Source organism: Malus sylvestris, chromosome 16 (assembly GCF_916048215.2).
Source record: "Malus sylvestris chromosome 16, drMalSylv7.2, whole genome shotgun sequence".
NCBI classification, from domain to species: domain Eukaryota; kingdom Viridiplantae; phylum Streptophyta; class Magnoliopsida; order Rosales; family Rosaceae; genus Malus; species Malus sylvestris.
Window position 1 is genome coordinate 13,853,133 of NC_062275.1, and position 72,089 is coordinate 13,925,221.

At 38.7% G+C, this 72,089-nt stretch overlaps 4 protein-coding genes across 7 annotated transcripts in view; 3 read left to right on the forward strand and 1 right to left on the reverse strand.

Annotated features, from left to right (window-relative positions):
- Nucleotides 1-2,568: 2,568 nt before the first annotated feature.
- LOC126608490 (monothiol glutaredoxin-S10-like) lies at nt 2,569-3,261 on the forward strand. The gene has a single exon (XM_050276422.1). It carries the CDS (start codon nt 2,819-2,821, stop codon nt 3,125-3,127), a length of 309 nt encoding a protein of 102 aa, XP_050132379.1. The 5' UTR covers nt 2,569-2,818; the 3' UTR covers nt 3,128-3,261.
- Nucleotides 3,262-15,978: 12,717 nt separating this feature from the next.
- Nucleotides 15,979-21,198, forward strand: LOC126606959 (serine/threonine-protein kinase PBL27-like). Its single transcript, XM_050274372.1, has 5 exons — nt 15,979-16,495; nt 17,227-17,423; nt 17,639-17,828; nt 19,452-19,843; nt 19,979-21,198. The coding sequence occupies exons 1-5, from the start codon at nt 16,348-16,350 to the stop codon at nt 20,606-20,608; spliced, it is 1,557 nt and encodes a 518-aa protein (XP_050130329.1). The 5' UTR covers nt 15,979-16,347; the 3' UTR covers nt 20,609-21,198.
- Nucleotides 21,199-21,472: 274 nt separating this feature from the next.
- Nucleotides 21,473-29,261, reverse strand: LOC126606958 (ISWI chromatin-remodeling complex ATPase CHR11-like). Its single transcript, XM_050274371.1, has 25 exons — nt 28,935-29,261; nt 28,084-28,218; nt 27,872-27,978; nt 27,518-27,630; nt 27,305-27,402; nt 26,952-27,131; nt 26,642-26,863; nt 26,282-26,416; nt 25,919-26,201; nt 25,754-25,827; nt 25,395-25,615; nt 25,204-25,291; nt 25,018-25,111; nt 24,743-24,931; nt 24,597-24,628; nt 24,386-24,459; nt 24,214-24,303; nt 24,032-24,101; nt 23,871-23,925; nt 23,726-23,784; nt 23,487-23,652; nt 22,618-22,796; nt 22,310-22,525; nt 21,891-21,992; nt 21,473-21,784 (listed from the first exon to the last, which is right to left on the reverse strand). The coding sequence occupies exons 1-25, from the start codon at nt 29,160-29,162 to the stop codon at nt 21,767-21,769; spliced, it is 3,228 nt and encodes a 1,075-aa protein (XP_050130328.1). The 5' UTR covers nt 29,163-29,261; the 3' UTR covers nt 21,473-21,766.
- Nucleotides 29,262-70,753: 41,492 nt separating this feature from the next.
- The window catches only part of LOC126608111 (lipase-like), a 4,434-nt gene continuing 3,098 nt past the window's right edge, over nt 70,754-72,089 (forward strand). The window contains exons 1-3 of one of the 4 annotated variants that reach the window (XM_050275890.1): nt 70,754-70,916; nt 71,021-71,102; nt 72,028-72,089. The exon at nt 72,028-72,089 is cut by the window's right edge and continues 18 nt beyond it. In XM_050275890.1, coding sequence (XP_050131847.1) covers nt 71,036-71,102; nt 72,028-72,089 — 129 coding nt within the window. In that variant the 5' untranslated portion in view covers nt 70,754-70,916; nt 71,021-71,035. Of the gene's footprint in view, nt 70,946-71,020; nt 71,103-72,027 lie in introns of all 4 variants that reach the window. The other 3 variants (XM_050275889.1, XM_050275891.1, XM_050275892.1) reach the window with 3 other exon arrangements.

Below are 72,089 nucleotides of genomic sequence, written 5' to 3' on the forward strand. Positions count from 1 at the left end.
ATAATATAACTAAACAACAAAATGTGTTTAATATTCTTTAAAAAATCGTTGTGACTTAAGACACACAACACATAGAAGTGGCAAGGTCAGTTCCATCTCTCTCACTCTCTTTTTAAAATTCTCTTTTGAGTTCGGATTGATATTCTAACTAGGCAATCACACATCATCTGCAAATTTGCCAACTTAAAATTCTTAAATCCCGATGCATGCATCACAGCATCATCGTCTGTGTGATGCAACTTCTATTCGTGAGCGTCTTCATCAAACACCTAATTATATCAAGTTTGACATCATGCTTAAGTTCCTCTCAAATTTGTAACAAAGGGTGTTTTCGTCCACAAATAAAAACCCACAGTCTCTTAACTTAATTTTTTAAAGGATTTTTTATTAGCATTCCACATAATGTTGAATAACCTCACATTAAAATTTATTATTAAATTACATATATACCCTAATATGCAATGACTATTTAGGCATCATAAAGTTTTTTTTTTTTAAATAAAACTTTTAAATGCATCCCAATCACTTTTATCATGTATATCTCATTATTATTTTTCTCTTCAAGCTCTGAAAAAGTCACTTCCACCCTCCACTATAGAAAAAGAAAAAAAAAAAACTCTAACTAACCAATAAAAGTACAAATACTTTGATTGAAAAAAAAAAATATTTTTGACAAATTAAACATGAAACCAACGTTTTAAAAACTTAACATGAGATAAGACTTTATAATTTTTCTTTGTTTTAGAGCAAGTCCACCAGGGCTTGCTTTGCCCAGGACCCAGCACAAAAAACAGACTGGCGCTCAGTCAATTTGCTCCAGCCCACAAAGTTGCCTGGCACCCAGCCCATGCCAGGCAACAGACCAGCCCAATTTTGACAGACCCAAGAGCCGGCCTATTTGGCTGGCGCGTGCACGACACTCGCGTCCAGGGCGAGTAGTCGACAAGCTTGCAAAGGGCTGTCAGCCCACTTGTGCTCCGGAGTGACGCGGCATGCTCATAGCCGTTGGATTTCCAACGGTAAAAAAAATTTAAATTTGACTTTTAAAATGGACCGTTCGATCATAGATCAATGGTCCACGTTAATTAACTAAATTAAAATTTATTAAAAAATACAGAAAATTTAATTTTTTTTTTCTATAAATACCTGACCCTCATCTTCCACCTTACACCACATTTCAATATTTTCTACACTTTCTACCAAAGCTTTCATATACTTTTTGTGTGAAAAAAAATACCAAAAAGCTTGTGGTTGAAGAATAAAGAGTATTTGATGAGTTTATGTAATTTCATTTTAGTGTGTTTTTTTTTATAGTTTATTTGATGAGTTTATGTAATTTTATTTTAGTGTGTTTTTTTTTAAGTTTATTTGATGAGTATGTAATTTTATTTTAGTGTGTTTTTTTTTTAAGTTTATTTGAAATTTTATCCGAAATTGGTTAAAAATCTTATCCAAAATAAACTAAAAAAAAAAAACACACACACCAAATAAATGCGCTAGGTGCCAGCGCATTTTTTTAGGGGTGGAGATGTTTTGGCCTATTACTGTTCACTCCAGTATATCACTGTTCACTTGAGTGGATAAATGCGCTGGGTGCTAGCCCAAAGTCCTTAGGGGTAGACTTACTCTTAGTGATATCAACCACGTCATCAATCAAATTAAGGCATTCTATGTAACCAATGATTGGTGATCCATGCAGAGATATCAACGAAAATAGCTTTTGACTGGTCATGGAGCCTACGATTTAGTTCAGTTATGAAAAGCTAATCCTGCTTACTTTTATCATTGATAAGACAGTGAGACCTACCCATTCAAATAAAACCCCCAATTACAAATTGAATGTTTCATGCAATTACACATTACAAACTCGATTGCAGCAAGTTATTCGGAGGTAATAAAATTCATGTTATTCGAAGATAATAAAATTCTTTGTTTGGTTTAACATCTAAATTTGTGAGGGTTCCGATTGACGGGTACCAATTTTTGGTTAGCTATCCAAATTTACCATTTTTTGCGTACTTAAACATGATCGATCACAAAGCGATGCCTCTACATGGGACACTGAGTTTGCATCTAGGATGTGGTTAGTATGAGGTATATGTAGAAAATGAAGGGTGTATGAAGAGAGTGCAGGGTTTGAGGGTATTATGAAAAAGTATGTGAGGTGTATTAAGTAAGACAAACTTCAACTAAAAAAATAAGTGTGAGGTGTATAAAGTACGTGAGTTGTATTAAATAATATGTAAGTGTAATTAAAACAACCCTTTTTAAAATATTTTTTTTCAATCTTTCATATTCCACTTTACGCCACGTTTGGCTTATCTCTATAGTGTCTTAGATTCTTAGCACATAAGTTAGTGTATTAACTATTGAGCCAAACAAGTGCCTTTCATATCAAGGGCAGTTTGGGCATCAATCCAAATATCTAAAGGAACCTTCCGCTTTTGCATTCCCTTTTCCCTATCGGATTTAAAGAATGCATATAATATGTAATCCCACCTTGCTAGCTTCCCATTTGGCGCCTATATATACATGCCCATAAGATATCAAATTCCATCACCAAACCAATCTACTACTAGTAAGTTGCATGCAAACCCACAAGCTTCGTTACCTACATTTGCTCCATTTCCACAATTTTCGCTCACATTCCCATCTAGTTTCTTGGCTTCCACACAAAAGTTCCTTTAAGTCTTTAAACCCTAATCCGATATCGTAAGCATCCTTACCAACTAATTTTCATTTAGCCACATATACATTCCACTTCTTGGGTACATTTTAATTTCTTTCTAGCTATTTGAGAACAACAGTATATCCATTAATGGATCGTGTAACAAAATTGGCATCACAAAATGCCGTAGTGATATTCAGCAAGAGCTCGTGCTGCATGTCCCATGCAGTCAAGAGACTGTTTTACGAACAAGGGGTAAGTCCTGAAATCTATGAGCTCGATGAGGAGTCAAGAGGGAAGGAGATGGAGTGTGCTTTGACAAGGCTAGGTTGCCAACCTTCAGTGCCTGCTGTCTTCATTGGTGGCAAATTTGTAGGCTCAGCCAATACAGTCATGACACTTCATCTCAATGGGTCGCTAAAGAAATTGCTAAAAGATGCAGGAGCATTGTGGCTCTAATTAGCAACATTAATTAGCAGATGCTCCACTTAATATGTGTCTCAAATAGTTAAAAGGGATAACTTAGTTGTATTTTTCCTTTTGCTTTCCTCTTGTTACATCCAGCGGCTTAAAGTACAATGGAACTACATATCACTTTTGAGTATTTGTCTAAATATACTTTTTGAAGTTTAGCACTATATACAGGTAATCTTTTTCTCTCACATCATCCACGTACATAATACTTTACTAAATATCTGTCCCTATAGATCAAACTTTTAGTAGCTGTAACCCAAAAGAAAATGCATCATACAATATTGTTTCAGATTGATATATACTAATATAGTGGGTTGAATTAGCTAATTAAGAAAATGAATAAATGGAAGACAAAAGAAGATGTTTAGCATATGCCACCACAAACAAAATAAATAAGGCTAGGATGCTTTCTGAGTAAATTAATTAATTTGCCTATATAGCTAGGTTAGTGCCATGCAAAAGCATTATTCGGACGCGAAATGGCTGAAGATCGGTGCATAAATTTGCGTCAGGTACCCTCTTGAGTAAAACTCTGAAATTCTACCGGCGGAGATGTTCCATTTCAATTGCAGATGTCTTGTCAATAATGAAAATTATGGATATATTATAAAGAACTTTAACGAAAAGATTATGTTACTGTTTATTTTAACGAAAAATCATATTTTTGCACTAAACAGTCAATTCTGGTACTATTCATTTTACTCTTTATTTTGTCTTTATCATTAAAACTCAAAATTTTCAAACCATTTTCATTAATTTTCTTTATATTATATTCTTTGATGGCTAAATCTAAATTAAAATTGGATTATCGGCTTTATTGCAGCTATATGAACATATATATCCTTGGTAGTGTTGTTCCATCACGCATATATGGCCCTTCCAGTAATCCGATGTTCATCTGGACAGCTTTGAGCCTTACATAAACACATGTGGCCTTTCCAATTTATAAATGCTTATTCCTGTTACCCTTGTTTACAATAAAAAATATTATTAGGCCTTGGTTTGGCCTAATAAGACAATTTGCAAAGGAAATTTAACTTGGACTTTTAGGGTGCGTTTGTTGCACCGGACTGTCTCGGACTGGACTAGCTTCAGGGATTAAGCTGGACTGGCTTAGACTAGACTAAACTGGACTAACTTAGTGAAGCGTTTGGTACAGTGTCGGACTAAGAAGCAGGACTATAATATTATATTATTTAATCTATATTTATTAATATTTTATTTTTTATTTAATATATCAATTAATATTTTGTATTACTTTATCTTTTGTCCTATTTTTCTAGAACCATCTTCCTCTACAATAATCAAGGAACCTAGAAGAAATTATAACAACATGACTGACCCACAATCAAAACCAAAATTTTACAGCAAAATCAGGCAGGACTCTCTCTTCTTCGTTGGAAATTAGAAGCATCAGCAACAAAGGAGAGTTGATACCCCCCTCTCCTCCTCCAAGCCTTTTTTTCTTCTAATTTTCAATTTATAAATCTAATCTTCAATCCGTTTTTGTCTACCCGACCACCGATTCGAGCCCATCAACCCTCTCCCTCATCTTCTCCCTCCTACTCTGGTTTAGATGCAAATCAGTTTTTCTCCAATTGTAGATTTAGATATTCCAGCGGAGAAGGAATAGGCGGAGGCCATGCGGAGAAAGAATAGGCGGAGGCCATTCCATCTGAACATTAGGGCTCGACCATTTGGTTAGGGTCTGATAGGGATTGAGTGGGAATTCGAAGGATTATTTGATTTGGGGATTTAGGGTTTTTGGTGGTTGCTAGATCGTGAAGGGGAGGTGCGTTGAGAGAGAGGCTTTTCTGATTTATTGGATGTCGTCATCGCGGCCGATAAAGGTTGAGGACGCTAGGAAGACAACGATGTTGAGTAGCTTCGAAAGGTGAGGACGAGAACGCGAGAGAGAGACGGTCTTAGCAATCCCATGGGTTTCGGGGGGTCTCGCTAAGACCGTTTAGTGAGGCATCCAATCCGGGCGAGCGAAACTTAGTCCCACTTAAGTTAGTCCACACAAATAACAAACAAGGGATTGGACTAATTGTTAGTCCAGTCTAGTCCAGTGAGGCCTAGTGAAGGGAAACAAACACACCCTAAGTTTACTCTAAATGAACAGTGTATTAGGACAGATGATACGTCATCTATTCTATTGAGGAAAAATAGTTTGGAAAAACTAAATGTGGTTAGTTTTGTTATTAGTTGTGGTTAGTTAGAATTGTAAAAGTTTAGTTAAGGAAGTTAAGGGTATAAATGTAAAGAGCCCAAGGCTATATATATACACATCCATGTAATTGTTTATTGACTGAAATGAAATACAATCTTGTAGAAGAAGCTTTGCTTTTCTTTATGGTATCTCGCCTTATCGCTTCACAACATCGTTTCCACCTTCTGCATCGATCGATCTTCTCTTGATCGTTTCTTGTTGTTTCAACTTTGATTCTTCGGTTTTTCTTCTCCGATCTCTCTTCTGTTCGTTGATTGCTTCTTGTTTTGGGATCATGGCTTCTCCATCTGAATCGTCCCCAATTGGATTGTCTTCTCCGAGTCAAACCCCTAATTTGGCTTCTAATCCTCCTTCTCTGAATTCGTATACTTCTCTTACGATTCACAACATTGGAAGTATGGTGCCGATCAAATTGAAAAGCTCCAACTATCTTCCATGGCGAGCGTTGTTTGCTCCTATTTTCTGGCGATATAAGCTTCTTGGTGTGATTGATGGAACTGAGATTTGTCCACCGCCTCCCTTGTCTGATCGCTCGCTGAATCCTACTTTTGAGGAATGGTATGAAAAAATCAGAATCTCCTGATCTGGTTGAATTCCACACTTTCTGAAGAGATAATTCTGTTCACGGTTGGGGTTTCGTCTTCTCGCGAGCTTTGGGTGAAGCTTGAACAGCGTTTTGGTGGTGTTTCGGAGGCTTACATTCATCAATTGCGATCTCGTCTTCAATCGGTTCAGAAAGGTTCCAATTCTATCTCTGTTTATCTCCAGCAAATCAAGGAAATTACGGATTCATTACATGCTGCGGGTTCTTCTGTCTCCGATCGTGATCTCATTGCTGCCACTTTACATGGTTTACCTGATGAGTTTGAGTCATTCATCGACTTTATCATGCTTCGCTTGTCTTCTACGTCTCTTGATGAACTTCACGGTCTCTTACTTACCAAGGAACTTTCTATGGCTCGACGGAAAACAGTCGCCTCTGCGGTTGAACCTTTTCAGGCCTTCTCAGTGCAATCTCAGCCTCATCTACTTCCTACTCCCTCTGCCTTTGCTGCTCAGTCTTCACCTCTTCAATTCAAATCTCATTAGCTGGAGTGCTAAGAAACAAAGCACGGTTGCTCGTTCCTCCACAGAAGCCGAATATAGGTCTCTGGCTCACACCGCTGCAGAACTTACTTGGGTCTGTAAAATTCTGCGTGATCTTCACTGTTCTCTTCCTAAACTGCCTACACTTTGGTGTGATAACCTCTCCGCCATCTCCTTAGCTTCCAATCCTGTCTTTCATGCTTGTACTAAGCATATCGAACTTGACTACCACTACATTCGCGAACTGGTTTTAGCTCATCTGCTTAAAGTGCAGTTTGTTTGCAATGCCGATCAATTGGCTGATCTACACACTAAGTCTTTGTCCAAAACCAGGTTCCGCTACTTGTGTTCCAAGCTTCCTCTTGGCATCAATTCTGATTCCACCTCTCGCTTGAGGGGGTGTATTAGGACAGATGATATGTCATCTATTTATGTTGAGGAAAAATAGTTTGGAAAAACTAAATGTGGTTAGTTTTGTTATTAGTTGTGGTTAGTTAGAATTGTAAAAGTTTAGTTAAGGAAGTTAAGGGTATAAATGTAAAGAGCCCAATGCTATATATATACACATCCATGTAATTGTGTATTGACTGAAATGAAATACAATCTTGTAGAAGAAGCTTTGCTTTTCTTTACAATGCATGCCTAAATTGTTTTTAACTTGTCAAAAATACCATAATCTCAGTCTTTCCTATTGACTGAAGAGAGTATTAAATGCGAAGTACTTTGGTGTTTTAGAGGGAAGGTGATCGTGAATTTAGGCAAAACCACCGTATTGGTTATGCTGATCTTCATTCACCCCCAAAATATTTTGGATTATTTTCCTATTAATGCATCATTTTTTGGAAAGTAATCCTAGGTCGGCTTCAAATGAGAACATAGAAAGCATTGATGGAAGAGATGGATGGTATATTAAATACAAGCGAAGGACATAGAGGAAAGAACACTCAAATCATATAACAAAACATACTACAAGCTTTCAAACTAAAAGCTCATGAGACAACTTGAAACCAAGACCTTAGAACTTTAGGAAACCTTCCTTTAGACTCTAAGACCAATTAGAATTTGCTCCATTTCCATCTCTTTTGCATAGTATCAATTAACTAGCCTTAAGACAATTAGTCTGTTTGGTTGTAACCCTTTACAAGGAAGCATTTTTACCCAATCAGAGCTCAATCGATTGTTCTTAATTCATATAGGTATGTACTTTGCTTGATTGTGATATTAAGCAATATTAATATCAATTTCAGTTACTTATTGCTTTTATTGCTTACTGTCTTTACTTTCTGTTGTGAATGACTGACGTGATATGTTTAAATATAACTAGTTTGTATTTAACCCCATCTATGTAGTTTATGATCCAACATCAAGAAACAATTAAAGTTCTTAACATGCAAGACATTAAAAAGTACCAAACTTGAGCCAAACGTTGGCACAATTCTTTATAAAAAAAAGTTCTCCTACTTGTGGTGCAAGTACTCAATATACATATAATGTATTCTAATATATTACAATTTTATGTTGGCAGAAGCCAACAGTGGCACATCTGATAATTAACAAACCAAATGATTAAGCCTCTTTGAAGGCCAAAGTGTGAAGCCTATACCAACTGAGAAACAAAACTACTCTGCGAGCCAACAATGTTTGTTTTCACACGAACAACATTGATCATCATGATCATCATTTGGTATTGTTATGGAGTGTGCTAGTAGAATATATGAAGTTATGTTCCCCTTTCGATGTACTAGCTCATCTCATAGCGCTGTTACGCACTCAGTAACAAATTCAGAAGTTTTTCTTTCCCGAATAAGATTGTTTACACATAATTTAGGTTGTTTTTACTTCCTACTCTTCAGTTGCTTTGAGATATTTTGTCGGACATTCTGCTCAAATAAAAGCCATGCAATCAAGGAAAACATCAAATGTACATTAGATACTTTCATATATCACAATAATAAAAAGTGGAACAATTAATATACACGGACCCTAATGTGAAAATCGACGAGTGCATATACTTAGTTATCACTATATATAATCTTTTGCATTATCATCATCTCATTCTAAAGTGGAGGAACTACTAAGGAATAAGGTAGCTGGGAATTAATGTACATAGCAAACCTAAAATTTTCATTATATTTGTTGTTATAGACGCATAGTGGAGCCTCCTATCAAATTACTTGTCAAATCTTTGCAAAAGAGGGATACTTTTGAAGTTAACCATTGCTTTTAGCTGAATTATTCCAAAATATTGTAGGAATATTTGCTAGTAGCTATTTCCCAATCCCAATCTCTTTACTAATTACATCTTCCATCATACAAAGTTATTAGCTTAGTTAGGCTACGGAATTTAACTATGTAATTATATAATGTCGCACTTTGTAGGTTCTAATGATACTTCATTTTTTTGGAGATGTAGGAAATATCAACGAGTACGAGCTGCTGTTGGAGATGTAGGACAATTTTTTACGTTTATACTTTTATATGTACTTTACGTACGGACGTGTTCTTTGCTGTAATTTTTGTAAGAAATATGGGCTTGTAGTGAAAGTACGGGAATGGATCATTTTTAGCAGGATCCATGACATAGACACAGCCACAGGTACTTCCATTGTAAAGCAATCTCGTAGCGACACATAAGCCCATTCATCAACTCTTGAAGTTTCAAGGCAGAAACCATACTTACTTCGCCCAAAAAAGTATAAAACATACGATTCGGCCTTTTTGCCTCAAAGACTGGACACATGAACTTCATAATTTTAATACTTGATTAACCAGAAATGAAATCAAGTACTTGATGCATTGTAGTTTTGAAATAAAGTATGTACGTTACTATACGTAGATATAGGGTCTCTGTGTTGACAAATTGTTTATCTTGATTATATGTATCATATTTTACCGTTTTAATTAACATTATTTTGTATGTCCAGTAATATTTTAAAGAAAACGACACTTTAATGTATAATATATGCTTTAATCTTAACGTGTATGTACTAATGAGTTTCGCGTGCTTAGCATGGTATATAATTGTCCTATACTCCTGTCTATTAAGTAGCAAATCACATAAAGAAGAAAACATCTCCAACATGCATACGTGAATTACTACACATGCAACTAAAGATGTATAATATTCTGTTTGTGTTTCATTGGCGTGGCTTTGGTTGCTTCATCCTTACTCAACTTAATTAGCTTTTATCAGGATAAAAAGGTACAGGGCAGAACCAGCAAGCATGCATCTACATTTCATCAGACAAGTACTTATCCTGCTTTTCATCCATGTCATATATATATACAGGCCTTTTATACAAAGAGATCCTCATTTAAAAAAAAAATAGAGATTAGGTGTGGGGCCCACTTCACATTGAATTTCAACAATCTGAACCGTCCATTTTGTTAGTCTTGATTCATAAATCATCCTTGCAAAAATTCAATTCAATCCAAAACCATTTGCCTATTTAATTATCAAGATCAAATTTCATTGTTTCTTACATAACAAAGTATTCGTTTATTTCTTTGAATCCAATTAGATGTCTTAAATATTTCCGATTTGGCTAATATTTTGCAAGGATGATCTATGAGGTACAACTTGAAAAATAGACGGCTCCGATCGTTAAAGTTTGATGTGGTGTGAACCCTACAACCAATTCCCATTAAAAAAAAAAAAAAAAAAAAAGAGGATCTCTTCTCTTAAAGGCTTCATATATATATATCTGCAGAGTTCGATGCAAATTCAAGAACTTGAAAAAGGTTGATATTAAAAAGATGATTAGAAGGGTCACTAATCCATTTCTTCATGTAAGCGGGCAATTACTATTTGTGATAATGTGATAAACTCCCACTTTAGGGTGATTCGAAAGCTCTAAAACTATACCATAAACCCTAAACCCTACTATTAATAGAAAGATTAGCCGACATAATCCTGGACTAACCCACCAAAAGAATCTTCTTCCTAAACTCGTACAAATAATATTGAAAATATTCCAATCCAATCTACTTTCACGTTGTAGTATTAGATTTTCCCAAGGCTAGCAAATGAAATTAGGACGTGATGACGTTAAAACCTATATAAATGTGGCTTTTGTTGTCCTTGAGAATTAGCAATGGACTATTTTAATTTTTTTTAAGAAAAGTGGCGTAAGATAAGATGCATGCCCTAGAGATCGAAGAATAGAGGTGTACAACAAAGTTGAGAGTTGAATTCCACAATAGAGAGAAGAAAAAAAAATTAGTTTTGTATATACTTATAAGGAGTTGAGTTACTCATCGTATTGTCAATTAACTTCAACTTTCTTCACAACGTGTTGATGGTCCTGAGATCTTCAACCAACTCGTGAAAATCACGTTGATTGACATTAATCAAGTTGGACTCGGTGTCAAATTCAGGCCAACCTTGTCAATTATACACCTCCAATGGAGAATGAAAGTTGACTTCCAATCTTAGACGAGGTAAAGGCACTATCAGAGTTTGTCTACAACACACTACAATGCCAATCCAATCGTCCAACATTGCAACTTATACATCAGTGCACTGTAGAATTTCGTATTATTAGTAGGAATCTGGAAAGGTCTTGTGTGGGTGCTCTTTGGGTTGAGGCAATCGTGTAGTGTTTGACATTAGCGTTGTGACTGTATGTCGGGTTGTCAACTGAGCTTCTAGATCTTGGTTATTACTGAAAATTAGCACATGCAATTTGGTGCGTCCTTGTTAAGTCTGCAGAGGTTCACAGCCTCACAGCCGTAGGTAGAGTGCCACTAAATTCAGCTTTTCAGCTAATGGCTATGAGGACCGAGAACTATGGGTGCATATTGGGTTGGGTGGGATAATCATTCGAGTTGAATTGTACTTCAAGTATAGAAAAAAAAAAAACATACTGTCAAGCAGCGTATAATATCATATCATATTATATCATGAAGATGTAATTTAATTAAATGGTAAATAATTTTGAAGAAGGTTGAGATTTCACGATAAAGTTAATTAGTAATATGGGAATGAACTCAATTATTAATAAGCACACGCAATGTTCTTTCTTTCTCTGATGCGGAATTGATACTCTTAAAACGCTCCCTCACATGTGAAGAATTTTCAAGTTTAGCAAGTAAACAACACAAATCGAATGATGTGGAACACACTTAGTCGTTGAATTTCACACGTTAAACAACATGCTCTGATATCATGAAGAAAGTTAATGTTTTACCATAAAATCAATTGACAATATAGTAAATAGTCTCATTACTTATAAACACATGTAAAATTTCTTTATTTCTCGATGTAAAATTTATACTCTCAACAAATTCAAATTCCAGATCCCAAACGCGACAGACAAAAAGTCTCGTAAAACAAAATGTCTCCCGTTTTAAGTTTATATTCGCATTTGAATTCATCAACCCTATATTTATGAACTATAATTCTTCCTCTTGTCAAATATTTTTATTAATTTTTAGTCAGAGTAATTGGCTTGTGGTACGGATGTTAGGCAATAGTTGTTGGTTTGTTTGACCAGAAAAAACCATTAAAAACATAATAAAAAAATTATAATTTTACAGGGCCATTTAAAGTGACTTTAACTTATTAAGAGCTAGTTTGGTATTACTATGCTTTTTAAAAAAAACTGCTTATGTTATGTTGTGAAGATAAACATCTACAAAATAAAGTTCTTAAATGTTTGGTAAACCTTTTTTTTTTTGTAAAAGTGCTTTTAATAATATATAAAAAAAACAATGTTTGAGTGTTTGGTAAACTTTTATATAAATTGCTTTGAATATGTTACATGACTAAAAAAGATATAATATTTAATATAATATAATAGGGGCAAAAACTATACTTTTGTAAAACATGTGGGGGTATACTTGCTGACACACCCCGACCTAAATCAAGGCGTGATCACCCAGGGGAGTGGATCTTGTAAGCCTTATATGTATATTCCCATCTCTACCTAGCACGAAGCCTTTTGGGAACTCATTGGCTTCGGGTTCCATCGGAACTCCGAAGTTAAGCAAGTTCAAGCGAGAGCATTTCCAGGATGGGTGACCCACTGGGAAGTTCTCGTGTGAGTTCCCAGAAACAAAACCGTGAGAGCGTGGTTGGGGCCCAAAGCGGACAATATCGTGCTACGACGGAGTCGAGCCTGGGATGTGGTGGGGGCCTGAGCGGGGATGTGACATTTGCCATTTGGAAAGTTCATTAAATGAGCATTGATTACTATGCTTTGAAAAAAAAAAAACTTTTTTTAGAAGCATGGTAGACCTTAATTATGTTTTTCCATGCTTTTCTACTTTTATTAACAGCAGTTTAAAAAAAAAAACATTTTTTTTTGTTTTACCAAACACATTTAATGTTCTAGATTTTTTAATAAGTTGTTTTTTTTTAAAGCACCACAATCTCAAACCAACCCTAAATAAAAGTTGAAATATTTCTTACCATGTAAATTTATTACATGTTCTAATTAAAAAAAAAAGTAAATCCATAAAATAGGGAGTTTTATATATAGGACAAATACATTTCATAGAACTTCACTAGTTTAAATCATTTTAAGGAGAGACAAAAGTTCAAACTTCAATAAACCTAGCCCAAAAACAAGCAAATAAAAAATTTAAAATTGTAGTCGTGCTCCCAATATATTTGTTACTTAAAGAAAGCAAAACCGACACATTCTGCAAAATCAGTTTCACAATTCATACACTTCTTCAAGATTAATTTCAAAGTTTTCAACACTTTTGCAAGATCAGTTTCAAAGTTTTCATCATTTTTGCAAAGTATTTCTACAAGATAAGTCTTGGAATTTTTAGCACTTCTACAATATCAGTTTCAAAATTCCAGCATTTCTGCAAGATTAGTTTCAAAATTCTTACTTCTGTAGGATCGGTTGCAAAATTACAACACTTTTGCAATATCAATTTTTGAAATTTTAGCACTTCTGCAAGATCAATATCAAAATTCCAGCACTTCTACTAGTTTCAAAATCTCAATACTTATGCAAGATCAGTTTCAAAATTTTAGCATTTCTGCGAGATCAGTTATAAAATTTTCAATACTTTTGCAAGATCAGTTTCAAAATTCCAGTACTTCTACAAGATCAATTTTAAAACTTCTAGCACTTCTGTAAGATTAGTTTCAAAATTTCAATATTTTTGCAAGATTAGTTTCAATATTTCAGCACTTCTACAAGATCATTTTTAAATAAATGCACTTCTACAAGATCAACTTCAAAATTCATGCCTCTAAGTCATCAAAACCTCAAAATCAAATACTTTCAAGCAATACTAAAAAAAATCTAATCATTCTCATAAAAAAAAAAACACTCATAAATCTATGGAACAATAAGAAAAAGATGGGGAGGAGAGAGAAATACGAATAAGAAGCAGATGAGAGAAGAACGAAGAAGGAGAAGGAGAGCGAGGTAGGAAGAAGGAGGAGAGAGAGAAGTAGAAGAAAAAAGCCGAGAGAGTGAAAGAGAGAAACAATAAAGAGATAGAGCCCTATCTTTCAAACATAAGGGGATGAAATTGTAAATGTAATAAATAACAAGGTTTACAAGCTTGAAATTATTTTTGTCGAAAAGATAAAAATTTATTAAAGCTGAATGACAAGGTTTACAGCAACTGCAAGACTATTAAATAAAAGAGGTATTTGTTGATTCGTTCCCTGAACTTGTATGCAGCTGTCAATTTCCCCCTTGAATTTTAATTTTAGCCAATTACCTCCTTGAACTTTTAGAATTAGTCAATTTCCCCCTTAAACTTTAATTTTAGCCGATTACCCTCACGAACTTTTATAAATAGCCAATCCCCCCCGGTGCGTTAGATTTTTAAAACTTTTATTCAATTTTTCATCCTTTTTACCCTTATATAGTTGTCATGTGTTGTTTTCGTGATCAAGATGGATTAAAATTCTTAAAATCTAACGTTAGGGGAGAAATTGGCTATTTATAAAAGTTTATGGGGTAATCGGTTAAAGTTAAAGTTCAAAGGAAAAATTAGCTAATTATAAAAATTTATGGGGGTAATTGGCTAAAATTAAAGTTCAAGAGGGAGATTGACAACTCCATACAAGTTCAAGGAACAAACCGACAAATATACCTAAATAAAAAATGTGGTCAATCTCATTCTAAAGGAACTCGCCGTCATGCTTGGTAGCAAACGAAACCACCTCATGGGCAACAAAGTTTACTATCCCGCATAACAAACACAAACTTTGCAAAATCGAAATGCATAGCTAAATAATCAATATCAAACACCACCCCTTCTAATATTGCATCCCGTTCCATTTGGCTATGTGTGTTTTCGCTTTTAAAATATAAAAGATTTTTTGAAAAAAAAAAAATTAAACATATTATTGGTATTTGGATTTTAAATTTTAAAAATTGTCAGAAATGTACTGCTACTCTGATCTCTCCCCAATAAGGTTGGATCAGACAGCATTGTCACACCTATTATCCACCGGTAACCCATTCACCCATCTCTACATCCAACGGCTTACACCCCTATACCACGAACAATAAAATAGTTTCTAACGCAACGGATCGGAACCCCCCTCTTCCCTACCCAGAGTGTCTGCGTAATTTTAAGACATGTGTTAAGGATGTCCATCACAAAGTGCGTATGGAAGCACATCCCTTCGAAAGATAGGTCCCACTCACAAAGAAAATTCGGAGATGATCCTAATTCATAATTATTAATAACAATTGTAAATTTTAGACGTCCATCCATAGAGAATTTTAGGTGTTCATAACATGGGATAATACACTAAACTCCGTTTGTGTAAGTTTATCTTACATTACCGGTCCCAAGTTCAGATAAAGGAGGAGGGGGAGGGTGTCAGGTAGTCAACAGCCGGCACTCCTAGTTTACGTCGAATCCTTATGAAAATGAATCCATAACGAAATCTCTAACGGAGGATATGACACAAAACCAAGCGCAATGACGTTCTAGGATTCACATAGCCGACCCCACTTAGTGAGAAAATGTTTTATTGTTGTTGTTGTATAACACGAGATAATACACAAAATGTCGATATGTAAGTGAAAAAATACGTGAAAATAATATTTTCCTTCACCTAAATAACAATATATAGTGTACCATTCAGAATCCGTGCATGCTAAAAACTTCTCATTCGTCCAAATAGTTTTTTGATACAGTCAAATATCGTTATTATTACGTTTAAATTATAAAATTTAATATATTAGTTGATATTTTATCAGAGATATTTTCAAAGTCAGGCATAGAAATTTTTTCGTCAAACTTTATCATAACATGTAAAATAAAATAACATATAACTTGCCAATAGAATATTAATAAAAATTTCTCTACCCCAAAGGATAAAAAGTTAAAAAAGAAAAAGCATAACCAAAAAGTAAATTTCTTTTTTCTTGTTGGTGGCATAAGGGCATCTTCTAATTATTCCAACAGATTAACATTACGTATGAGTAATTAGCTCCTAATGACTACATAATCCTAAAATTAATTAAAATTTAATCCCACTCTTATTATTTCATTATTGTTGGTCTTCATATTTTACATAATTTTTCTCCTTTTATTTTTATTTTTTAAACTTGTAATATTTTTTTTCGTGGGGGTGGGGGGGTCTTCTTTTTCTTTACCTTCTCTTCTTACACCACACCAGTTTTTTTCTTCGATTTGTTGATCTGCTTCTTCAGACATGTTGGTCTCGATCTTCTTCTTAAATGGCCACTTGGGATCCTAGTGAGAGAGAGATAGAGAGAGGCAGAGAGAGAGAGAGAAAGTGGGTGAATTTAGAAATTTTGATTGGAATTGGGAGATTGGGTTGTGCGTGTGGACTGTGGGGAAGGAGGTAGGTGATGACTGATGAGTGATTGTTGAAAAAATTTTGAACTTTTTGTTGGGGGAGATTTTGATTTTTTGCTTGGAGTTTGATATGGGTGGGTGCTTTCCTTGTTTTGGATCATCCAAAAACAAAGAGGGCAGCGGTGGTGGTGGTGGTGTCAAGGAAGTGACCAAGAAGGACTCATCAGTTAAAGAAGGCTCAGCTGCTCAGTCTCACCATGTTACAAGAGTTAGCTCTGGTGAATTTTTCTCTCCAACTTTTTATTTCTTCGAGTTGTTTTTCTGGGTTTCTTTGGTTTTTGATTGGTGGGTTGTGGTTCTGCTGAATTTTGTGTTCTTGGGTGGTTTTTTTGGTGTACCGTGATCATGGGTTGTTGGTAAAATATGTAGTAGGGTTGATCTGATGCATCTGTGGTTGTTATTGGATGGTTTTGGTTGGTTTGGTAATTGGGGTTTTTATGGTTTCTCTGTTGGAGTAATTCCTTAATTGTTGATTTTCTTATATGTGTTGTTTGAATTTGAACTTGATGGAGTTGCAAGTCAATCAATCCCGGAGATCTACAATTAGTTCCTGAAGTTTCGAGCATTTTTCTTTCGGTTTATGGCGTTTTGTGTTCATTCTTTAACTTCCAGATGTACCAAACATTTAGAAATTATGTTAGTTTTAAGCTTTAAATTGACATGGTCACAGAATAACTGTTATGACAATTTATATGTGCCCGGTATGCAGTAATTGTCGTTGTTAGGGATCTTGAATCTGAGGTCTTTGCTTGTGCATTCACATTGAAGTATCATTTGGGCCACTTCAGTCCTTAGCTTTCCTCGTCTTTTTTTGTTTCTTTCCAATTTTATGAATGTCCGTTAGGCTACTGAATAGTTTCTATAGCTTCAGAAGTTGTTCGCTTGGCTCTATGTATTTTAGTTTCATTGTTAACCAAACCCCTTTTCAACTTCTTTGATCCTTTTTCAGATAAAAAATCACGGAATGGTTCTGATCCTAAGAAGGAACCACCTATTCCAAAAGATGGACCTACGGCACACATTGCTGCACAAACATTTACCTTCCGGGAGCTCGCAGCTGCAACAAAGAATTTTAGGCCAGAATGTTTGTTGGGTGAAGGTGGTTTTGGACGCGTTTACAAAGGTCGCTTGGAGAGCACAGGACAGGTAGGTACATTGGTTCGAAATGAAATGGAGAAACATCACCATTTCATGTTTAAGTATTTTTCTGAGTCTTGATACTATCTGTTACATTTAGGTTCTTATTCAGCATTTTCTGCATTGTGGTAAACTTGTATGCAGAATTCATTTGAAGCATCAATTGCTGATTTTCCATCTAGTAGTCCATGATCGATCTCTCCTATGAATTTATTTGTTTCCAGGTAGTTGCAGTGAAACAACTTGACCGGAATGGTCTTCAAGGAAATCGAGAATTTTTGGTTGAGGTTCTTATGCTTAGCCTTCTGCATCACACAAACCTTGTTAACTTGATTGGCTATTGTGCTGATGGGGATCAACGCCTCCTTGTTTACGAGTTTATGCCCTTGGGATCCTTGGAGGATCATTTACATGGTCAGATCGAATTTCTCTTATTACCCTAGAAAAATATACTGACATGACTCTTCCCTGATTTAGTGGCGAATGGCAATGCATCTTATCTTAAATACATATTCTCGATAACTTGTTCTGCCTGTGTTAGTCCTCGAATGTTAGTTTCCTTAAGGTGATCTTATAATCTTGCAATAGTAATTTAGGGTTTGTTTTTATGGCAAAATTTCTCACATGAAACAAGAGTTAATCAGGGAATCAGCTAATAAATTACCGTCACTGAAGTAGATCAAATGCTGATGAGTGATGATTAATAAGTCATTCCCGCTATTATTTGACCATTCTATGTATTTAATCTAACTTGTGCTTTTAGTCTGTACTCAACTGCTGGCATAATCCCTTGGTTACGCTGCATGAGTTCCTTTCTTGGTCAAAGTCATAGCGTTGTGCAGTTTTTCCGTATTTGATTATGCTTTCCATAGTGAGATTGCGGGATTCAAATCAGAAAAACCAGTGATTAAAAATTTTGTTGGAGACAAACATGGGATTGCTTTAAAATGATTAAGTTTTGTAACCCATCCATCTTTCTCCTCATCGGTTCATGACGTCTGGAATAGCTCTTACTTTGAGTCTATTGCGTTGACATGACATTGTGTCTCTGTTATAGTTCTGGGCTTGTTTTGAGTAGTGAAAGTTCGAAATTTCATCTTTTTCATATTTGACAGTCCATGGACTGTACATTTAGGAGACTAGTAGGCCAAGAAAGGCGCACTGTGATGCACATGGGATATGCGCTGAGTCCTGTACGTAAGGCTGACATGGTAGTAAATGCGGATTCAAAATAGAGGAAACAGTTAATCTAATTGCCACATTGTCGTAGAATACAGAAGGGATATTTTTACTGTGTATTTACTGTCTGATGCCAGATACGTCTTATGTTGCTGAATGAATGATAGGAAAACTGAATGAATGAAACCAAAATTAGGTCAGTAAGATAAATGCATGGAAATAAAGGAATAGACATTAGATTGTTTGCTTTTCTGATCAGTTGAGGGTGATACCTGTCAAAGTTACAGTTGACGGTAATTTTTCAAAATTGATTTTCCCATCGGAACAGTGATTGGATTCAAGCTCAAGGTATCAAAAGGACCTTCAAAAAATTGTTGGAACAGAAAAAAAATGTGTGAAAAAGGCCCTGAAGTGAAGCTAAGTGGCAAAAAGGTTTTTAGTCGAGTAATATAGCTCCAAAGATATGAACTACTCTTTCGACAGTCAACTACCCAGACCTGGGTTCAAGTGTACCAAGGATCTCTAGGAAACCTTTCACAGTACTTACAAATGAACAACTAAATATTGCTATGTAAAAGAAAGAGCATGTTAACTTGAAGGTTAGTGGCCTTTGCTGCAAACTGATTACTTTTGTAACATCTAACTTTCGAATTCAGTGCACTGAGAAGGGCCAGTAAACACTCTGCTCAGTCATATTGCCAAAACCCCAAAACCTAATTTTGCAGTATCATTATCTATTTTTTTGGTGAACAATTTCTTCTCCCTTCAAATCTCTTTATTACTTACAAATCTGAAGTTTGTTTTCGATGTGTACAATTTCTTTAAATCATCCACATTGCTTCTCTTTTACTTTTTCAGATCTTCCATCAGACAAGGAACCCCTGGACTGGAATACAAGAATGAAGATTGCGGCGGGTGCAGCTAAGGGTTTGGAATATTTGCATGATAGAGCAAACCCTCCCGTCATATACAGAGACTTGAAATCGTCAAACATCCTTCTTGACGAGGGTTTTCACCCAAAGTTATCTGATTTTGGGCTTGCAAAACTAGGTCCCGTTGGTGACAAGACACACGTCTCCACACGTGTGATGGGAACATATGGCTACTGTGCTCCAGAGTATGCTATGACTGGCCAACTGACTCTGAAGTCCGATGTCTACAGTTTTGGAGTCGTCTTCCTTGAACTTATTACAGGGCGAAAAGCCATTGATAATACCCGAGGTCCTGGAGAGCATAATCTTGTTGCATGGGTAAGTATGCATTTGTCATTTTTATAATTTTGGTTAATATTTTTTCAGATAAGTTTTCATCACTCCGCGAATTCACTTGAAACAAAGCTGTCTTTTTGTTTTCGTCTTCTCGTTTTGTGGATATTCGGTTTACAGGCACGGCCACTCTTCAAGGATCGTAGGAAGTTCCCGAAAATGGCTGATCCGCTATTGCAAGGCCGTTACCCAATGCGAGGGCTCTACCAAGCTCTTGCTGTTGCAGCCATGTGTTTGCAGGAGCAAGCGGCTACAAGGCCTCTAATAGGGGATGTTGTGACTGCTCTGACGTACTTAGCCTCCCAAACATATGATCCAAATGCAGCCAGTACTCAAAGTAACAGAGTTGGTCCATCTACTCCTAGGCACAGGGATGAACGAAGGAACATGGGAGATGGGCTAGATAGCCCAGATGACTCTCTACGTGGTGGGCGACAGGGTTCTCCTGCTAGGCATAAAAACTCACCTGATTTCAGAAGAAGAGACCCCAATAAGGACTTGAATACCGCCGCAGAATTAGGGAGGGTTGAAACTGGCACTGGGTCTGGGAGAAGAGGAGGTTTAGATGGGTTGGACCGACAAGAGTCTCAGAGAGACAGCCCACTAAGTGCTGGGAGAGCACGGGAAACTCCAAGAAACCGTGATCTAGATAGAGAGCGTGCAGTGGCTGAGGCAAAGGTTTGGGGTGAAAATTGGAGAGAAAAGAAGCGAGCAAATGCGATGGGTAGCTTTGACGGTACAAATGAGTAAATGCAGCAACAAAGCCTAGTAAAATCTTCTTCTGAGGAAAAATGTATTGTAAGTTTCTGGGGGACATTGCGATGAAAGAGAAGATTACGAGAGCTGCATTCATCCTTTACGGTATTGGTGTCCATGCTCACCGAGGGAATAAGTATTCTGTCATCCTCCGGCTTTGGCTATTGTTTGCTTGTGATATGTCATTCTTGTTGTTGAGTATGGAAACCGAATGCTCGGGTATTGCAGTAAAAGGAAGAAACAAGGTAAGAGAAAGGGATTGGAGGAATGGGGCTAGTTTAATGATTTTCGGGTAGCGCCCGACAACCATGTATAATTTTTGCCCCGTATGATGTGTAGCCTGTACGTTTTGGGGAAGTAGTGGGTTTGGTTTGGATGATGTTGTTGCATCTTTTGTACTCTCATACAATCTCGTGTATGGATGGATTTCTGAGTCATGTTTTCGGCCTATACAGAAACGTCGATCCAATTGTTTTTCCCATGTAAATTTCTCTCCTTGTGAAGTTATTTTCCCATATGTTTTTATTTTTATTGCCTTCATTGTTCAATGTACAAAATTTGATATTGCAAAACATTGTTTTTCATGCTTGGTACTTCGTTGCAACCCCCTTGCTTTGTACTTCATAAACTTGTAGCTTGACCACCAAATCGCATCGTATGCGCCTTAGCCCTTGCTAGAAAACCATAAACGAGAGAAGCCCTTGAGTTCAGCGTAAACTATGTCTGACATTGCTCTAGTCAACTTAACTAACCACACGTCTACTAATATCATCAAACTTTTAGAAGAAATATACACTGCAACCGCGACGGAGAGGAACTACAGAGATCATATCCTCTCTACACATCAAACAAGCAGTATACCAAAGACATACATCTCATTGAATGACATGCATGGTGTTCAAAACATTGTGGGCAAATCAGAACTAGTCTCTACTTCTTTATACATATCTTTATAATTCGGCTAACCCTAACGCTACTAAGGTCACGGTCACTACTCCGATCACAGGTAATGTTGAACCTGACCGTGATCCGAAAACCATCGGGCAAAAAATATAAAGACAAAAAAGCCTAAACTCTAATACTCCGTGCTTTTCGATGTCCAAACATCTGATGTCTCGAGCACCCAAAAGCATTCAGGATGTTTATGTTTGATCATTTCCTCTTTTTTCCCTGCAAAATAAGACCATAAATTGTTTCAGTTATTCAAGCCATCAGCCAGCCCTTACAGGAGATTAAAAATCAACACACTGTACAACTCAATAAAAGAAACACATACCGAGTTGACATAATCATCCATGGTTAGTTGCTTCCTCTTCTTTCCGGAATTTGGGCTCTCAGTCGGCTGCCTGCCCATGGCCCGCTTCGATGGCGCCATGCTCTGAAACAAAACATGATACATGATAACGCATCCGCTAATTTGGGACATTTCTTTAAAACAAGCTTGGTACTAGACCAGGAACAAACACAACACAACAAAGCCTTTTCCCACTAGGTGGGGTCGACATGTGAGTTGGTATGATCGCAACCCAAGGATTCGACGTAAGATAGAAGTGCCGGATGTCGACTACCTGACGTCCTTCCCCTCCTCCTTTATCCGGGCTTGGGACCGGCAACTAAGATAAACTTACACAGGAATGAAAATATAAAAAAATAAATAAAGTACAGAATAAATGTGTGCATTTGAAGCCTTCAAACCTTAGCAAGCTTCTTCTCTTTGCGGGCCTGCCTCTCCCTCTCGTCGTATTCTTGGTTCTCTTTCTCCACCAGCCTAATTATTGTATCACACCTCCTAGCGAGTTCCTGAGTTGTGCGAGACTTCACAAACCAATCAAAACGAAACAAGGGTGATGTGCGGAATTCTGCCTTCAACTCGTCCCAATTCCCATACCCAAGTTTGTGAACCATGCATAACTGTAGTGAAATAGACATGAAAAACCACCAGAGATTAAACATAAAAATCAGAAGTTTGTATAGTACATAAGCTAGAGAGTCCCAAACTGTACCATGAAACGATCGCATTCTTCATTGTACAACTTCCCCTTGTTCTGACCATACTGGATCTTCAATTCCAGCCATGGATTCTTGTAACGATCCAACTTCTTCCCAATGGCTTTCATGATCTCATCTTTGCGGGAAATTCTAGCCTCACCTCTTTCAATGTTCTTAATGATCCTATCATAATCTGAAAGCACCAATAGAGTCAACAATTTGGAATCTAAGGTTCCAATCACAACAGCTCCCTAAACAAAACCAAAAGACATTGTATGTATAATGTGCATATATATATATGTGTGTGTGGGTGTGTGTGTGATATTTCTACACACACACACACACACACACACACATGTAAGCGCCCCTAGTCTCGTTAGCTCAATCACAAACTATAGCTTTTTCTGATTTCCCAACCAATGAAAAGAAACTCAAGCATCTACCATGTGCTTGAGTTCATAACTCATAAGAGATCTAGCTTGCTCAGAATCTGAGATGATTTGTTGGAAAGCGAAAGCGTACTTAGAAAGGGTGCTTAAGCAATAAAAATCAGTGATATCAAATTGCCTATCTACCACAAATCATGGTGAGACATTAATATGCTCAAGCACTGAGCAATACAAGCCATAAAAAATCCAGTCATATGATTTGAAATTCAATACCTGGACAAATGGAAACAAAATCAATTTTTTTGGTCGGATTATTTAGATTTAAAACCAATTCATGTTGCATGTGGATAGTATATTTAAAAATTAAGGATATATTTAGATTTAAAGCCAATTCCAAATCCTGCCTTCCAACGTTTCCAAATAGAGCCCTAGACTTTAACCAACAACATTGTCTACCTAAAGCTACCAACACATAACTGCTGGATATCGCTTACCATTTAACTCCTTGTATCTTTCTTTAAAAATCTTTGCGTATCTTTCAACTTCCTCCTCTGTTTTCCCTTCCATCTCGGCAGCAATGCTTTTTATGTCATTACGGCCATACTTCTCACAGGCCCTAATGAAGGTATTAAAATCTCTTCTACTCCAAGTAGAGAAACCCTGAAATCCACCAATGAAAAAGCTCAATAAAGAAAACCTCGATGAGAATATCTGCAGCATATATTATACTTGCCTCTTCTAACAGGCTTTCCTTTTCTTCCACCTCCTCAGCAGTCAAAGGATCTCCAAGTTCTACACATTCGAATACGCAGTTAGCAGATGGAATAGCAGAAAACACAAAAGCACATTAATTGAATTCATATGAAAACCATAAATACCTTCTGGTTCCTCCACCTCTATTGTATCTTTCAACTGATTCTTCTGATGAGTTTGCTGAGAATTTTTGAAAAAATTAAGATAGATAAATAGGCTGCAAAGGCATATATCTCAAGCCATAAATAGAAATGAATATAAATTATAATAGTTCACTTATACATACCATGAGGAAACGTACTTCCTTTTCATACAGCTCATTCAACCTTTGTGTGTGGAAAAATTGGAAATCATGTCTGGAGACAAAAAGGAAAGAATAGATAATAAGTATTATTGAACATTTATAAAAGGTCAAAGAACATAACACAGATGAGAATCAGTCAACAACCAGCTTAAGGAGGCGCTTACAATTGAGGCATGCGTGGAATTCGAGGCTCTCTTGGTTTTGCTGGAGCACCTTGGCGCATTGTTTGCTTAAAGTATTCAGACTCTGAGTAACTAATAATGAAAGCACAAAATTCATACTTAAAAACTAGAGAAAATAAATGCAAAGTAAAAAGGCAGACAGGTAAATCCATACTTGCGCTTCCGCTCTCTTTTTGGTGGTTCAATCCAGTTATCGCTAACAATTTTCTTGAAATCAAGCTTGTCATCCTTCATCAGGTAAAAAGATACACATAAAATGAGTTATAAATCACAAAGACGAACAAAACTACGGTAAGCCAAATGAAATAATACCATAACCATAAAAATTTGATCGAAGAAGAAAATTAAAAGAATATGGTGCCCACCTTTTCATCATCAAAGTCATACAATTCAGCAGCTGTAGAAACAGCACCAACATTAGAAAATTGCAATTTCCATTTTAACATCAATTGCAATAACAAAAATATAATCTAATGCATAAAGGAAAGTAACAATAAATTGACAAACATACTATCATCCATCTTAAATTTGATAGCATCTTCAGTAAATTTCTTCATCTTTGCATCAAGCTCAGCAGTTGTCTCTTCTCCTTTAGCAATAATCCTATCAATGTCCTCATCTGTAATTGTGCTATCCTTGGAACTGAAGACCATTTCAGCACCAAACCTCACCATTTGAAGTAATTCATCTTTATTAACAGCTGCATACAACAAGAACAAAATTAAAGGAAATAAATTTGTGCATATGCTCGCTTAAAAGATCTTAGAAAAAAATTGTGTTCCTTACTTTTTTGCTCCGCTAATCGCCCTTGTTGAATCACCAAAGCATCAAGAGCAAGCTTTTTATAAGCCCTCTCAATAACTTTTTCCTCAATAGTATACTGTTTCAAAGTGTAAACGATGCACAATGAGAAACTACCCATATACAAATATTACATAGTTTGAAATGTATCATGTCAGAACACATTCATACCTCAGTGCAGAACCGGAACACTTGAACTTCTTTCTTCTGACCAATCCTGTGAGCACGATCTTGTGCTTGCAAATCAACTTGAGGGTTCCTAGAACACATGTCACATATTAAAGCAATATCAAACACCAGAGGTATAGACATGCAGACAGAACAATGACCATCGGTATAAAGAAAATGATAAAGATGCTCACCAATCACTGTCATAAAGGATGACAACATCTGCAGTGGCAAGATTAATACCAAGTCCTCCAGCTCTGGTCGATAGCAAAAACACAAATTTCTCACTTCCAGGCTTGTTGAAGGCATCAATGGAAGCATCACGATCTTCTCCGCCAGTATTGCCATCAATGCGACAATACAGGTACCCCCGCAACATTAAATAATCTTCAAGGATATCTAGCAGCCTAGTCATCTGACATTGAAACCAAGGAACCATACAACAGAATTGAGATACATCTCTGGGCATGCATTGCAATTCGCAACATATTTGCTTACATTCACATGAATTCATACCAATAAAAGTATAATGATTTCACAGAATGGAACTAACCTGTGAAAATATTAGGACCCTAGAATCACGATCTTTTAACTTTGGAAGCAACTTATCCAAAAGAACCATTTTACCTACAATTGAAAATTTAATAAGGATGTGTTAGATGATCAAACAAACAATATGCATCAATGAAGTCAATGACTTACAAAATCTCAAGCTTACCAGCATTTGTGATAAGATGGTCTCCGGTCGTATATGGAGGCCCAGGCTCAGCACCTTGAAAAAGATAAGGATGATTACAGCATTTACGAAGCTGCATTGCTATGTTCAGAAGGCGTTTACGTTCTCCACCAGCGTTAACAACTTCAAGATCTTTTTGTAGTAAAGCCCTGTAGTACTGTTTCTGCATTTGTGACATGCCTACTTTGAGAATTGTTTCTTTTTTTGGAGGCAAACCTTTCTCAACATCTGACTTCAACCTTCGAAGAAGAAATGGCCGGAGGACCTTAAAGAAGAATAAATCAAAGTGAGATATTGCAATGATAAAGCAGGGGCACCAAATACTCAAGATGACTTTAGTCCTACCTTGTGAAGCTGTTGAACAACCTCCTGCTGGTCGTTCTCACCAGATATTTGAAACCATTCATCAAAAGTTTCAGCAGAACTAAATATCTCTGGCAGAAGAAAGTTAAGCAGAGACCATAGTTCGTGAAGATTATTCTGCAAGCAAGCCATGGAAAAATAAAAAGCATGCTTAAAAAGAAATATTCTTGCTACTTAGAAATTAAATTTAACCCAGGTTACCCTCGAAAAATGACATCGAAGAAAAAAAAAATTAGAAACTTTCAAGTGCCATGCTAGGTATGCATAAATAAAGCATCACCAAACAAAATTAATCCAGCATGTAGCATGGCCCATAAATCAAAGAAATATCGCAATTCATACCTGAAGCGGTGTACCCGTAATTAGGAGGCGGAAGTTGGTATTATACAGCCTCATGGTTTTTGAAAGCAGTGAATTCTCGTTCTTAATACGATGGGCTTCATCAATTATTATATAACGCCAACTAAAACGGCGTAAGCAAGTCTTCTCTTTGATGGCCATTTCAAAACTTGTGACACATACATCAAAATTCCCGGCAACCAGAAGGTCCTCACGTATATGCTTCTGCAAGATAGCGAAAGAAATGAAATATTGAGCAGAGTATCCAAAACTTAAATAACTCATGCATACAAATCACACCAGAATGACTTACTCTTTCATCAGGATTACCAAGAAATTTCACAGCACGCAAGATGGGGCAGAAACGCCGAATCTCATTCATCCAGTTTCCAAGAGTTGACTTTGGAGCAACTACCATATGAGGGCCAGTTATTCCTCTAAACTCATGCAGGTATCCCAATAAGGAGATGGTTTGCAATGTTTTACCAAGCCCCTGATGGAAGAGAACAAACGTATTCATCATTAGGACAACAACAACAACAAAGCCTTTTCCCACTAAGTGGAGTCGGCTAATTCATCATAAGGACAGCTCACACAAAATAAAACACAATTCATACATGGAAGAAAGGAAAGATTTAACCCTATTAGCCGCAAATCAGTGCTTACCATTTCATCTGCAAGGATTCCATTTATACCATTTTCATAGAGTCGTATGAGCCAGTTCAATCCAGCCAGTTGGTAATCCCTCATCTTCCCCTGAATACCTGAACAAAAGGAAAAAGGAAAAGCAAGTCTAAAACTTTAAACTGTACCTAAACAGTGGAGTAAATTTTAAAGCAGCCTTCAGAAAATCAACTAGATTTAAAAAAGAATTCTCACAAGAAGGTTGTGTCAACAGCCGCGTGGTTCCAGCCCCAGCCAACCCATCTTCTTCCTCCTTAAGGCATTCTTCATCCTCTTCCTCTTCAGTTAATTTTGAAGCATGACGACCTCTAAATTTGTGATTAAACAAGTAAGCACCAGTAAGAACCTTTAAAATCTTAATTCCCTCATGCAATAATCATAACCAATTAAAGGCAATCATTCTACTTTTTTTGACACAAAAGAAATTCTAGCTCAAAATTTTGATTCCTATTTATCTCTTGAAGGCAAATATACTACCGAAGACAATAATCAATGACCAAATAGTATAGATTATGAATACGCAAAGACTGCAAGAATTAGTGAACTTACTTTCCCTTCACTTTCTTCTGGGATGCAGACTGGTCACCTTTAGCAAAATGGGCAAATAACTCTGTCTGCCGCAGAAGATACTTCAACCGCCCCTTCCCCTTGTTATTCTGCAATTAAACCAATACAAAAAAATCAACTACCTTATAAAAGAGACTACATATCCAATAACAAGTACAAATGCAGCGCAATATTAACCCTTCCAACGCACTCACCATGTCAGCCTCAATGGCTGCATTTTGTGCATCCAATATTTCTTGAACCTTTTGTCTCTTCAAATTTTGCATGTCTCTAAGCCTAGCCTTTTCCCGTTTCCCAATTTCAGCATTACTCAAACTAGCTTCATCGTCCTGCATGAAAGACAGAGCCTTTGGTCAGAAAAGGTAAGCCGAAATGCTTTGGCACTTACACCAGCAAACCTTAAAGAGTCAAACCCAAGTACAATGATGCCAATGCCAACTATTTTTTTGTTTTTTGGAAACTAGTGTATCCGAGTCACTAATAAATAGGCCCCCCGCCTGACCCCACAACATTTGCGGAGTGAGAAACTATAGCATTTTTGCTAGGTGGGTACCGTGGGAGAGAGTCGAACCCCAGCCCACTTGGGAGCAAACCAAGGACCTGCCCGCTAGGCCAACAACTCTTAGGTGATGCCATTGACAACTATTATCCACCAAAAGCCAAGAAATTTGGAGAAGCTTCAGTACTTCCGGTAAATGCACAAACTATGACAAAAAATAACCACTTGCAAAGTTCCAGTACAAAGAAACTTGTTTTTCTTCAAAGACCACTACCCAAAACAAAACAAAAAATGCTGTGAAATCAATTTAATAACCCCAGGCCAAGGCATTCGTTTCTCTCCTTCCCCATTCTTCTATCCCAAAAATGGGAAAAAGCAACCAATCCCTGTACCACCAAAACCCCAGCGCAACAAATTCCCAAACTTCAATTTGAAACAACCATAACACACACAAGCAGTAACACCTCACAGCTCAGATCCAATGAAACGAACGAACAAAGCACGACCGTAGACAGTACCGCAATGGCAAAATCGTAAATGTCATACCTCTTCCTCCTCCAAGCCATCATCGCCGTTCTCATCGGCCACCATGTCATCGTCGGAGCCGGGGTAGTTCTCGTCGTCGTCGGAGTCAGCGGTGCGAGCCACGGCTTCGAGCTCCTCCTCGTCGACCTCCTCCTCCTCCTGGTCGTTAATCGGCTCTTCCTCCGACGAATTAAAGCCGTTGGATGGGGCTTCGTCAGACGACACCTGCGGCTTCGAAGCTCTCGCCATGGCGGTTGTTAATTTTCTCAGATCGAGGGTTTCGTGAATGAAAGAAGAGAAGAGTGAGAGACAGAGCGGAGAGAGAGAGAGGGCCCGAATTTAAATTATAGAATTTTTAAGCCTCTGGGCGAAAAATAATGACCAAGTTTAAAACTTCGAAAAATGAGCGAGAGTGGGGCCCGGGGGTGCTTCGGCTTGGATGATGTTATTAAATAGATGCGTTTACAGCCGTTCGATTTGGAAATTGAGATGTGCGGTTCGGAAAATCGTTGGGTGGGAAAACTAAGAATTTCCCGCCAATTACAGGAATATCTGATTTCCCGCTCTTGTTGTTGGTCATTCTACGGGAATGAGCATCCTCTCCGCATCCTTATTTTGAGATTATCGAATCACATTCGTTCATCATACATTGTACGGTCAATTTTTATTAAGTATTGTTTATATTTAATTTTAAATAACAAAATTTACAATAATTTCTGATCGCACGATATATAATAAACATATGTAATTGATGGATTCCCGAGATCCGAAGAGGATCCTCATTCATTCTACGGTTCTACCTTATGGGTCGGGTTGCCGAGTGGGTCCATCGGCTAATTTTTTATTTCTTTCCTGGTTTGGGTGCCCAATCGGTGGGTCAACCAGCTCAATTTTCTTTTAATACGATGTTATTCTATATTTGGAGGCAACAATTTGTCAACTCATTTTATTTTTCTTAACACATGAACCTTATACGAGGAGGCAATGATTGTGCAGATAATATACGATATAAGCTTTGAACTAAGAAGAAAAATCTAATTTTAGAAGAAGAGAAACACAAAGAAGACTACCATGGCTCAGTTGTTCTTGGACTTTGGTTTTAGCGAAGAAAAAAGACTTATCTCTCTATTTCCCATGTGACCAACTACCCATTTTTCTTTGTTTTAATTGTTGTTCAATTAGGTTGTGCAACCTTAGCCTTTTACTTTTTATACCATATGTTTGACATCGTTATTTCTTTTAGAATTCACTATAAATTCATACGACTTTTGAAAAATATTTCGTAAAGTATTTAACTCGTAATCACTTGAACTTTTATCTTATACCATCAAAATCACTAAAATACTACAACAAAAATTATGATATTTTTGTATGTTATATGTTAAATAATAAACTTAATTAATGTTGGAAATTTTGAGTAGAATTTCATTGTTCCACATTGGTCACTATCAAAAGGTTCCTCACTTTATGTGATGTGAGCAAGGTCTAAAATATTGATGATATTGGAAATATCGATAGTCCAAAAACACGGAAATTTCGATGGAAATATCGGGATATTATCGATATCGATAAAAATTGAATAAAAACCATGGAAATTATAAGACAAATTTGGAAATTTTTATTGAAACTTTGCAGGATGTTTATTTAGTCAATTATCTATTAGTTTATCACAAAACATTGGAAAGAAATGCATTGCATGATGAATTTAACTGATTTAAGTTGATTATATAGTGAGCTGGCAAACATTGTGAGTGTAGAAAATATATAATAATTAATGAAAGAAGTTTAAACACACCATAATCTTTTATATATAATGAATTAATACAATATTTTACACTTTATACATTGCATGGTAAGATACATTAGTGACTTAGTACCACACAGAATTCCTATGAGTTTAAAAAATTTCACTATCTTCATCATCTCTATGTGTAGAGTAAGTGTATTGTGAAGAGTAGTCATCAAATGATAAATCCCCAAAATAGTTTTGCATGTAATTGTTAACATGCCACCTATATGGATCTGAGATTAATTGACATTGTCCATAAGCAAAATCATTTGAAGATTGAGTCTCGGATTCTTTCCATGAGTCGCTCAATTCCATCCCAACATGAATGGGATATGAAAGGTAGGGAAATGGTTGGTTATGAGGATAACCATGGTTGCTACTTCCTACTCCAACAGAGTCCGAAGTTATAGATAACGAGTCATCTTCTTGACTTGACAAAGTCCCTTTGCCTCTTTCTCTACGAGTATAGTCTTTCCTTATAGCACCAATTCATGGTCCTGCCCGCCTACTGCCATGGTCGTCATCTTGTGTTGCATGCGTGAAGTTTGCCTCACCAGTGAAAGGGCTCATAAATCCAACATAGTTTCTATATCCACCACTACCTCCAGTTCCACACTATCCTTCATCATTCCCACCTCCGGTGGTAAGCGAGTCTCCTGATCTTGTACTAGAGCTATCATTAGTATCAGCAGGATCTTGTGGTTATGTAGGATTGGAAAAAGGTGGAATTACAGTGTTTTTTGGTCTTGGGAACAGAAGTTCTTCCAAAGAGTCAGCGCTGCTAGATCCCACCTCATCCTCTAATACTTTTTCTACATTTATCCCTTCATTACGTGCTTCTTCAGCAACTCTTAAAGCTGGGTTGTCTTCATCATCATCATCTAAATGAAGAGGTCTAATCCATTGATAAAGTTGGTTACCCTCTGTATCATCATCTTCAGCAACAATATCAAACACATCTAGTGGGTCACCACGGTTGACATGATATATTTCTGCTTCCTTATCTCGAATTTGAAGCTTCATGTTGTAGTAGCAATAAACTAATTTTTCCAACCTACTATGAGCCAACCTATTTCTTTGCTTTGTGTGTATGAGTGCAAATGTATTCCAATTTGTTTCACAAGCAGATAAGGAAGCTGTTTGTGATAATACTTTGATTGCTAACTTTCCAACAGTTGGTGCATCAGTCCCATACATGATCCACCATTCAGCTATAATGAAAAACAATGTTGATAAGCCTAATAACTCCAACAAATTCTATTATAAACTGATAGTGAAATATGTTTACACTCACTAGGAGACATTTTTGTTCGAGCAGCAATTGATGTTGGTTATCCAAAAGTTCTTCTTGCATCTTTAAACCATGTTAGCTGAATTTAATAAATCGTGTTAGTTTAATCTAACAATGTAATTATTATAATTTAAGTAATTGTGTACCTCATTTCCAAATTAGCCAATTGCTGGTGATGTAGGGTCTAATTTAGACTATACATTATGTACAGCAAGTATAAGCGTACCATCATCTCTAACACCGGGCCTGTATTGGTATCGAGGATTCAAATAATATGCTATTCAAAGAAACACATACTTTAATAAGAGAAATAATACTTGTGCAACTAAAGAAATGAATTGCAAATTATGACATAATTTATACCTGTTGCATGCAAATCGTGGTATAATGTTTTATACCATCGGTTATCAATTATCTTTATGACCCACCTTGCACTATGTTTTCTTTCCAAGTCCTCATTCACTACAAGTATCAACTCATATATTGCCCCTATAGTAGGATACACTTCTGTGTCAACAATCCGTAAAACTTTGTAAAGATGTTCAAACACTTGGCACACATGTTCTGATTGAGTCCAAAAAGCATGATTAAGCACTATACTTTCCACCATACGACCTGCATTTGAGCGGTTGAAATTGTGGTTAGCCCAATCGTCACTAGTGAATAGTTGTTTCAACCCTGCTTTCTTCTTAAGTAAGTTGTCTAATGCAATATAGTTGGTGGCGAATTGAGTGGTAACTGGACGAATAATTTCTCCTTTGCAAAATTCACGCATCTTTGCCAACAACCAACCGTGATTGTAAATATAATTTGTGATCGTTCTAGCTCTTTTTACGACATTAGCAATATTCTCTCTCTTTCCCATGGCCTCAAACATGAGATCAATATAATGTGCTGCACATGATGTCCAAAACACATTATGATGTTTCATTAACTTTTTTCCAGCTTTGACAAATGCAGAACCGTTGTCGGTCACGACTTAGACAACATTATGCTCTCCCATCTCCATGATTACATCCCTCAATAATTTGTAAATATACTTGTAGTTCTTTATATGGTTTGAAGCATCAACGGACTTCAAAAAAATTGTCTTTCCCTTGGAGTATACCATGAAGTTTATGCTAGACAATCTAGTCGGGCCAGTCCATCCGTCACACATAATTGTGCAACCATTAGTTTCCCACTTTGACCTCAACTTGTTAACATACTCGCCAATGTCTTTATACTTTATTTCCAAATATTTGTTTCTTACCTCATAGGGAGTGGGAGGTTGTATTCCAACACCGGCCTATTGACATCCCAATACCATATTTTTGAAATGATGTGATGATGCCTTCTCAGCAGAGACATTTTCATAGATAAAGAACTTGCTAATTAGACACCCCATTCCCTCATTCACATTACCTCCAGTGAAATAACTCCAAACACTCTTTTGACGTGCTTTGGATGACTTATATAAACTTGGGGCTATTGGTGGGTTGGTTGTGATTCTCTAACACTTGCTCCCCGTCTCATTTGTGCACCACCACTTGTCCCAGAACCTTGTGCTCTATTAGGAATTTTATGAATGTGTTCTCTTTTCCATGCTGACTGTTTGGAGGCACGTAATACTTGTTTGAAATTGCGTCGTTTTTCATGTCCCATGTCATCATCACATTCGTCCTCATCGTCATCATCATCACTGTTAACCACTTGGCCAATGACTTCTCCTCGTAGCCCAGCTCGAATATTTTCCATTCCATGTGTTTTCTTTTTCTTTTGGTGTTTTTTATTTTTTAATAATGTGATGATGAATGCCTTCACTTTTGGGGGGACATTATCGCATCGTTAAACATCATTTCCTGGATCTAATCCACTAAGATGGTACTTAAGTCATGTCACTCCGTCACTCTTCATTACCCGACCACAATATTTGCAAATTGTGCCATGTTTATTTCCATCTATTGGGTCTCCATGTTCCCAAGCTGGATCACATTTAGTAACTCCACTAGACATCTTAAATGTACCTATATTTATTTTTCATGGAAATTAGGCAATTATTATTTGGCCAAAAAATATAGTAGTGACTAGGGGTGGGTTCAAAAAACCGAAAACCGAAAAAAATCGAAAACCAAACCGAACCGAAACTGAAAAAACTGAACCGAACGAAAAAACTGAACCGAATTGAAAAAACCGAACCGAACCGAATTCTTTTGGTTCGGTTCGGTTTTAGTGATCTAGAAACCGAACTAAACCGAACTGAACCGAATTAATTAAATTAATTTTTTTATTTAATTATTTGTTTTGGGTATTATTTTCTAAACCGAATTTGTAAGTTAAAATGTGCTAAACCCAATGTGTTGCCAAACTTTAAGCTCAAAATATTAAAAAAAGGCCTATAAAAACTCTAAACCCTAACCTATTATTTCTCCCCCATATAAGGTTCCATAACCAAACCTCTACTTGAAGTACCTACATCCATCTCCATAGCACTGTCTACTTCTGCCCCAGCTTTCTTTTCCAAATCTACTCTCATATAACATGTAACAGAATCCATAAACATTTATTTCGGGTAGATTACTTGGGTAATTTGTGATGAAAAAGAATCCAACACACATTAAATAAATCCACCCATGCATTACTTTTACTAATCAAGTTGTCAACATGCAGTTACAAGCAAACAACCTTGATCTTTGAACAACATCATACAATTTAACTTTTCTAAGTCATTTGTACGATTTTTGTGTTGTGAGGTTGTTAGTTTGGACTTTGGAAGACTTGATTGATGATTTTAGTTGAACTTTAAATGTTTATTTTCATTGTCTTTGATTCTAGTTAGAATGCTTATGTTATGATTGTGTTGGATATGTTAAAATTTAAAATTTCAATGTTTTTCATTTTTTGAAAAAAACAAAAAACAAAAAACCGAAACCGAACCGAAACCGAACCGGAAAAAACCGAACCGAAAAAAAAATGAACCGAACTGAACCGAACCGAAATTTCGGCTTGGTTTCGGTTTTGGCAAAAAACTGAACCAATTTAAACCGAACCCACCCCTAGTAGTGACAGTTATATAAGAGAACCTAAATAATAAAGTTATTCTACAGAAGAATTAAATAGAAAGTAAAGAAAATGATTGTAAGAATTTAAGTAATTATAAAAATAATATGGAATAATAAAACCTAATATTAATGAATAATAAACCAATTTGATAATAAAATAATAAATAACATTAAACATATTAAAATTATCCTAGGGAATAATTATACAACATTACTTAATTACTTCAAAAAATTAACACGCAAGTATTATTTGGTTCTTAGATCACTTGCACGGGTCCACACAAATTTTGTTGTTGTTGTATAAATTACAATAATATAAATATAAGTTTGTAAACTTACCTTAAATATGGAACCCTTTGTGTAAAGGCCAAATAGAATCTGCGTGGACCAACAATAAAATAATAATTACATAACTGTAACAAATCTGGAACTTTCGATGTTGTACGTAGCAGCAAAACCTCAACGATCCTTTGGCTTGCCGTCTGTGAATAAATGAGAGAAAAAGAAGGTATTTAACATTTAATTTGAAGTGGCGCGAGCTGCAGATCCATTTATTCAGTTTGAAGCTCTGAAAGGGCTCTGGAAAGGCTCTGAAAGGGCTCTGGAAAGGCTCTGAAAAAGCTAAGGAAAGAAGAAGAAATGAAAAGGTGTAATAAAGGTTTTTCAATTTTCGAAGGGTCAAAAAAGGTCTGATGATCTGATACTTCACCTCTGGGAATGTGAAAGAGTTGGAAGTAGGACATGGTTTTGAGTATGAAACCACCACTACTTTTTGTCTTTTCAAAATTTGTAAAAAGTTTGAGATTTATACATATAATATATATATATATAGCGTTTAGATTTGTATATAGGGTTTGGGGGATTTATATTATATATATATATATATATATATGTTATATGAATTATTTGGATGTTTTTTTTTTCTCTCGGATAACACACACACACACACACAAAGACCCTCAATCTCTCGATCATTTTCCCTCATTCCTCTCCTTATTGCTTCTCCGATTCTCCCCCTATCTCTTCTCTGCAACTCTCATTCCCAGAGCAGACAGACACACACACACCCCACTTCCTCGTGTTTCCCCCTTCCCCAATCTCTCGAACCTTCTCCCTCATTCCTCTCATTGTTTCTTCTCCCCCTATCTCTGCAACTCTCCTTCCTGGAGCACAGACACACCACACCCACACCTCACCGTGACCTCCACCACAATGGCGCACACTCTGGCGAGCACCATCACCACCTGTGGACAGTTCTTCCTCCCTTTCTCACCTCCCGGCGAGCACCATTAGGCAAGGGGAGGCCTTGTTTAGGCCATACGAGGCGGAGGATCCATCAAACCCGGGCGGGTTTTGGGATCTGGAGAAAAGAGATTGTTCATTTTGATGGGTTTGAGCGTGGATTGCAGAGAAAGGCGCAGATCTTGGCAGCTGCGATGATGGAGCCTTGGCTACAGTTGCGACGACGGAGGCTCGGCGATATTATCGATATTATATAAACGATAATTAAGTGGATAAGTGTGAAAATATCGCCCTCTAAAAAAAAAGATATTATCGGCGATATTTCGTCGATAATATTGATATTTTAGACCTTAGATTTAAGTGATGAACCATAGAGAATAAAATTGGGCTCAACCTTGAGTTTGGGCTTTGAGGTGTACTAATTAATTGATAATTAATATATAATTATAATTAATTATAAAAAAATGGGTCATGGGGCTCAGGCTCTAATAATTAAATTCTTTAATTAATTAATTATTTTTTTACCAATAGACTCATTTTTTCAGATGAAGTTTGAAGTGTGGTAAAAGAATGCAGAGAGCAAACACCCCTCTGAGAAGATGTCTCCCAACAAATGCATCCTTTTTTCATAGTTGTTGCAAACATGTATAATCCTATTATATATACATCCATTTGCATGACATTTAGAACACAGAAAAACATAATTATTCTTCTACAATCCAAAACATTCTTACAAAGAGAACCATAAAGAAATTCACCAGAAGTCAAGTTTTTTGGTACTGGAATTCTGACTTGATCGTTGAATCCTGGTGAAGCAGATGTCGGTAGAACTACAAGTATTAAGTAGGGGGTGAAATATCTGTTTCAAGGACATTGTGGTATGCAAACCTCAATCTTCAGTTTATTAGTTTGATATTATTTTGTTGTTCATACTCTGTTAATATAGTAGTTCACATTTATTATTTATTAACATATATAAATTTATCAATTATTGTTGATATTTATCCAACATTACAAGCATAGTTTTTTTAAGTGTAAATAGACACTTATTTATATGAATATAATAAATTTACTTAAATATGCTTAGTCCATTTAGGCCCCGTCTAGGCGTATAGGCATTAGGCCTGACCTGCTGCCTGACTTGCGCATAACAACTACCGCACGATGTTAAAATCCTGGATCTGTCACTAATTCTGAAGCTGCACCTCCATTGCTTCTCTATATATGCAGTGATAAGATTTCGATGCATATGGTCAAATTACGTACGTGGCATATTGAATGCGGCAGTGGTGTCCGGAAATGAACGTATAAAACAATATTGTCTTCGTTTGCATGTTAGTATATTGAAAATTTATATTAATTAATATGCATTTAGATGGCGTATGATAACAATATCTGTCTCTAATTAACTTGCTCTACTACTGATGTGAGATAGAAAGAAAGAGAGAGAGAGAGTTGCACGGGCAAGGGGGAGAGTGGGGGAGCTTCGGAGCTGCAGACTGCGGTTGTGTGTGAGTGTTTTCCTTTCAAGTTTTTAAATTTTCATTGGTGGAAAAGAACATGTAATCTGTAAAATATTTCTTGAGTCAACTTAAATATTTGCGTGTGAATGAAACCCTCTCAAGTATATCCTTTAACCATATACTTTATCCCAAACCTTAAAGTATATAGTTTAAAGCACAACGTTAAGGGTCCTCACCAGTAAGTATCGCTTTTCGATTTTATCCAATGATATTTTAACACTTATTTTATTGCTTTAAAATAAGGACATCTTATTTATTTTTTCTTGGACTTTAAAACAAAAAAACATGTGACATTTTTTTTATTAAGCCATATCAAAACAATTAGTAGATAGTGTAATCATTAGTGAATACCTAAGTATTATCCAAACAAGAATTATTAAGACAAAACAAGACATGCAAGAGACTAAGCATAATAAAAAATAACAAAATAAATATTCAAATGGTACAAGGGGGTTTCGGTTTCCAAATCTTGACTTAACTTCTTTCTTATTTAATGAGGATTCAAATTAGAGATTATTTTCAATATTGAGAAGCGTAAAATCATTAGATCAATAGGAAGTTTGTACAATTGAAACTTGTTTGGACATCGTTTGCTTCTGACCGATTCACAAGTGAAGGATCAAACCTAAACGCATTAGTTAGAGCATGTGTACTTCTCCTAATTCAAAACTACATGTTTACATTTAAAATAAAATATCAATTGTATCAAAAAACAAATAAGTTTGTTTGGGCAAAGATTTCTCTGGAGAAGTTGAGATCTACAACCCTGTAAAATTTGGTAATTTTTAAAAATAGTTAAATTTTCCAGCAAGTTGGGGTGGCCAACTGCCACCAGGGGCGGCGGGTGGCCGGTGGGCCGACGCTGCCATTTTATGCTAATTCTGATATCATAAATATGAATTTGATATCCAATTGTTGTGTTTTGATTATTTGACCCAATGTTGGTTATTTTGGTTATTTGGTTGTGATATGTGAAATTGAATGAAATTGAATGAAATTGAAATGTGAACTACGAATGACTTTATCCCTGTTTAGGGTACGTAGGCAGTCTAACGAGACGTTAGATGCAACTATAAAATAAACGGGGTTAAATATTTCGAGAATTACATAAGAGAATTTAGTTTTGGGTAATTTGTGGAATTAAGGAACTTAATTAAAGAATTGTGAATATTGGTAGATAAATAAAGAAGAGTTTTATTTTGGGCCTATCACCAATACTAATATTTTTCCTAAAGAAAATGAATATTTCGGGGGCGGGGTGTTACATGCTACAAGAAGAAAACAAAGTTAGTTCTGAAAGGTGCCTTTGTGGGGCCTTATGTGTAGGCCTTGAGGCTCACAATCAAAATTAACTAAGTGCGAGGCGTGCCACTGCTATCTCAGAATAGCAGATGTAGAACAAGTGTGTTTTAAGTCGATTACTTGCGCCCCAAGTTACTCAAGCTTCTTGTTATCAAAGGATTGTCGTGGATGGGTTAAGTACACATTAAGTTTTTTTTTTCTTGCCTTGTAAACAAGGACTTTTAATTTCATAATCTTGTATGTTCGAATGAAGGGAGTCTAGAGCCCCTTAAGTCATTTGTTTAGTTCCAAATTGCTCTTAATGAAAACATATTTGTCAAGTTAACCAGATCCAGATGCAAATAAGACTCTTAAAATAGAAAAACAGGTGGAAATAACTTGAATACATGCTGGAGAATGCATTAAGCAATAAATCTACTAATTTAGAAAACAAACAAAGAGCTTCTGGCAAGATTTCACCTTGTTTAGCAAGGTTGAACTTCTTGCAATCATTTCTCTTTGAATTTACAAAGGTTATATGCTAAAAAAGGATGAATGGTAAATAAGTTTACTCAGGGGAATCAATACTACAACATTAGGGGAGGTAGCAGAGCTTTTATACTAGACAAGAGATAGCTTTTTCAAAGGACTATCACTAGAAGGGATTGAATCTGTGTTGATTTCATCTTTTGGATGCAAATCTGGCTTGATAGAAGAGTTTGTATGTTTGTTTGTTTGATTGATTAAGTGTTTTTGTCTCTGTTGTCTCTTTGTCCTTTTATAGGCAGTTTGACCCGATTGCTGTAACTTTTGCTCTTGCCCGAAAGCACTTAGGGGGTAATGAGTCACCAACTTTTTCTAGCAATGCCACTGGAAAATATTATTTGGCAGGTAGTAGGGTAGTCTCCATCACTTGTCACTTCAACTATAAACACGTAGCTTGTATCTTGGCTGAGAAGGCTTCAATTTGCCTCTGGGCTTGATGATGAGTTTTGGGCAAGTCTTATTTAATTTGTCACCCTTGAACTTTCCTTTATTTTAAGCCCAATGCTCAAATGTTAACCCAAATAATGCCGCATTTAATCAATGTTGAGTCTGCAAATTGAGGCGTTAATAATGATTAAACAGTCGTCGCATGCCTTCCCTCTGGACTTGCGCCATTTAAGACAACCGTTTAAACAAAACCTTTGCACTTAACCCACGATTTCTAACGTTAACTAACCGTTTACTATATAATCCTCACTTAAACCCTTCGACCAAGTACCTTAGCAATCTTAAACATTCGAATTTCCAGAACTTCCTAGATTTTCCAACTTTCCCAGTACTCTCTTGTCCTTAGCTCATTTTTGCTTTCTGCCTTCAAATTTCTACTATCTTTTCTAAGATCATCCAATGGCACCTAAAGTTGCTCGAACTCAATCTTCCTGCGAGACTTGTGAGGGGATTACGACCATGCGCAGCTTGCTCAACAGCCTTCATTGCCCTCAGGTTGGCCTACATACTGAACTTTTCTTCGAAGAGGGAGGGGTGCACTCTTTGGGACTTGTATGGACCTTTCAGGTCCCCATAGCTGTGGAAAACAACATGCCTAAGGCAATGTGGTTTACTCCTAACTCGTTTTTTGCCTAGTCGAGCATTTCAACCTCTAAGTGGTCGAACCACCGTTGTAGGTTCCCTCTGATGAAAGATGAAGGCTGGACTCAATGGATAAACGAGCTTGAGCCTACTTTCAAGCAGAAGTGGATGAATAATGGCATAAATAAGCTAATTATGCTCTCTGAGACTATCGTGATCGCCAAGCTCGAGCTGCTTACCACGGTTCTCATTTTTTGGAATTCGGGCACCAACAGTTTTGACTTCATGATGGGCCCCATGTCCTCGACCATTCTTGACATGGCGCAGGTCTTCAGGCTAAGGCCCTTGGGCAGAGTTGTGGACGTTACCCATGACTGGTCTCCTTCTTTTCGCCCAATTGTTGAAAGCTCGGGCACCTCTGGTCCCATGACTCAGTTGGAGTACAATTCTGCTACTTTCAAGAGTTATAGGACTTCCTTCACAAGTTTTATCCTGTTTGCCAAGAAGGAATTTGGCCCCTCATCATCCAACACCAATAGAGACCAAGATCACTTGTACTTTTTGTTGTACTGGCTCAACAAACACATCTTCCCTAATAAATCCAAAGGAATGAAGGTTGAGTGGATTCCCTTGGTGGAAGCTCTTCATACCTTTGATGACTTGGCCAAGGGTCCCTTCGTCCTTGCTCATCTTTATCATCTCCTTGCTCATCTTTATCATCTTCTTACAGTTTATATTTAATTTTAAATAAAAAAGTTTACAATGATTTCTGATCACACGATATATGATGAACAAATGTGATTGAAGGATTTCCAGAATCCTCACAAAGAGGATCCTCATTCATTCTACGATTCTACCATATGGGTCGGGTTGCCGAGTAGGTCTATCGACTAATTTTTTATTTTTTTTCTTGGTTTGGGTGCCCAATCGGTGGGTCAACCGGCTCAATTTTCTTTTAATATGATGTTATTTTATATTTGGAGGCTACAAGAAGAGAACAAAGTTAGTTCTGAAAGGTGCATTTGTGGGGTCTTAGTGATAGGAGCATTTTTATGCGACTTAATTGGCTTGTTCTCATGCATTTATGTTGTTTTTCCTTAGTTAGTTTAGTGTTTAAAGTCATTTTCGTGCAATTTCAGGTTTTATTGTCAAAGTATGCAAAAAGGAGCATTTTGGAGCTTTTAGGAGCAAAATTGGGCTTGGAATGAAGTGCATATGCATGGAGCAAGGAGTTTGGACGAATTTGAAGTGAAAACATCAAATGAACATGCTAAAAATCTGGTGAAACAAATACAAGTTGCAAGAAGGGATAAATTTCTAGAAGGATTGGCCAAAACTTCACTCAAAACCATGCATACCCCATAAAATTCATCAATGCCGTGGCCTTCCCTTTGTTTTACTTCCACCAGATTTTTTAGTGATGATGCAATGCCTATCTCACTATGACATTTGAGTGGATGATGTAATGCTTAACTCACCATGACATTTGAGTGGATGATGCAATGCTTAACTCACCATGACATGTGAGTGGATGACTCAAAACCTACCCTCACCAACAATTCTCCACCTTGCCATGCCTTACCTACTTCATTGCACCAGATTTTTGCATTAAACATGTCCATCCTCTTCCTATAAATACCATGGCAGCAACCTCATTCAAATCATCCAGAAATTAACCATTCTCCAAGCCTTTCCTTGCCTCTCCTACATATCTAAACCCCTTCCCATCCATTCCTCCAAATAACCAACCCTTCAACATCATTCCAACCTTGTTGTGACGGCAAGGAGAAGGAGAAAAGTCCTTGGACGCGCTTGCTATCCAACATGGATCGTTGGAACGTTTAGGTGCTTTCTTCCCTTTGTTTTTCAATGGTTAAATTTGTTTATCTTTGTTTTGTAATAATGAGGAACTAAACCCCCCTTGGCTAGGGGGGATTCAAAACCATGTTTATGCTTGCTATATGATTTGATTACTTCCAATTGCGTTTCTTGAATTGTGAATTCAATTTACTTATCCGTTCGTATAAAAACTAATTTGTGTATGTTGGTTGAGAGTGCACGCTTAATTTTCATGCATGAATTTGACGCTAGAATATAAGGGAGTTTCACCTAATCGTTATGAACTTATATTCACAAGTAGTGAAGGTTGCTAGTCACAATCACGTTAAGTAAATTCTTGGCATAAGTTTCATGCAAATCATAGTAACGAGTGCCTCGTCAATGCTTATGTTTTTCATAGAACTTATTGATTCTTGCTTGTATCTCTATTATGCAATTCATGTAGGGAACTTGTAGGGAATGTTTTGGGTTGTCGTATGCAATCATCCAATCTAATAACTTGTTGAAAAACTGAGAGTTAATTAGTGCAATTCACTGTTAATTTGGGGCGTTGAGTATTCATAACTTATCGAAGAGCAATTGGAAATCATTTTGTATGCAAGCAAGACATGTGTGGAGAAGAACCCCTTAGCTAGCCTTCCATTATCCATTCAACCCAAATTTGTTTAAAATCTATTTAAGTTTTTAGTTTATTCGTTTTTACTTTCAACTTCACCAAACTCAAATCCCCCTTTTACTTTCTTGTTTTAAAATCTTTTGTTTACATTTTTAACTTTGTTTCTTTTTGTTTTTGAGTCAGTTTAGAGGTTTTAGCAAGTCCTCCTAATCCCCGGTTTAGAACAATCCCTACTTACATACTTTGCTACAATTGTCAAAAAGAGGGTTTAATTTGTGTGTCAAGTAATTCTCGCATCACTTAGGTGTAGGCCTTGAGGTTCGCAATCAAAACTAACTAAGTGCTAGGCGTGCCACTGCTATCTCAGTATAGCAGATGTAGAATAAATGTGTTTTAAGTCGACTACTTGCGCCCCAAGTTACTTAAGCTTCTTGTTATCAAAGGATTGTCGTGGATGGGTTAAGTCCACATTAATTTCTTTTTCTTGCCTTGTAAAGAAGGACTTTTAATCTTGTATGTTCGAATAAAGGGAGTCCAGAACCCCTTAAGTCATTTGTTTAGTTTCAAATTGCTCTTAATGAAAACATATTCATCAAGTTAACCAAATCCAGATGCAAATAGGACTCTTAAAATAGAAAAACAGGTGGAAATAACTTAAATACATGTTGGAGAATGCATTAAGCAATAAATCTACTAATTTAGAAAACAAACAAAGAGCTACGGGCAAGATTTCACCTTGTCTGGCAAGGTTGAACTTCTTGCAGTCACTTTTCTTTGAATTTACAAAGGTTATATACTAAAAATGGATGGATGGTAAATACGTTTGCTCAAGGGAATTGATACTACAATACTAGGGGAGCTAGCAGAGCTTTTATACTATACAAGAGATAGCTTTTTCAGAGGACTATCACTAGAAGGGACTGAATCTGCGTTGATTTCAGCTTTTGGATGCAAATCTGGCTTAAGAGAAGAGTTTGTATGTTTGTTTGTTTGAATGGGTGAGTGTTTTTGTCTCTGTTGTCTATTCTCCTTTATAGGCAGTTTGACCCGATTGCTGTAGCTTTTGCTCTTGCCTGAAAACACTTAAGAGGTAATGAGTCACCAACTTTTACTAGCAATGCCACTGGAAAATGTTCTTTGGCTGGTTGTAGGTTAGTCTCCCTCACTTGTCACTTCAATTGTGAACATGTAGCTTGTATCTTGGTTGAGAAGGTTTCAATTTACCTCTGGCTCAATGCTGGGCTTTGGGCAAGTCTTCTTTAATTTAGCACCCTTGGGCTTTCCTCTATTTTAAGCCCAATGTTCAAATGTTAACCCAAACAATGCCCCATTTAATCATTGTTGAGTCTGCAAATCGAGGCATTAATAATGATTAAATAGTCGTTGCATGTCTTCACTCGGGACTTGCGCCATTTAAGACAGCCGTTTAAACAAAACCTTTGCATTTAACCCACGATTTCTAATGTTAACTAACCGTTTACTATATAATCCTCACTTAAACCATTCGACCAAGTACCTTAGCAATCTTAAACATTCAAATTTCCAGAACTTACAAGATTTTCCAACCTTCCCAATACTTTCTTGTTTTCAGCTCCTTGCTTTCTGCCTTCAAATTTCTTCTATCTTTTATAAGATCATCCAATGGCACCTAAAGTTGCTCGAATTCAATCTTCCTGCGAGACTGGTGAGGGGATTACCACCATGCGCCGCTTGCTGAACGACCTTCATCGCCATCAGGTTGGCCTACATATTGAACTTTTCTTCGAAGAGGGAGGGGTGCACTCCTTGGGACCTGCATGGACCTCTCAAGTCTCCATAGTCGTGGAAAACAACATGCCCAAGGCAACGTGGTTTACTCCTAACCCGTTTTTTGTCGAGTTGGGCATTTCAGCCTCCAAGTGGTTGAACCACCGCTGTGGGTTCCTTTTGATGAAAGATGAAGGCTGGACTCAATAGATAAATGAGCTTGAGCCTACTTTCAAGTAGAAGTGGATGAATAATGGCATATATGGGCTAATCATGCTCTCTAACATTATCGTGATCACCAAGGCTGAGCTGCTTACCACGACTCTCATTTTCTGGAATTCGGGCACCAACACTTTTGACTTCAGGATAGGCCCCATGTCCCCGACCATTCTTGACATGGTGCAGGTCTTCGGGCTAAGGCATTTGGGCAGAGTTATGGACGTCACCCATGACTGGTCTCATCCTTCTCGCCCAATTGCTGAGAGCTTGGGCACCTCTAGTCACATGACTTAGTTGGAGTACAATTCTGCTACTTTCAAGAGTTATGGGACTTCACAAGTTTTATCCTATTTGCCAAGAAGGAATTTGGGCCATCATTCTCCAACGCTAACAGAGACCAAGAGTACATGTACTTTCTGTTGTACTAGCTCAACAAGCATGTCTTCCCTAATAAATCCAAATGAGTGAACGTTGAGTGGATTCCCTTGGTGGAAGCTCTTCATAACTTTGAGGACGTGGCCACGAGTCCGTTCGTCCTTGCTCATCTTTATCATCTCCTTGATGAAATAACCAAAGGCATTCCTTTCAAGACTAACTTTAATGGGCGCACTTGGATGATTCAACTATGGCTACAATGGTATTTCCTCGAGCTTCGGGCACCCAACCTGGAATTTCCTGGGGGTATTGCTCCTGCCCGAATCTTGGCCAATGCTTCTCCTACCAATCATTCTACCTTTTCTTGCATGTATTTCTTCAGATGATGTTGTACTTGAGCAAATTTAAAGTGGAAAGCTTCAGTGCTTAGGAAATATCCTTGGTTCTCCGACTAAGCTTTTCAAGATGCCTTTAGGGAAGACGTTAGTGCCTTTTGCAAAGAGAAATTCATTAGTTGCATTCAAACTAGGGACCTAGCCTGGGAAGTAAGGAGCGACCGATAAGAGCGCAGACTAGACGTTTATCATCTAAACTTCTGTAGCAAACAGCTGGGCTTTAGGCAAGCCATTCATATTCCATTTTTTGACTCTGTACATTGTAGTACCTTCTACCGCCTTCGCTCTTCACCAAAAGCCACATTTCGGGCTACCCGACGTAGTCTGTAAGTCGTGAGTAAAATTGTTCGAAAGCCTGTGGTTCTGAACTTCAAATGCACCCTGACCTTTTCTACTTGATAGGAAGCCAAATAGACCAAGAAGACTTGCGGGAAGCTCATGATCGCCTATTCAAGCAACTTTCAATCAAGTCTTCCCAACTCGGGCGAGCTCAAGAATTAGAAGGAAATTATTTACTAGAAGAACCAACTTCTTCTAATAGGTATTTTTATCTTCTTGACTTGAATTTTATGATATTTCAATAATCTGCCTTTTTCTAATCTTTTCTTTAGTTTCTTTACATTTGCAACCCAAGGCAACACCGTAGAGGTGGATGTCGAGCTAGATGAAGAAGCTGGGGATGCTTTTGTCCTCCAAAAAGCTGAGGCTGAAGTGGCAAAGCAAGGCGCTGGAGAGGGCGGCGACGTCTTTGAATTACTCGGAGATTCGGAGGTCAAGGTTAAGCCTGTGGTGGGGACTCGGGCAACTCGGCGGACAAAGGCAATAGTTGTAGAATCTTCAGAATTCGAGCCCGAAAAGCGACCTCGAGCTCAATTCTCCATACCTGGTCAGCAAGTAACCCCCACCAAGAAGAAGACTAGAGCTCAGATTTCCAAAGCATTCAAATTTTCCACTGTTACGCCAGTTGAAGCGGGCAAAAAAAAGTAGAAGTCATATAGTAAGTTAGCTTTATTTTAATTTTTCTTAACTGCAATCTGCACTCCATGAGCTAACCATTTCTTCTTTCTCATAACTAGGGCTTCAAGCAACTAAGAAACCTACTTTTGTCTCAAGGGAAGAGCCACTGGGAGTAGAGATACACCAGAAAGCCAAGGGTCTTCTTGATTCCACCCTTTAAGAGTTAGAGGTATGGCTTGATTTACCCCTTTGAAGTTTTCCTTTCTCTTAATTTTTTTTATTTATTAACTATTTGCCCGATTTTCTAAAACAGGTTATAAGGGAAGAAATGATCTTTCCGCCCGAGGCTTCTTCACCCTCAGCCCGAATGGCACATGCTTCTCCTCATCGGGCTAAATCTTCCAAGGTATACTTTCCTTACCCTTAGCTTCAAATTTGTAACTTTATCACTTTAGAAGCTAATGATTAACTTCCATTCCTTTGTACGCCAAGGTTGGGGAACCTACGTCTTTGATCAAGCAAAGCTCAATTCCCAAGTCTTCCGTTCCTCATTCTTCACTGATGGTGACTTCAACTTCTCAATTTAACCCAAGTACTGGGGAGATACTACACTTTGTAGATGATAACAGTAACTCAATGAGTATCATGTGTTGATATTTTATACTTAAAACCCTCTTCTTCTCTTATACTTATCTTCTTTTTTTCCTTTCCCAATCCTCCCCAGTACAAGAGTCCCATCTACCAGCAACATCTGCATTTGGGAAGCCTATAGTCCCTGAGATCCATGTGCTCTTAGCGGTAACTAGCTAGAAGGCTTCTCCTCAAACAACAGCAACTATAGAAGAGATTCTCTCCCCCATTCAAGATCATGCTCAGGTATAGAAGTACCTTTACTTCTATTTTCTTTTCTCCATAAGTTAGTTACTGACATTCACCCTTTATCTTTGACATTTATAGGCATTTGTGAGGGTTCAGGCATCATTCCTCATCCTCAAATAAGTGAGAACGATCTTCCTCAACCATCAAGGGACATAACTCATCCTCCACCTCTTTCTAAGGCTTCAGGTTCTATTCAAGTAAACCTATTTTCTTTATCTCGCATTTCTTTACTCTGAATTGTAGTCATTCTCCTTAACTTTGTTTTCATTGGTTTGCAACAGGGTCTTGAAGAAGGTTCAGGCAAATCTCCTCCACCCTTGGTGCGCAAGGTAGATCTTCCAAGGCCTTCCTTAGCCTTTGGGGTGGCGAGGATTCCCATTCATCGGCCTAAGAAGAAGACCAAAGTTGATGTTGATACTTCAGTTCATGCTGCTACTTCTGAGATCTTTCATTCTTTGCCAATTGAAGATGCCCCCTCTGCTGCTACTGAAGGTGCTGGAGAGATGCCCCAAACTCCATCAGCATCATCTTTGCTCGAGCTGGTCAAGAAGTTTGGGCAGATCAAAACTAAACTGCAGTCTCCTTCACCTTCACCTTCCTCCGAGTCTCCCCTTTTCCAAAATGCTCGTTAAATCTTTAAGGATTGGATGAAAAGGGACTTCACTGCTTCCTTTAGTCTCAAGATTTTTCATAATGCTAAGAAGGATTTGATCGAGCTTTACAAGGCGCATTCATTATCCAAGGCTCAGTACGAGTCTTTTCTCAACTTCTTTGAGAATCTGAGGGCATTAAGAGACCAGCATCAGAAAACGGAGCATGCATCTAATAGAGTCAAATGCTTCCAAGAAAAACATACGAAGACCTTAGCCACACTCCAACAGTTGGTGGAAGAATGATCAGTTATGGAAGATAGGATTGCAATGGTAGACGCTGAAATTCAAAGATTGGAAGAGCAACTCTCTTCTTTGAAGGTTGAGAAGATGAACCTGGCCACTCACCTCTTCCAGAAAGTAGAAGAGATGTAAAAGATTTCTCAGGAAGTTGAGGATTCAAAAACCCAACTTGCCAATAGCAACATGTATCTTGGAGAACCAGGCAGAATCTTCACCATCATGCAAACTTGCTATTCCATAATAGCTGCCTTGGCCGAAGATGCAAAGTTGTTAGGCTAAGATCTTTTGTAATCTTTTATGAAATGAAACGAATATTTTCTTCATCTTTACCTTGTCTTATCTCCCTTTGAATTTTAACTATAGTAATCTAACTTCAACCCTTCTCAACTTGCTTAGCTTTCCTCAATATAACAATCTCTTACATCCCATAAAGTTAGATGGTATTTCTTTAGAAACTTAGCATTAATCGGATGCCTTTGCAAGTTTCCTTACAAATCTGCTAAGTAATATCCTCCCTTATCCAGTGCTTGGTGAATAATAAAAAGACCTTCCCAAGTATGACTCAATTTCCCAAAGCCCCTAACTTGTGCTTCTAAAGGCAAAATTGCCTTCCATACTAACTCTCTTTCCTCAAAGTTTTTCAACTTCACCTTTTTATTGTATACTCGGGCAACATCTCTCTTCCCTTATTGAATTTTATTTAGAGCTTCAATTCGGACTACATCTAGGTCTTCAACTCCTTGACACATAGCCTGAATGTATTCTTCACTGTGCAGCCCAAACTGGTTTTAAATCCTAACAGAACTCACATTTATCTCCATGGGGAGTACATCGTCTTGGCCGAAGGTTAGGGCATAATGAGTAGTTCCAGTTTCTGCCCTCTTGGAGGTTCTATAAGCGCATAAAGTGTTTCCTAACCTCTCATGCCATTTCTCTAGACTATTCGTCACCATCCTCTTTATGATATTCAACAATACCTTGTTGCTAGCTTCTGCTTGACCATTTGATTGGGGGTAGTAAGGACTAGATTGAATCATCTTTATTTTGAACTTACTTGCAAACTCTTTTACTTCTTTGGAAATAAAAGATGGCCCACAATTTGTAACAATTGTCTCGGGCACCCCAAATATGTGTAAGATCTTGGTTTCAATGAACTTCTTGACTGTAGTTGAGGTGATAGTCTTCATGGCCGAAGCCTTCACCCACTTGGTGAAGTAATCTGTTGCCACAATTATGAATGTGTTTCCTTTGCTAGAAGCTGGGTAGATTTGCCCGATGAAGTCCATTGTTTATCCTCTGAAGGGCCAAAGTTTGACCACATGGTTCAAGGCTACTAAAGGCACATGTTAGAGAGGTCCATGTTTTTAACATTTTTCGCACCTTCAAGCATAAGCATTGCAGTCTTTCTCCACATCGAGCCAAAAGTAACCATATCTCCTGAGCAACCACCTCATCTTGGTTCCAGCTTGATATGTTCCACAGATTCCTTAATGTACTTTAGCCATCACTTTCATTGACTCTTTTTGGCCTAAGCATTTTAACAAAAGTCCATCTAGAGTTTTCTTAGTAGATTCCCTTCCCATAACGCATACTTAGTTGCTTGTTGCCTATTCTTCTTACTTGTGGGGAAAGAATGATCTTTCAAGTACTGAGTAATAGGTAACCTCAAATCTTCAATCTCTGGCTCCTTAATCATTACATCCAGGCTAAATCCTCTATCAAAGATAGATGGGAGATTTCTTCTTTGCACTTCCACCACTTCCTCGAATCTTCTTTCTTGGATCTGTGCTCCATAAACCAACTGTGCCATCTCATTGGCCACTGCTTTTGATTCCCTGGAAATATGGCTTACTGATATTTTAGTGCCCCAATAACTCAACAATTGAGTGGTTGCCAAGTAATAACCAACTATGGTGATGTGCTTGCACTTGTACTCTCCATTTAGCTGGTTGATCACCAACTCTGAATCACCAAAGACTTTTACTTCAATTGCTCCTAACTTTATCAATATTTCCAGGTCAATTATCAGTGCCTCATACTCTGCCAAATTGTTAGTAGTCTCTTGATAATCGAGGAGAAATAAATAACAATGGTGAGCACCTTTGGGATCAATGATGGCAATCTCGGCCCTAATAACATTTTGAGTGCAAGAACCATCAAAATACAGTCTCCAAGGTGTGATCCAGATACTAGCTATCCTTTTTATCTCTTACTAGATCCATTATTCTTTGCCCGAGAAGGCTTTGCTAGGTGAGATCCACACACTAGCCACTTCTAGATTTCCTGGGATGTTAATAATTTCATCCTAAGACACTTGGTGCTCAGCCAAGAAGTCTGCAATTGCTTGTCCCTTGATTGCTCATTGAGGCACATATTGAAAGTTGAATTCTGATAGTGCTAGATCGACTTTCAAATCCTCATATTTAGCATTGTTTTGATAGCATGTACTTGATCACATCTAGATTGGCGATAATGTGGATGTGGCAAGGCAACATGTAATGCCTTAGCTTGCAGGCAGTGAAGTATAGAGCCAAACACAACCTTTCTACTGGTGTATATCTTGTTTTTATCTCAGTAAGGATTCTACTGATGTAGTAAATTGCTTGTTCTTTCCCACCTTTATTGTTTTGAGCCAGCAAGCTTCCCATTAACTTTTTAGAGGTAGAAATATAAAGCTTTAAAGGCTCTCCTCTCTGAGGTGGCATGAGCATGGGTGGAAAGGCCAAGTAAACCTTTATTTTGTCAAAGGCTTCTTGGTGTGGTAGGCCCCACTCGAACTTTTCTTTGTCTTTCAATCTTAACAGAGGAGTTATGCGCTGAATCTTTCCTGCCAAATTAGCAATAAATCTTCTCAAGAAGTTGATTTTCCCCAGCAGCCTTTACAATTGTACTTTATTGGCAGGAGGAGGTGATTCCATTATTGCTCGAGCTTTATTTTTGTTGACTTCCACCCTTCTTTGATGAACAAGGAATCCTAAAAAGTTGCCCGACCTTACCCCAAAAGCACATTTCTTAGGATTCATTTTCAACTCATAGATCCTCATTCTTGTTAAAGTTTGTCTGAGGTCTACTAGGTGTTGTTCTTCAGTTTTAAACTTCACCACGATGTCATCAATGTATACTTTCATGCTATGGCCAATTAAGTCATGAAAAATGGCATTCATTACTCTATGATAAGTTGCACCATCATTCTTGAGCCCGAATGGCATGACTAAATACTCATACGCTCATACATGGCTTGGGCATCTAAAAACTATTTTTATGTATATCTTCTTTAGCCATTTTTATCTAATTGTAACCAACATTTCCATCCATGAAAGATAAAACTTTATGTTTTACAACTGCATCTACGGATAGGTCAGCCATGGGCATGGGATATTCATCTTTAGGTATGGCTTCATTAATGTTTCTATAGTCAACACAACATCGAACTACATTAGTTATAGCTTTTAATATAGGTACAATGTTAGCCAACCACTCGACATATTTGGTCGGCCTAATAAATCCAGCCTTTCAATCTTTTCTTTGACTTTTTCTTCGATCTCTTTTGACATTCTTCGTGGTGCTTGCTTCATAGGTTTATATGCCTCCTTAATAGGCATTATGTGTTCTACTAAGGTTGAATCTAAACCTGGCATTTCAGTGTAATGCCAAGCAAAACAGTCTTTAAACTCGTGCAGTAGGCCAACTATCTTTGCCCAATCTTCAACTTCCAATAGACCACTGATCTGTATAGGCCTTGGGTCCCCTTTAATCCTCAGATCAATGGTTTCTAAGGGGTTTTGTACTTCTGGCGTTGGCTTCTTAGGTTCTACACACAAAAAATCAACTAACTCCGGACTCTTGGGCATATTCTCTAGCTAATCTGAGTCATATATACATTCAACCATTTGTATGGCTGCTTCCAACTCCTTTAAAAAAAAACTCTTCCTCACCTCTATACTGGCTATTTAAAGCTTTTTCCTTCCATTCCTCTTGTTCTTTGGCGAGCTCTCCCTTTCTTGCTTTATCTCTTTTCCATACACCAACATTCTTTTGATTAAGGGCCTGACTGCAACTACTTAGTCATTTCTTCTTTGTTCTAACATTACTGGTGTTGGGGAGTTGGGACGATATGAGGTTTATCTCATTCTTCCCTAGTGAGAAACAATCTTTGTTCCACGAGCTTTTGGGCCATCACCTTAAGATTGTAAAATATGGCTTCTGCAACATTAGCTGTGGGGAGAAATTGTCGTGATTCGGCCTTTACCATCTCCCAAAATCCTAATCCTAGAGTATCTTCCTTGTGGTAAACAGCTATTTGTTGATGCAAAGTGGATGGTATAGAGATACTCTGATGAATCCAATCTCTACCAAGTAAAGCTCCACAAGTATAACTACTGTCTACTACAAAGAAAGCTAGCATGATTTGCTTAGATCCCAAGTCAACCTCTAGGAGTAATATCCCATGAGTTTTGGTAATGGCTCCAAAGAAGATAGAGACTGTCAAGTCAGTAAGAATAAGATCTTCCTCGCTTTTACCCAATTTCTTCATATGTTTCAATGGTATTACATTTACATGGAAGTTGTTAGGTTCTGGTAAATCCTCATTTTTGCTCCCAATATGGTCCATGAATTCATCTAACCAGGCCTGTGCTTCTTTTGGCAACATTAAATCGGGCAATCATTCTTCCCAAGTTATACCAAAGTTCGGCATTTGCCCTGGAACTTCACAAAGAGTATCAACCAACAAAGGTGAAGGCATTCTCCTTTCAGGCGAGATAGTCCCAAAACATATGGGTTATGGGCTCTATCTTGAGGTTGACTTCATCACCATATCCTATTTAGCTCTCCTCAAGATTCTGTATTTTCTCGGATGAGGGCTTTGTGGCACATGATCTCCCTCTCCTTCAGTCTTGTTGTTAGCTTTTTTAACCTCATTTTTGCTTCTCTAATGAAGTTGATTTCTTCCCCCATAAGGTACATTCTTAAACTTCACATTTTCAGAAGTTTCTGATATATCAGGGACTTTTAGGGAGTTTATGTGGGCTTTATGTTGCCTTTGGACTCTCCTAATCATAAGGTATCCATTTCTTTGACAGGTCTTCCATCTTTTCCAACTACATACCACTTCTGCCCAAGTCAGGCAGAATCATTCTTGGTGACTGGGGATATTATACTCTTTGCTCTTCCCTTTATCTTGACATCATTATAACTTGGTTGGGGATGTTGGCATTTTGGCTTTTTTGTCTTCCACTTTTTTAGAGGCTTCGTAATTTCTGAATACTTCTAACAAGCCATTTGGTTGAGAATCCAATCTTTGGAAAACATTCTTGGATATCTCTTTCTCAACTACCCGTATGATGCTTCTGCGGACTTCTTGCTCTTCTTTATCTCTTATTCTAATCAATTCTCGATCAATAATAGCTCCTGACGTTGGCACTTCTAGCTCACATTCACATTGGTACTTGTTACGCAACACCAGCCCTTTAATTATAGCTGCTTTGAGTTTCTTGGGCAACTTGATAGTTCATTATATTGGTTTGTTAACTTGCCTCATTTCTGCTTTCACTTCCCATGTGGCTTTTCCTTTCCCTTTTTCAGCCCAAGTCAAGTTGATCATGTTTATTGGGGCTTCTGGGAAAGGATTTGTATCAATAATCATGTTAGCCTGTTGTTTCTCCAACATAAATTTTCCCTTTCCTATAAAGTCTTGTATCTAATCCCTGAACTGAACACGGTTGGTTATGGAATGGTTGAAGGTATAATGTAGCTTGCAATACTTCTTTCCTCTTAATTCTTCTGGTTTAGGCATCTTTTTGGTGTTGTCGGGCACAATCACTCTTCCATGTACCAACTCTTCATAGATCTCGGAGGCCTTGGTCAAATCAAAAGAATAACTCTGGTATTTAGGGGCCTTCATAGAGACAAATCCACCATTATTCATCACTACTTTCTGATCTTTGACTGGTTGGACTAACCCCTTTACCATTAAAGGTTTGAAGGGCGTAGTTATCTCTACTACACACATGTCTACCCCTTCTCTTTCATAGCCATCACTTTTTTTTACTTTGCTCCATCAAACTCCACTTGGTGAATTGTAGCTTTATTTTTGTAAAAATGAGGGACCTTGGATGAGTGTTTCACTTGTTGTTCTTCAAGCAACAGCTTCTCATACTTTGTGGCAGCAATTACCAACTCTTGTAACTCATTGAACTGTACATCCTAAAACTTTCTCAAAGGCAGCCTCAAAGCCTTCTGAGCAATGGATATAAATTGGTCATGATTGATAGGGAATTGGCACATCATCCTTGTCTTTCTAAACCTCATCATGAAGTCTTTTGTAGACTCATGCTCATATTGCTTCACTTCCACTAAGTCGTTGATTGTCATCTTGGGCTCTACTTTATATAACTGTTCATGAAAAGCCATCTCTATTTGCCCCCAATTGGCAATAGAATTGGAGGGCAACAAAGAGTACCACTGAGATGCGAGACCAATTAACGAGTTCTCAAACAATCTTAACTTATAGTTAAGATTATTTTCAAACGCCACACAATGATTGGAGAACTTGAAAATGTGATCTCTAGAGGACACACTACCATCTTTTCCAAGTAGAAAACGCGGGCATCTTGAAGTTGAGGGGAAAAGGATTCTGCTCATCAATATACTCCGAGAATGGCTTTTGGTAGGTGATCTTGAACATCGGGCAAGCCTGAGGTTGAGCATTTTGGACTATCATCATTCTCAACTCGGTTAACTCATCTCTAAGCTGCTGGTTAACTATATTATTAGGTGGGGTATGAGGAGGTTCCTACTTTAGGTTACGATCATTACCCGAGAAAGTTTCCTTTTTTGGTTCGAACTTCCTCCATCTGGTCATTCCTCCCATATTAGCCAATGGTGGTGGCTTATAAGGGGGAGGTTTGTCCACGGTTGTGAGCTCTCATTTCCCATTGGATTCTACGATTACTTGGGGTATCCCATACTTCATTCTTTCTTGCCCGCTTTGCTCCTTACTATCTAGTGAAAATAATAGGGGGTCGGGCAACTCCGTCGCCATGATCTCCTCTAATATTGGCTAACTAACTCCAGATTCCTCTTTGTTTTTCCCTTTATCCCTTTTTCCTTAAGTAAAGGAAATATGGGAATAACTGGTTCTTTCTTAGGGCTTGCTTCTCTCATCATTTCTCTGACATAACCATTTTTTAGAGTAGAGTACTCCAGATCTAATCTTTTTTATAGACTCCCTATTAAGGAACAAAGTCTACTCACTTCTCCTCTGGTTTCCAGCGTGATATTTTCCATGGTTTTCAATATTTGCATAATGGTGGCTTGCAAGTTTTCATTGGTCACTTTCCCTTCTGACTTCTCAGGTGAAGTCGGGCTTCCCATAATAGCTGGTTCTTGTAAGGTGGGGAAATCTTCTGGTTGATCTGTCATGCTTGATTTTGGTAGACACTGTGGTGGCCCATATTCTGTGTTCCACCTGAAGGTTTTCTCCTTCATTCTTCTTCTTGGCATATAAGAATAATAGGGTCCTACCGAGCATGCCAAAACTATGTTCGGGCAAAGATTTCTTTGGAGATGGATCCTCAGACCAACACAGCTTCCTAAGGGATTGACACTTTGGATGTGTAGTCGGGCTCTTACTTGTTGATGTGCTACAATAAGTAAACAAAGTTAGTTCTAAAATGTGCCTTTGTGGGGCCTTAGGTGTAGGCCTTGAGGCTCGTAATCAAAACTAACTAAGTGCTAGGTGTGCCATTGCTATCTCAGTATAGCAGATGTAGAATAAGTGTGTTTTAAGTCGATTACTTGCCCCCAAGTTACTCAAACTTCTTGTTATCAAAGGATTGTCGTGGATGGATTAAGTCAACATTAAGTTATTTTTCTTGCCTTGTAAACAAGGACTTTTAATTTCATAATCTTGTATGTTCGAATGAAGGGAGTCTAAAGCCCCTTAAGTCATTTGTTTAGTTCCAAATTGCTCTTAATGAAAATTGTTTGTACCATACTTGACTAATCCCGAAACTACTGAGCACCGGTCAACGTTATACCGTCAAGGACCCAGAAGAGTTTCCCTTCAACCAGAAGGCCAATCACAATGCGACACGTGTCGACATCAGAAGCCAATCACAGCACGACACGTGTCAACATCAGAAGCCAATCACAACACGACATGTGTCAATATTAGAACAAAACTAGAAACTCTCTTCTATAAATAGGGATCATTCTCCCACAATAATCTCTAATGTCATTTTGTACTAAACTATTCACTAGAACTCACTAAACCAGAGCTTGAACCTATGTATTTGTGTAAACCCTTCACAATTAATGAGAACTCCTCTACTCCGTGGACGTAGCCAATCTGGGTGAACCACGTACATCCTGTGTTTGCTTCTCTGTTTCTATTCATTTACGTACTTATCCTCACTAGTGACCGAAGCAACCAAGCGAAGGTCACAAAACCTGACACTTTCTGTTGTACCAAAGTCTTCGCTGATTTTGTGCATCAACATTTGGCGCCGTCTGTGGGAAACGACACTTATTCCCACTCTCTTCAGCTTTGTCAAGCTGGTTTCCACCGCTCGTACACTCTCTTTTGGCCAAGCATCTCTCTCCGATATGGGGAGCGAAAGAAGCCACAACACACAGAATGACACCCATGCTGGACCTAGTATGAAGCAACGAAAGCAGGAAGGAAATAGAGTTACTCTTCAAGCTAAAGTCGATGAGCTAGAGGTTCAGAACAACAAGATAGCGATGAAGAATGAAGTCCTCCAGGAACAATATGAAAAACTTTTCGAGATGCTTCACGAGGCTAGGCAGGCTCAAACACACAAGCTCGTCGCCCCTGTCGAGGTCAACAATCAACTGAATGCCCCCCAACACGGAGGGTCGCCGATATCCGAGACGGACATCCCTGATAGGGATCGAGCTACACATCAATGTGATAATCAACATGAGACTTCTCTCAACCCAGCTGCTTCAACCCGAAGCAGGAGAAGTAGAGGAAAACACCTCCTCACAGAGGGTGTGGAAGGATCAAAAGCTGTCTATCGCGATTGTCGAGACTTCCTAAAGCAACGTCGAGAGAATCTCATCCACATAAGCTCGAAGATCAATGACCCAAGGGTTTCTGAAAGACTCGGTCCTCTTCCACGACCCAGGCCAGCCGCCAATCTAGAGAAGGGGCAACAAGTCCTAGAAGAATATGAAGGTACTGGGGACTCGAAAACATTCCGACATACTTACTCTAGAAGTCAGTGTGGCGAGTCCAGAGAAAGATCACGCTATCTTGATCAAACTTTCCTACTTCCAAGAGGCGATGGGGACTTAAAGAAGAAAACTTCAGTGGTGCACGACTCCGCTCAGGACCCCCTTGTCCTGCAGCTCCTTGAGGAAGTAAACAAGCTGAAGGCTGAACGTCAAGCCGAGATACCTGACTGGAACCAACCCAGGCCTGGCCCTCTCATAAGAAGGATCCTCAACACTCCCCTCCAAGCGAAGACAAAGCAGAAGCTTGACTTACAGCTCTATACTGGAAAGGAAGACCCGATTGAACACCTTAACCTCTTTGAGTCCACCATGGTATACCGGGGACACACCGACTAAGAACGGTGCCGTCTCTTCCCCTCCACCCTCTCTGGCGGAGCTTTAAACTGGTATTGCCGTCTTCCACCTGAGACAGTAGACTCATTTGAAGAGTTGAGAAAGCTGTTTGTCTCTCAACACATCTTCCAGACCGATCGCTTGCATTCCGCAGATGACTTGTACACTATTCACCAGAAGCCGGACGAGTCATTACGAAAGTACGCTGGCCGCTTCAGCCATGAGTATTCTCGCTGCGCTGAGGCAGATGACAAGACCGCCCTCAAGGCTTTCACTGCAGGCTTACGTGACTGTTTCTTCAAGTACATGATCAATGCCAACACTTGGAAGACTTACTCTGAGGTGATGACACAAGCTTACAACCATGCCTCCGCCGAGGCAAGGACATATCAAGGGAAACCCCCTACAGTCACCCCTTATCAGCAAGTAGGGAGTGGAGGCCAGATCCAACCGAATGAAAAGACCTCAACCTTCCAAATGGTAGCAGCACACCCCCCTGCCTCATTTAATGCTTCGCCAAGTCAGCAGACATATCAATCTCAGGGCAAAAGGAAGGACTTCCATCCTCACCAATCTCATTTTAATAAAAAGAATAAGGGGCACTATCGCGATAACTCAGGATATCGTCACAATAATGCCCGCCCCCAGGCAGTCAACGCAGTGGGCCAATCACGTGTCAAGACAGGCCCTACCCCGAGGTATGAGACATACACCTCTTTGAATGCTACATGTGCTGCCATCTACCCCAGTATAGCTCACCTGATACCAAAGCCAAAGCCAAGACAGCCAGATTACAAGTCCACGAAGAACACGGGCATGTTTTGCTGCTACCACGAGTATAATGGCCATGATAGTGAGAAGTGCATTATCCTCCGTGACCATATTGAAGCTTTGGCACGTGAAGGAAAAATTGATCAGTTCCTCATTCACCCTCAAAGGGATAACCGTAACCAACGCCAGGTGAATGTGATATATTCCATAAGCGGCGGCACACCCATGTCTGAATCTTCCAATAGGGCCATGAAAAGCAGTGAACAAACTTTGAGACCTGGCCATCAAGTGTTTCACGTGGAAGACATCAGAGGAGGCAAGTATCAAAAGCCTAACTGGGATCCAATATGTTTCTACCCTGAGGAAGAAAGAGGTATCATCTACCCTCACAATGACCCGCTGATCGTGGAAGCTCACATAGCAAATTTTGATGTGAAACGAATCCTGATAGACACAGGTGCTTCAGTCAATATCATGTTTGCTGAAGCTTTCAAGGCACTTAATGTAGCTGAACACTTGCTCGATCGCTCGATTTCTCCTCTGATAAGCTTCTCTGGCGATATCGTGCAACCTTTAGGGAGTATACACTTACCCTTCACCATTGGTACAGGCCCCTACACAGCTACTATTACCACTAACTTCCTAGTGGTCAACTGCCCGACGGCATACAATGTCATCTTTGGGCGCACAGGCATCAATGATCTCAAGGCCATGGTATCCATACATATGTTGTTGATGAAGTTTCCAACCCCTTTCGGCAATGGGTACATCAAGGGAGATCAACTTAGTGCTCGATCATGTTACAACACTTCAGTCAAACAACAACACCTGCCTGTCCCCAAGGAGACTCTCTTTATACATAACCAAGTCGTAAAGACCAGTCCAGATGAATCCAACTCGGGTCTTCAGGATGGCAACAGTCAACCCGACGACCCTCGAGATGACTCATTCACCCAGCAAGCACAACCCGCTGAAGAGTTAGAGAAGATCTCTATCTCCAAAGACCATCCAGACCGCATGGTGAATATTGGCACCACTTTGTCACCACCCCTTCGGTTGTCGCTGATCTCCTTTTTGCAAGAGAACGCCGAGGTCTTCGCTTGGTCATATAAAGATATGCCGGGCATCTCTCCCGATATCATCTGTCACCACTTGAGTATTGATCCCAAGACCAAACCAGTAAAACAGAAGCGAAGATATTATGATGTTGAACGATACGAGGCAATGAAAGCAGAAGTTGAAAAACTCAAGGACATAAGCTTCGTCCGTGAAGTCAATTACCCAACATGGGTAGCAAATGTTGTCCTTGTTAAGAAAAATCCAACCAAGGAAAGTCTCCTGCTTCAAAAGGTCTTGTGGAGAATGTGTGTCGACTACACCGACCTAAACAAAGGATGCCCGAAGGATAGTTTCCCCCTTCCTCTCATTGATAGACTTATAGACTCTACGGCAGGGTGTGAGCTCTTGAGCTTCATGGACGCTTATTCAGGATACAACCAAATCCTCATGAACCCCTCAGACCAAGAACACACGGCCTTCACTACTGACAGGGGACTATATTGCTATAAAGTCATGCCTTTCGGCCTAAAGAATGCAGGAGCAACTTATCAGAGACTGGTCAATTCAATGTTCGCCGAACAAATTGGGAAGAGCATGGAAGTTTACGTTGATGATATGCTAGTCAAAAGCAAACATGCTGACCAACACATCACCAACCTATCTGAAACTTTCACCATTCTAAAGAGGTATCGAATGAGGTTGAACCCCAACAAATGTGCCTTCGGCGTGGGCTCTGGCAAATTCTTAGGCTTCATGATTAGCCAACGAGGCATTGAAGCTAACCCTGAAAAGATCAAAGCAATCCTCGACATGAAAGAGCCAATAACTTCAAAAGACATCCAAAGCCTTACTGGCAAGGTGGCAGCCTTAACCAGATTCATCTCTAAGGCCACAGACAGATGTGCTCATTTCTTCAAAGCACTCAAGGGAAATAAGAAGTACATTACATGGATGAAGGAATGTGCCAAGGCATTCAGGAACCTCAAAGAGTACATGAGTAAAGCCCATCTGCTCTCCAAACCAGAAGTTGGTGACACTCTCATCATCTATCTATCGGTTTCGGCTTCAGCAGTCAGTTCTGTTCTTATTCGAATGGACAGTGGTGTCGAACGGCCCGTCTACTACGCTAGTAAGGCCCTACAAGATGCGGAGACACGATACTCCAACATTGAGAAATTAGCTCTAGCATTGGTCATGTCTGCTCGGAAACTTCGCCCTTATTTCCAAGCACACGCCATCATCGTGCTTACCAATCACCCTCTTCGACAGATACTCCAGAGTCCTGACACGTCTGGACGAATGATCAAATGGGCGATAGCATTGGGTGAGTTTGACATCTCCTACCAACCAAAACCAGCCGAAAAAAGTCAAGCAGTAGCAGATTTCATCGCCGACTTCACATATCCTGTTGACATTGCTTCTACACCTGAAGCAGTAGCTTCATTACCATCGGAAGCTCAGAAAGTAGAATCAACGACCCCAGCATGGAGTCTGTATGTTGATGGCTCATCCAACCAACAGGGCTGCAGAGCAGGATTAGTCCTCACTACCCCCGACAAAGTGGCGATGGAATACGCTCTTCGTTTCAAATTCAAGGCATCGAACAACGAGGCCGAATACGAAGCCCTTCTAGCAGGCTTGCGTTTGGCCAAACACCTTGGGGTTAAACGAATTGATATCTTCAGTGACTCCCAATTAGTGGTCAACCAAGTCACAAACAACTTTGATGCTAAGGATAGCTCAATGGCAGCATATCTTGCGCAAACGCGACTTTTGCTCAAGCACTTCCACTACCAGATCACCCAAGTTCCTCGAGCGGCAAACAGTCATGCAGACGCTTTGGCTCGCCTCGCCTCGGCAGTGGAAGACAAGATTGGGAGAAAAATTCATGTCGAATTGTTGGCAGAACCAAGCACCATGGTCGCGGAGGTGTACAATTTACAACAAGAAGATAGTTGGATCACCCCAATTTATAAATTCCTTGCTCATGGCACCCTCCCAATTGACAAAGTCCAAGCTAAGCAGATTCGATACAAGTCTGCCCGCTACCTGATCATTAATGACCAACTCTACAAGCGCGGTTTCACCCTGCCATACCTAAGATGCCTTACACCTGCGGAGGCGGAAATTGTCCTTCGGGAAATACATGAAGGAGTCTGCGGAGATCATGCTGGGTCTCGATCCCTAGCTCACAAGACTTTTTGCCAAGGATACTATTGGCCAACACTCCACCAAGATGCCATCAGAATATCTCGCTCATGTGATAAGTGTCAACGCTACGCAACTATCCCTCACTCCCCTCCCGAGCCGCTCACTCCTATGATTAGCCCTTGGCCCTTCGCCCAATGGGGACTTGATTTGATCGGCCCAATGCCTGCAGGGAAAGGCAAGGTCCGCTATGCAATCGTTGCAGTTGACTACTTCACAAAGTGGGCTGAAGTAGAACCCTTGGCAACCATTACTGAGGGAAAAATAGAAGACTTCGTATGGAAGAACATCCTCTGCAGATTCGGCATTCCCAATGCGATAGTCACGGACAATGGGCGGCAGTTCGACAACAAGAAGTTCAAGATGTTCTGCTCTAAGTTCAACATCAACTTATGTTTTGCCTCTCCAGCCCATCCCCAGTCTAACGGACAAGTCGAGGCCGTTAACAAAATAATCAAGCGCACTCTGAAAACTAGCTTAGACAAAGCTAAAGGTTGTTGGCCAGAATTCGTACCCCAAGTCCTTTGGTCATACCGCACTTCATATCGGACTTCCACAGGAGAAACTCCATTCTCACTTGCTTTTGGTACAGAAGCAGTTGTCCCAGTTGAGCTTGAGCAAGCAACATACCGAATCCAGAACTACATACAGAGTGAGAACGACAAGCAACTCACCCTCAACCTGGATCTAGTCGAGGAACACAGAAATCAGGCTCACCTGAGGAATGTCGCCTACAAGCAGCGCATCTTCAACTACTACGACTCAAGGGTCAAACCTCGCTCTTTCAAAGTGGGAGACTGGGTACTGAAGAAAAGATTACTCTGTGATAGAGTCCCGAGTGAAGGAACACTCAGTCCTAACTGGGACGGACCGTTCGAGGTCGTCGGCATCAGTCGCCCTGGCTCCTACAAGCTCAGAAACTCCGACAGCAAAACCCTTGGCCATCCATGGAATGCTGACCACTTGAAGTACTATTACAAATAAGACTCACATTGTACAAGTGTTAAGCTACAGCCGTTCGGCATCCTATGTAACAAAGACCATTTGGTATGAATTCAATAAAGAGGTGATTTAGCCAACTCGGCCATAAACTCTTTTCCATTCTGAGCAATGAAACACTCAAGTGTTGAAGCTTCAACGCAAATGTTTCCAATACAAAACAAAATCTAAGTATGTGTCAACAAGACTATACAAAGGATCTACATCATACATTCCAACACATTCATACATAAACATCATACATTCCAACACATTCATACATAAACATCATACATTCCAACACATTCATACATAAACATCATACATTCCAATACATTCATACATAAACATCATACATTCCAACACATTCATGCATAAACATCATACATTCCAACACATCCATACATAAGCCAACTGTGCTTCGAAAGCGTTCAACACACTTTGTGTCATTCAACATTTGCCACAATGTGCCTCGACACCTTGCCCTTATTCTCACCAACTAGGTGATGAAGGAACTCACCTTCGTACCACCAACTAGGTGATGAAATGTACAACCCGTACTCTAATATTATTTGGAAACTTGCCACCCTTATCACCAATCAGGTGAAGAAGGAACTCATCTTCATGCCACCAACCAGGTGATGAAATGTACAACGCGTACTTTCCTTCATGCCACCAACCAGGTGATGAAATGTACAACACGTACTCTCCTTCATGTCATCAACCAGGTGAAAAAATGTGATGAAAGGTGATTAAGGAATTCACATTCGTACCACCAACCACGTGATGAAAGCAACCTACCATTCATTCCATTAACCAGAAGACGAGTGGTACAACTTGTACATGTGAACTCCTAGCATTCACAAATAATAAAAAACCATCAAGCTTTACAACTCAACTAGGGGAGCACTTATGCCTAACAAGAGCTATAGTCACCAACAAAGTCTTATTACAAGCCAACAATGGCTTCAATGCATGGTATACGAAGATCAAGCTCTTCAGCCCTCTTGCATCTGCTTCAAACATTTCTCCTCTGTAACAATACAAACACTACAACTCATAGAACGCTTCAAACGCTTTTGATCAAGACTGTTCGAAGCAAATTCAATTTATATGGTTCATCCAAACCTTCGACTACTACAAGATGTGGATTGCATCACAATCTCTCGCTTAACAGTATGGAAGCAAAATTTGTATACGTTGTCTCTCCCACATTTTCAAATTTCTAGTTTTCCCAAAAAAAAAAAAAAAAAAAAAAAAAAAAAAAGAGGAAATTGGAAATTGAGAAATTCAACAAAAGCTTCATCAATGGAGGACAAATATCAATCTCAAAAGCTTCGTACTATGTTCATTAAGATAGTGCGAAGCACAATCAATTTATGGTGCCAACAAAAGCTTCATCAATGGAGGACAAGTATCAATCTCCAAAGCTTCGCACTATGTTCATCAAGATAGTGCGAAGCACAATCAATTTATGGTGCCAACAAAAGCTTCATCAATGGAGGATAAGTATCAATCTCCCAAGCTTCGCACTATGTTCATCAAGATAGTGCGAAGCACAATCAATTTATGGTGCCAACAAAAGCTTCACCTATAAAGCTTCAACCCCAAAGCTTCACCTATAAAGCTTCAACACAAAGCTTCACCTATAAAGCTTCAACACCAAAGCTTCACCTATAATGCTTCAAACACAAAGCTTCACCTATCAAGCTTCAACCCCAAAGCTTCAACACAAAGCTTCACCTATAAAGCTTCAACACCAAAGCTTCACCTATAAAGCTTCAACACCAAAGCTTCACCTATAATGCTTCAAACACAAAGCTTCACCTATAAAGCTTCAACACCAAAGCTTCACCTATCAAGCTTCAACCCCAAAGCTTCACCTACAATACCAAATTTCAACACCAAAACACATAAAAGCTTCACACACTCTTCATCAAGATAGTGCGAAGCTAATTCCAGTGGAGCTGAATTTTGGACATCTTATAGTTCTTGAGCAGATGAACAACTTTCACGAAGGAAATTTTTCTATTTGAGCGACGGAAGTTAGAGTGTTGAAGCTCCAAACATGACGGTCAGATTTCTGCAAGCTTCAAAGCTGCTGCGGTGTTTCGAAGATCTGGAAATATTCAACCGTTAGTTTGTTCTGAATTTTTTATATGTTATGGAAGAGATGATGAGGAACAACTTCCATGAAGAAAGTATGTTGATCTGAACAAGAGAAAATGGAGTTTTGAAGCTCACAACAAGTCTGACGGGTTAACAGAAAATTGATGAACAGTTACTCATCATACTTGAATTTCTGAAGTTGTACTACTCCGATGGATCTCAAATTTGGATATGTTGTAGTTCACAAGATAAGGAACAACTTTCATGAAGACGACTTTGCAATCTGAGCTATAGAGAATGGTGTTATCTTGCATCCACTCAGGCTGATTAGTGGAAACGAAAAGCAATTCCACCAAAGAAAAGATGAAAAAGAGAGAAAAGCTACTAATTGCACTTGATCTTGTCTAGTCAATAGCATGCAGCATCAAACACACAAAAGTTGGAAATATTTTTAGATAAAGCATATACGAATGTGTGACATCGAAACAAGGATTCGTTACTTTGACAAATTAGTAACAAGCGAGACACCTCATTCGGCAACTCTCTTCGCCTGAAGACTTGGGGGACTCCCACCATATGCTACTGCACCTTGATACTCGGCAGTCTCACAACCACTCAGTGACTTGGATTTTTCAAGTCTCCAACCGAGAAGTTTTCCTCACTCGGGAAATTAAGGGAACACTACCTCAAACTACACGCTTCACTCACAAAGCTTCAACAATACAGGTTTCAACAAAAGAAAAAATTCAAAGAACTTTATGAAGAAGGCTTTGGTGTATTTAACACAATATGTTGAAATGAAGCAAAGCTTATTTATTAATATTTTCGATAAGCCACAAATATGTACATATACATGAGTCAAAATAAACAAACAAAAGGGAGCCTTCACAAAGGTTGCTTAGGGGAAGTCTCAGCAGTCGGTAGAGCCCTAGAAAGAGAAAGCACCGGAGGGTGGTTATCCGGAGCCTCAGTACTTGACAAAACCCCAGAAGGAGGAGGCATTGGAGGTTCATCATTTGAAGCTTCATTACCAGGTACAGCCCCAGAGGACGAAGGCAATAAATGCCTTTGGAACAAACCCACAAACCGCTGATGATCAAGTAAAACCTTACCATCAGATTCCTTCATCTGGTCAAGCTTTCTCTTCATGTTTGTAGCATAGTCATGGGCGAGCCGGTGCAACTGCTTATTCTCATGCTTAAGCCCTCTAATCTCCTGTTTGAGACTCATCACTTCAGCAGCCAATGATTCAACTTGGCGGGTTCTAGCAAATAGGCGTTGGGCCATATTAGACACAAAACCTGCACACTGAACACTAAGAGCCAGAGAGTCCTTAACAGCCAACTCATCAGACCGTTTGGAAAGTAGTCTGTTATCTTTGGGAGTGAGAAGGTTCCTGGCCACCACTACAGCGGTCATATCATTCTTCATCACAGAATCCCCAACGGTAAGAGGACCAGTAGGGGATATGAAGGATGGGCGCCATATGTTGTCTGGAGAAGGCGTGGCTGTCTCTTCTCCAAGGTTCAAGTCAAAACGACGGTCGGAGGGTCCAGACATTTTCAAATGTGTTGAAGAGGGAAGAGGTCAGACAAATCAAGATCTTAGAAGTGCAAGAAATGAGCTTCTACTGGTAGAGATTCAAGTGTGCTGTGGAACTTAATGACAGCCTCTATAAAAATCTGCACTCGACGGAGCTTCAGAAATCGAAGAGGCGTTTGCTTTCTCAAAAGCTGGGCTGCTCAGAGACCACGAGGGCCGATCTCAGAAATCGAAGAAGCACCTGCTTTTTCAGCCTCGTCAGCACCTGTCACATGCACACTCAGCTTTGCGGAAATTACGGGCAATCTGTCGAAGATTTCTGGTGAAGTAGAAAGCACGTGAATCTTACTGTTCAATCACCGCTCTCCATATGCACCATCAACTCCTCGGGTACCACATATAACTTTGTCAAAGATCTCTGACAAAGTTTAGGCACGAGAATTTCGAAGTTCCAGCTACCCTACTATTACCCACAAGGGTAAAGGAACAACACCACTGCTTGACAACTGGAAAGTCCCTATGTGTGTCGACCTCCTTGTTTTGCGGCAAGACAGGTTGGCAAGAACGTCCAACCTTTACTCACATTCGAGAAAAGACTCCCAACATAATTACTTTCTCAAAAATCAGAGTAGCACCGCTTTCCGAATCTCGAGAGTCAGATCCTCGACGGGATTGCTTGTTCGAAAACCGAAGAGGCACAACTCTCAGAACTTCGAGAGCCAGATTTCCTTAGATAAAGCTTGTCTGTAATCTTCACACGTAACATCAGCTTTCCAGATACCACATACCACTTTTTCAAAGTGCTCTGACAAAATTAAAACACGTGAAGCTGGCAGCTCCCACTACATTGCTGTGACCAAGAAGGGTAAATGAATAGCATTACTACTTGTTATTGGGAAATCCCTATATACATCGACCTCCCTCCTCAACGGACAGGCAAACCTGCAAAAATGCTCAACCATTTCTCGCATTCGAGAATGCACCCTCAACATAACCTCTCGAAATACTCAGCTTTATTTCCCCCCGATAATACCTCAGCAAATAAGCCACACCAAGAACAAGAGTATCTCATATCATCAGGGTCGAAAGCAAGAGTATCCCATATCATGCTTTCTCCCTGTCTTTGTCTTTGTCCTTGTCCACCTGCAGGACAAGGAGAAAGAGAGCAGTCGGTCGGAACCTGAAATCAAACCTCCAATTTGGAACTGACTGCCTGGAACCTTTGCCTGGTTGCTTACTTAGCATTGCTCTCGAGTACTCATCCTCAACTGCTGTCAAGGTCACGAATTCCACCGGCAAATACCTCATGACAGTTGATCAGATATTGGCTCTTTACACTGAAGCTGCCAAGCGTGGATGAGTCACTATGAATGAATGTTCTGAAGGACCATTTAAATGCAAAGGTTGCACACCACTTCTGCCATGCAAAAGATTGAAGCAGAAGGTTCAACGGTGAGCTGAAACAGATCACTACAGCACGACACCTTTCCATACCACATTCATTATTCCGTCAACAGCAAAAGTATCCCATATCATCAAGGTCAAACGTACTCTAGATTTGATGGACTTGTTTTGACCCTCAAATTCTTGAGTCGGCCTTATACTCTGAAGGGAACCAGAAAACCCTCCAGCACAGTTCAAGAATAAGCCTGTGGAAAGTTACTTCTTCAAAAGCAAAAGTATCTCATATCATCTCTTATCCATTTGCTTCTCCTTATCCTGGCAGTTGAATGAGAGACAAGGAGAATGAGAACAATCAACCGGAAGCCGAAGTCAAACCTCTGATCCTGGGTTGCTTACTTGGAAGTTTGACTGCTTACCTTGTCTGTCACCTCTTTCGGCAGATCTCCTAGCTCGGCGACTTGGGGGACTCCTACTATAGGGTTTGTATCGCACTTGACCAAGCCCGAAACTACAAGTAAGCTTCAAGTGAAATTGATACATTACCTTGTGCATCTTCATCGGTTAAAGATACCACCCCTGGATGGAGGAAGCGTACTTCCAGAGAAGATGCCACATCTACCTATGAGAAAGATAAGGCAAGTGAAGACGATACCACACCTCGGTACTTAGAAGTTTCGTGATTACTCAGCGGCTTGGATCTTGCAAGTCCCCAACCGAGGAGCTTCCCTCACTCGGGAACTTAGGGGAGCACTGTTTGTACCATACTTGACTAATCCCGAAACTACTGAGCACCGGTCAACGTTATACCGTCAAGGACCCAGAAGAGTTTCCCTTCAACCAGAAGGCCAATCACAATGCGACACGTGTCGACATCAGAAGCCAATCACAGCACGACACGTGTCAACATCAGAAGCCAATCACAACACGACATGTGTCAATATTAGAACAAAACTAGAAACTCTCTTCTATAAATAGGGATCATTCTCCCACAATAATCTCTAATGTCATTTTGTACTAAACTATTCACTAGAACTCACTAAACCAGAGCTTGAACCTATGTATTTGTGTAAACCCTTCACAATTAATGAGAACTCCTCTACTCCGTGGACGTAGCCAATCTGGGTGAACCACGTACATCCTGTGTTTGCTTCTCTGTTTCTATTCATTTACGTACTTATCCTCACTAGTGACCGAAGCAACCAAGCGAATGTCACAAAACCTGACACTTTCTGTTGTACCAAAGTCTTCGCTGATTTTGTGCATCAACAAAAACATATTCATCAAGTTAACCAAATCCAGATGCAAATAGGACTCTTAAAATAGAAAAACAGGTGGAAATAACTTGAATACATGCTGGAGAATGGATTAAGCAATAAATCTATAATATAGAAAACAAACAAAGAGCTTCGGGCAAGATTTCACCTTATCTGGCAAGGTTGAACTTCTTGCAGTCACTTCTCTTTGAATTTACAAAGGTTATACGCTAAAAAAGGATGGATGGTAAACAAGTTTACTCGAGGGAATCGATATTACAACACTAGGGGAGGTAGTAGAGCTTTTATACTAGACAAGAGATAGCTTTATCAGAGGACTATCACTAGAAGGGACTGAATCTGGGTTGATTTCAGCTTTTGGATGCAAATTTGGCTTAAGAGCAAAGTTTGTATGGTTGTTTGTTTGATTAGTTAAGTGTCTTTGTCTCTGTTGTCTTTTCTTCCTTTTATAGGCAGTGTGACCCGATTGCTGTAGATTTTGTTCTTGCCCGAAAGCACTTAGGGGGTAGTGAGTCACCAACTCTTACTAGCAATGCCACTGGAATATGTTCTTTGGTTGGTAGTAGGTTAGTCTCCATCACTTGTCACTTCAATTGTAAACACGTAGCTTGTATCTTGGCTGAGAAGGCTTCAATTTGCCTCTAGGCTCGATGCTGGGTTTTGGGCAAGTCTTCTTTAATTTGGCACCCTTGGGCTTTCCTTTATTTTAAGCCAAATGTTCAAATATTAACCCAAACAAAGTTTACATACCATCAAAAGAATTCAACATTTATTTCAAGGAAAATGATTTTTTTTTTTAAACAAACGATATTTCTATACTAAGGCGGAGAAGGTGGACTCACAATGAGTTAGCAATAATGTAGTTCAAATTCATTTTTGGTGAAAATCAAACATAAAACCTCTCAATTACAAGTGAAAATGAATAACAAATGGCTTTAAGAAAATAATTAGTAAGGGGAAAATGAAGAACAAATTGATGGCGTAGAGGAACAGTACGGAGGCAATATTCCTGTCATCCAAACCCTATCCTAATTCGAAATAATAAAATACACATCAGCACGTGCAATTCCACACGCTTCAAACACCGGCAACTTACCGTGACTACCCTCCAATAATGGCCCTATAAAACACATAGAGACAAAGATGGACGGTTGATAAACAGTGAAAATAAGGGTAGTTTAGGAAGTATACACAAAACAAACAAACCTCTCTCTTTCAGTTATTTATTTATTTTTCGCTTCTCAACCCCTTTTCTTGGGTCTTCCTCCGCGGTCTTACCACGTTGGCAACCACCACAGCAAGAGCTCCGAAACGGTGCGTTGTGGATCATACCACGATTGCACGGTCGTAAAATCCGCTTCAATCCGATAGTCTTTGGAGCTCCGAAGCCGCCGCCGGGTTGGGCTGAGTGGAGTGGGACCTCGTGACGGTGGTCGGTTTCTCTAATTTTCTGATTGCTTGCAACTAATTATTGCTGAATTGTGCCCTAAATTGTTTATTTCTGCTAGTTTTTGGTCAGGGCATGGAGAAAAGGAGATGGTTTGTATTGGTAATATTAACGTGGATGTTTGTTTTTTCTGCTGGAAGAGGTAAAATTTTCAACTTTTGCATCAAAAGTTTTATCTTTTATGTTTAATTAAATTTTAAGTTCATAGCGGTTGATTAGAGACTTTTTGTTGTGTATATGTAGAATCATAGATATTGTAATTGGGTTGAAGGGAAATTGATGGTTGGTGAAGAATTAATTCAGGAGACTCAATGGGTGATTCGAGGGCTCGTTTGAAAGTATATTTAAAATGATTGAAGGCGCTTTGAGAGAAGATGATTTAGCGTTCCAAACGAGCTCCGAGTCATTATTCTATTTTAGAAGTGATTTTAGAATAGCTAAGCAAACCAAAAACGCTTCTGACGAGGTTTGGTAAGAAAAGTTAAAAGTGCTTCCTGGAGTGGCGAAGCACTTGGATTTAAATAAATTTTTCCTAAATGCCTCTAATAAAAGCACTTCTAGCACAATTGCTTATGAATTGAAGTGCTTTCTAGAAATGTATTTCCAAATTGGTCTATGATAGCCTTTGCAACAATGTGGCACTTGGTGCGATGGCAAGTGCCTTCGCCCATGAGCGGTAGGTCTCGGGTTCGAGACTTGGGAGCAGCCTCTCCATAAATGGGGGTAAGGCTAGCCGACATTCACCTCTCCCAGACCCTGCGTAAAGCGGGAGCCTTGTGCACTGGGTACGACCTTATCACAGTTTACTAAAGGATATTTGGTATCAGTCTGTTAGGGACTAAACTAAAGAGGTTCTATATTCACGTTGGAGAAGGAAATACGTGATGCGAACTATACCATTATAAACTGGTTGTATATTGTGGATTCTTTGTGTATTTTTACGTCGGTTTTGTTTTTGCCTTGTTGGGGTGTGCAGAATTATAAATCAAAATAGTTGGAATCAGAATTTGGTTGTGTTGAACTCTTCGGACCCATTTTAACAGAGTAATTTCTTCTTACAAATGCAGAACTGAAGATTAAGCACAAGGATCATGGCCCCATATACAATCACACGCTTGCCACTATACTA

What these genes read in the sequence shown, in the direction of transcription:
- LOC126606958 (XM_050274371.1), bottom strand. Translation starts at nt 29,162, where the DNA reads ATGGCGAGAGCTTCGAAGCCGCAGGTGTCGTCTGACGAAGCCCCATCC. An exon ending in GAATCCTTGCAGATGAAATG is followed by an intron (nt 27,132 to 27,304) that starts GTAAGCACTGAT and finishes CTCTTCCATCAG; the next exon opens with GGGCTTGGTAAAACATTGCA. An exon ending in AAAAGAGAGCGGAAGCGCAA is followed by an intron (nt 24,304 to 24,385) that starts GTATGGATTTAC and finishes TTTCATTATTAG; the next exon opens with TTACTCAGAGTCTGAATACT.
- LOC126608490 (XM_050276422.1), top strand. Translation starts at nt 2,819, where the DNA reads ATGGATCGTGTAACAAAATTGGCATCACAAAATGCCGTAGTGATATTC.
- LOC126606959 (XM_050274372.1), top strand. Translation starts at nt 16,348, where the DNA reads ATGGGTGGGTGCTTTCCTTGTTTTGGATCATCCAAAAACAAAGAGGGC. An exon ending in TGTTACAAGAGTTAGCTCTG is followed by an intron (nt 16,496 to 17,226) that starts GTGAATTTTTCT and finishes ATCCTTTTTCAG; the next exon opens with ATAAAAAATCACGGAATGGT. An exon ending in AGCATAATCTTGTTGCATGG is followed by an intron (nt 19,844 to 19,978) that starts GTAAGTATGCAT and finishes TTCGGTTTACAG; the next exon opens with GCACGGCCACTCTTCAAGGA.